General features: G+C 40.6%; 1 pseudogene; it reads left to right on the top strand.

The window, feature by feature from the left end:
* Window positions 1–40,048: 40,048 nt before the first annotated feature.
* Window positions 40,049–41,474, top strand: LOC100663494 (CCR4-NOT transcription complex subunit 11-like; annotated as a pseudogene).
* The last annotated feature ends 30,615 nt before the right edge of the window (window positions 41,475–72,089 follow it).

The following is a 72,089-nucleotide window of genomic DNA, read 5'->3' as shown; positions in this document are numbered from 1 at the left end:
GAGAATCGAGGTGAATCATTTCGAATCGCATTGAAATGTGTCGAACTGAATCAAATAGATTAGTGTAGGGAAGGCAAGGGTAGGGTAGAATAGAACAGAACAGAAAGAATAGAGTAGAGTAGAGTCAAATAGAGTCGAATACTGCCGAATAGAGTGGAAAAGAGCCGAGTAGAACCGAATCGAGTCTAATGAAGCAGAATGGAGCTGAATCAAGCCGATACGACCCAAATCAGGTTGAATCACGTTCAAATGTGTCGAATAGAATCGAAGAGATTACAGTAGGGTAAGTTAGGTTAGGGTAGGGAAAAATGGAATGCCGTAAAACAGAACAGAACTGAAAGAATAGAATAGGGTCGAGTATAGAAGAGTAGAGTAGAGTAGAGTCGAATATTGCTGAATAGAGCCAAATACAGCCAAATAGAGCCAAAAAGAGCTGAATCGATAGAAATCAAGACGAATCACGCCAAATCTCGCGGAATCATTGTGTATTGCGTCGAATTGCATTGAATCCCATCATTCAAGTGAAATCAAATCAAATTGATTAGAATAAACTAGAGTAGGGTAGGGTACAATACAATAGAAGAGAAAAGAATAGAGTAGGCTGGAGTAGAATGGAGTTGAATGGAGTCAAAAAGAGATAATAGAGTTGAGTAGAGTCTAACAGAGCTGAATAGAGCCTATTAGAGCTGAATAGAGCAGAATCAAACCAATTTGGGCCAAATGGGGACGGAGTGGAATGGAGCCAGTTTGAGCCGAATTGCATCAAAATGCATGGAATCGAATCCAGTAGAATAGAGTAGGGTAGGCTAGAATAGAGTAGAATAGAATTGAACACAGTAGAACAGAATAGAAAGAATACAATAGAATGGAGTAGAAAAGAGTAGAGCAGAGCAGAATAGCATACAGGAGAGTAGAGTAGAACAGTGTCGAATAGAGTCAAATCAAGCCGAATAGAGACGAATAGGGCTAAATGGAGCTGAATACAGCAGAAAAGAGTCATACTCCCGAAATGCACCTAATCTAGCTGAATCAAAAAGTATCGCACCGACTGTCGCCAAATAGCATCGAATCGCATCAAATCACTTCAAATCGCTTCAGATCACGTCGTGTCGTGTCAAATTGGGTCGAATCGTTTTATATCATGTTGAATTGCGTCAAATGTCATCGAATCGTGGCAAATCATGTCGTATCACGTTGAATAACTTCAAATTTCGTCGAATCTCATAGAATCCTGCTGAATCACGTCGATTCGCATGGAATCTCTTCAAATCTCTTTGAATCCCTTTGGATCTCGTCAAAACCCTTCGAATCCTGTCAAATGGCATCGAACTGAATCAAATAGATTAAAGTAGGGTAGGTTTGGGTGGGGTCCAGTAGGATCGGGTAGGGTAGAATAGAGTACAACAGAATAGGAGAGAACAGAACAGAATAGAAAGAATACAATAGAATAGAGTCAAATAGTGCAGAACATAGCCAAATTGAGCCGAATGGAGACAAAACAAGACAAATCGGGTCAATCGCTTCGAATTGGGTCAAAACGAATTGAATCGATTAGAATAGATTAGGGTAGGGAAGGGTAGAATAGTGTAGAATGGTGTGGAATGGAGTCCAATAGAGACGGATAGAGATGAGTAGAGTAGAAAAGAGTCGAATAGAGCAGGATAGGACCGAATAGGGCCAAAGAAGGCCTAATCGAGCAGAACCTAGCAGAATTGACGCAATTCGAGCCAAATCGAGGCGAATGGAGCGAAATGGAGCCAAATCGAGCCAGATAGAGCTGATTTGAACCGAATCAAGCTGATTCAAGCCTAATCGCGTGGAAATGCGTCAATTTGAATTGAATAGATTAGAGAAGGGTAGGGGAGGGGCGGGGAGGGTAGAATAGAATAGAACAGTATAGAATAGAAAGAATAGAATATAGTACAATAGAGTACAGCAGAGAAGAGTAGAATTGAGTTGAATAGAGTCAAATAGTGCGGGATATAGCTGAATAGAACGAATTCTAGCCAAATCGAGCCAAATAGAAACAAAACAAGACAAACTGCATCGAATTGCTTCAAATCGCATCGAATCGAATCCATTAGAACAGATTAGAGTAGGGTAGGATAGGGTAGGATAGAACAGAATAGAGTAGAATAGCGTAGAATGGAGTAAAATGGAGTCAAATAGAGACAAATAGAGAAAAGGCTCAAATCGAGCAAAACAGGGCTGAATAACACTGAACCGAGCCGAATCCAGTCGACACGAGCAGAATAGAGCTGAATCGAAGCGATTCGCGCCAGATCGAGCCAAATCGAGCTAATGGTGCCGAATTGAGCCGATTCGAGCATAATCGCGTCCAGTCGAATCGAAATGCTTTGAATCGAATCAAATCAAAAAGATTAGAATAGAATAGGTTATGGTAGGGTAGTTTATGATAGGGTAGACGAAGGTAGACTACGGTAGAATAGACAAGAGAAGGCTAGAGTAATAGCCTAGAGTAGTAAGCTGGACTACTCAGCTAGACTAGTGGCATAGATCAGTAGCCTAAACTAGCCTTGAATAGTACCCTTGCCTTGACAAGTACCCTGAATTAGTATGCCGAACTAGTACCCTTGCCTTAACTAGTACCCTTAAGTAGTAGCCTTAACTAGTACCCTAACGAGTACCCTTGCCTTAACTGGTAGGCTTAACTAGTAGCATGGCCTTAAATAGTAGCCTTCAGTAGTACCCTTGCCTTAACCAGTACCCTCAACAAGTACCTGTGCCTTATGTACTTCCCTGTACTAATACCCTTACCTTAACTAGTACCCTTAATACCCTTGCCTTAACTAGTACATATAACTAGTACCCTGGCCCAAACTAGTAGTCTGTACTAGTACCCTTGCCTTAGGTAGTACCCTTGCCCAAACTAGTACACTTAATTAGTACCCTTATTGAGTACCCCTAAGTAGCAGGGTATGGTACTGTGGGGTAGCATAGGATAGGGTAGCATACGGTGGAACAGAGAAAATAGAATAAAATAGAACAGAAGAGCATAGGTCAGGGTAGGTTAGTTTAGTGTAGGGTATGGTAGAGTAGCATAGGATGGAATAGAGAAAACAGAAAACGAGAATAGAATACAACAGAATAGAAGAGAAAAGAACAGAATAGATTAGGATAGGGTAGGGTGGGGGAGGGTTCTATAGAATAGAATAGTGTAGAATGGAGTAGAATGGTGTGGAATGGAGGGTAACAGAGATGAATAGAGTAGAAAAGAGTTGAATAGAGCCGAATAGCACCGAATAGGGCCCAATAGGGCTGAATCGAGGCGAATCGATTCGAATCGACCAGATTCGAGCTGAATGGAGCCGAATGGATCTGAAACGAACCGAATACAGACAAACAAAATGAACTGAGCTTATTCGAGCCAAATCACACTTGATCACATCCTATTGCATCGAATCTCGTCGAATTCCATCAAATCCCACCCAAACCCGATGAATCTCGTGGATTCTCACCGAATCCCGTCGAGCTGTGTCAAATCGAGTCAGATGGTGTCAAATCGAATGGAATCGAATTAAATTGAATAGATTAGAGTAGTGTATGTTAGGCTGGCATTCAGTAGGGCGGGGCACAGTAGAATAGAATAGAACAGAACAGAAGAGAATACAAAGAGTGGAATGGAATAGAGTTGAGTAGAGTAGAATAGTCAGAGTCGAGTAGTGCAGAATCTAGATGAATAGATCCAACTTAAGCCGAATCGAGTCAAATGGAGAGGAAATGAGACAAATTGCGATGAATCAGATAGATTAGAGTAGGGTAGGGTAGGCTAGAGCAGAATAGAATAGTGTAGAATTGAGAAGAATGGTGTAGAATGGTGTGGAATGGAGTCAAATGGAGCCAAATAGAGACGAATAAAGTAGAAAAGAGTTGAACAGAGCCGAACAGGGCCGAATAAGTTTGAATGGATCTTAATTATGCTGAATCAAGCAGAATCGAGCGGAATTGACCTGATTGAAGCCAAACAGAGCTAAATCGAGCCGATTCAAGCCTAATCACATAGAATCGCGTCAAAATGCATTGAATCGAATCGAGTAGATTAGAGTAGAGGAGGGTAGGGTAGGAGAGGCTAGAATAGAACAGAACAGAACAGGACACAATAGAAAGAATAGAATAGAATGTTGAGTACAGTAGAATAGATTCAAAAAGAGTTGAATAGAGCCAAACAGAGCCAAAAAGAGCTGAACAGAGCTGAATACAGCCGAATCGACCAAATTCGAGGAGAATCGAGACGAATCATGTCGAATCGTGTTGAAATATGTCGAATTGAATCAAATAGATTAGTGTAGGGAAGGTAAGTTTAGGTTAAAATAGAACAGAACAGAAAGAATAGAGTAGTGTAGTATAGAGTAGACTAGAGTGAAATAGAGTCGAATACTGCTGAATAGAGTGGAAAAGAGCCAAGTAGAACCGAATCAAGTCTAATGGAGTGGAAAGGAGCTGAATCGAGCCGATACGACCGGAATCAGGTCGAATCGCGTTCAAGTGTGTTGAATAGAATCGAACAGATTACGGTAGGGTAAGTTAGGGTAGGGTAGGGTAGAAAAGAATGCTGTAGAACAGAACAGAACTGAAAGAATACAATAGGGTCGAGTATAGAAGAGTAGAGTAGAATAGAGTTTAATATTGCCGAATGGAGCCAAATACAGCCAAATAGAGCCAAAAAGAGCTGAATCGATAGAAATAAAGACCAATCGCTCTGAATCCCATGGAATCGTGCCATATTGCCTCGAATCACATCGAATGACATTGAATCCCATCAATTCAAGTCATATCAAATCCAATCGATTAGAATAGAGTAGGGTAGAGTACAATAGAATAGAGAAGAGTACAGTAGGATGGAGTAGAATGGTGTAGAATGCAGTAGAGTGGAGTTGAATGGATTCGAAAAGAGGTAATAGAGTTGAGTCTAATGAGCTGAATAGAGCTGAACAGAGCCTATTAGAGCCGAATAGAGCCGAATCTAGCCGATTTGAGCCGAATGGGGATGAATGGAGTGGAATGGAGCCGATTTGAGCCGAATCGCATCGAAATGCATGAAATCGCATCCAGTAGAGTAGAGTAGGGTAGGCTAGAATAGAGTAGAATAGAATTGAACACAGTAGAACAGAATAGAAAGAATACAATAGAATGAAGTAGAAAAGAGTAGAGCAGAGCAGAATAGTGTAGAGAAGAGTAGAGTAGAACAGTGTCGAATAGAGTCGAATCCACCCGAATAGAGACAAATAGAGCTGAATGGAGCTGAATAGAGCCGAAAAGAGCCGTATAGTGTCGAAATGTACCTAATCGAGCTGAATCAAGCAAAATCGCACTGACTGTCACCGAATAGCATTAAATCACATCGAATCACATCGAATCGCGTCGAATCACGTCAAATCACGTCGTTTCGTGTCAAATCGCATTGAATCGCTTCACATTGCATCGAATTGTGTAGAATGTCGTCAAATGATGGCGACTCTCGTCTTATCATGTTGAATAACTTCGAATTGCTTTGAATCTCATAGAATCCTGCTGAATCACGTCGAATCGTATGGAATCTCTTCAGATCTCTTTGAATCCCATTGAATCCATTTGGATCTCGTGGAATCCTGTCAAATCGCGTCGAATTGAATCAAATAAAGTTAGGTTTGTGTGGGGTTCAGTAGGATTGGGAAGGGTAGAATAGAATAGAGTACAACAGAATAGGAGAGACCAGAACCGAACAGAATAGAAGGAATACAAGAGAATAGAGTCAAATAGTGCAGAATATAGCCAAATTGAGCCGAATGCAGACAAAACGAGACGAATCACGTCAGTCGCTTCCAATCGGGTAAAAACGAATCCAATCGATTAGAATAGATTGGGTAGGGAAGGGTAGATAGGTTAGAATAGAGTAGAATAGTGTAGAATGGTGTGGAATGGAGTTGAATGGAGTCAAATAGAAACGGATAGAGACGAAAAGAGTAGAAAAGAGTCAAATACAGCAGGATAGGGCCGAATATGGCCAAAGAAGGCCTAATCGAGCAGAATCCAGCAGAATCGACGCAATTCGAGCCAAATCGAGCCGAATGGAGCCAAATAGAGCCGAATGGAGTGAAATGGAGCCAAATTGTACCAGATAGAGCTGATTCCAACTGAATCGAGCTGATTCCAGCCTAATCGCGTCAAATCACGTGGAAATGCATCGAATAGAATCAAATAGATTAGAGAAGGGGAGGGGAGGGGCAGGGAGAGTAGAATAGAATAGAACAGAAAAGAAAGAATAGAATACAGTACAGTAGAGTAGAGCAGAGTAGAGTAGAACTCAGTTGAATAGAGTCAAATAATGCAGGATACAGCTGAATAGAGCAATTCTAGCCGAATCGAGCCAAATGGAAACAAAATGAGACAAATCGCGTCGAATTGCTTCGAATGGCGTCCGACTGAATCCATTAGAATAGATCAGAGTAGGGTAGGGTAGAACAGAAAAGAGTAGAAAAGTGTAGAATGGGGTAGAATGGAGTGAAATGGAGTCGAATAGAGACAAATAGAGTAGAAAAGAGTCAAATCAAACCGAATAGGACCGAATAAGGCTGAACTGAGCCGAATCGAGTCAAAACAAGCAGAATCGAGCTGAATCAAAGAGTTTCAAGCCAAATCGACCTAAACTAGCTGATGGTGCCAAATCGAGCTGATTAAAGCATAATCGCGTCCAATCACATCGAAATGCTTTGAATCGAATCAAATCGAATAGATTAGAATAGGTTAGGGTAGGGTAGTTTATGATAGGGTAGACTAGGGTAGATGAAGGTAGACTATGGTAGAGTAGACAAGAGGGCTAGAGTAGTAGCCTAGACTAGTAAGCTGGACTAGTCAGCTAGACTAGTGACATAGATTAGTAGCCTAAACTAGCCTTGAATATTACCCTTGCCTTGACAAGTACCCTGAATTAGTATGCCGAACTAATACCCTTGCCTTAACTAATGGCCTTAACTCGTACCCTTGCCTTAACTAGTACCCTTGCCTTCACTAGTACCTTTACCTTAACTAGTACCTAGGCTTAACTATTACCCTGGCCTTAAATAGTAGCCTTAACTAGTACCCTTGCCTTAACTAGTACCCTTAACTAGTACCCTGGCCCTTACTAGTAGCCCTAACTAGTACCCTGCCTTAACTAGCAGCCTTAATTATTACTCTGGCCTTAAATAGTAGCCTAAACTAGTACCCTTGCCTTAAGTAGTAGCCTTAACTAGTACCCTGCCCTTAACTAGCAGCCCTAACTAGTACCCTTACCTTAACTAGTACTCTTTCCTTAACTGGTAGCCTTAACTAGTACCATGGCCTTAAATAGTAGCCTTCACTATTACCCTTGCCTTAACAAGTACCTTGCCTTAACTAGTACCCTGAACTAGTACCCTGGCCTTAACTATTACCCTTAACTAATACCCTTACCTTAACCAGTACCCTGAACTAGTACCATGAACTATTACCCTGGCCTTAACTAGTAGCCTGAACTAGTACCCTTGTCTGAAGTACTACTCTTGCCCTAACTAGTACCCTTAATTAGTACCCCTGGGTGGTATGGTACAGTACAGTGGGGCAGCATAGGGTAGGGTAGCATATGGTGGAACAGAGATAATTGAATAAAATAGAACAGCATAGGTCAGGGAAGGTTATTTTAGTGTAGGGTATGGTAGAGTAGTATAGGATGGAATAGAGAAAATAGAAAATGAGAATAGAATACAACAGAATAGAAGAGACAAGAACAGACTAGATTAGGGTAGGGAAGGGTGGGATAGGATTCCGTAGAATCGGATAATGTAGAATGGAGTATAATGGTGTGGAATGGAGTCGAACAGAGATGAATAGAGTAGAAAAGGGTTGAAAAGAGCCGAATAGCACCGAATAAGGCCAAATAGGGCTGAATCAAAGCGAATTGAGCCAAATGAAGCCAAATTGAGCCGAATCGGGTCGAATCAACCAGATTAGAGCTGAATAGAGCTGAATGGAGCTGAAACGAGCCAAATAGAATCAAACAAAATGAACCGAGCTAAATTGAGCCAAATCACACCTAATTGCATCCTATTGCATCGAATCTCGTCGAATTCCATCAAACCCCACCAAAACCTGTCGAATCTCATGGAATCTCACCGAATCCCATAGAACTGTGTGAAATCAGAACGAATGGTGTCGAAATGAATGGAATCGAATTAAATTGAATAGATTAGAGTAGTGTAGGTTAGGCTGGGATTCGGTAGGGTAGGGCAAAGTAGAATAGAATAGACTAGAACAGAAGAGAATATGAAGAGAAGAATGGCATAGAGTTGAGTAGAGTAGATTAGTCAGAGTCGAGCAGTGCAGAATATAGATGAATAGATCCAATTCAAGCCGAATGGAGTGGAACGGAGAGGAAATGAGACAAATCGCAATGAATTGAATCGATTAGAATAGATTAGAGTAGGGTAGGGTAGAACAGAATAGAATAGTGTAGAATGGAGTAGAATGGTGTGGAATGGAGTCGAATGGAGCCAAATAGAGACGAATAAAGTAGAAAAGAGTTGAATAGAGCCGAACAGGGCCGAATAAGGTTGAATGGAGCCTAATTATGCTGAATCGAACAGAATCGAGCCGAATTGACCCGATTCAAGCCAAATAGAGCTAAATTGAGCCGATTCAAGCCTAATCACATGGAATCGCGTCGAAATGCATTGAATCGAATTGACTAGATTAGAGTAGAGGAGGGTAAGGCAGGAGAGGTTAGAAAAGAACAGAAAAAAATAGAATAGAATTAAGTACAGTACTGTAGAATAGAGTCAGGTAATGTCGAATAGAGCTGAAAAGAGCTGAACAGAGCTGAATACAGCCGAATCAACCAAATTCGAGGAGAATCGAGACTAATCATGTCTAAATCGTGTTGAAATGTGTCGAACTGCATCAAATAGATTAGTGTAGGGCAGGTAAGGGTAGAATAGAACAGAACAGAAAGAATAGAGTAGAGAAGAGTAGGGTAGAGTAGAGTAGAGTCAAATAGAGTCGAATACTTCTGAAAAGAGCCGAATAGAGTGGAAAAGACCCGCATAGAACCAAATGAAGTCTAATGGAGCAGAAAGGATCTGAATCGAGCCAATACGACTCGAATCAGGTCGAATCGCATTCAAGTGTGTCGAATAGAATTGAACAGATTATAGCAGGGTAGGGTAGGGTAGAATAGGATGAAGTAGAACAGAAGAGAACGGAAAGAATAGAATAGGGTCGAGTATAGAAGAGTAGAGTAGAATAGAGTCGAATATTGCCGAATAGAGCCAAAAAGAGCTGAATTGATACAAATCAAGACCAATTGCGCCAAATCCCACGGAATCGTGCCGTATTGCATCAAATCCCATCGAATGGTATTGAATCCCATTGATTCAAGTCAAATCAAATCCAATCGATTAGAATAGAGTAGGGTAGAGTACAGTACAATGGAATAAAGAAGAATAGAGTAGGATGGAGTAGAATGGTGTAGAATGGAGTAGAGTGGAGTCGAATGGAGTGAAAAAGAGATAATAGAGTTGAGTAGAGTCTTATTGAGCCGAATAGAGCCAAATCCATCCGAATCGAGCTGATTCAAGCTTAATCACGTCTGATCACGTTAAATGCTTCAAATGGAATCAAAACGTATAGATTAGAAAAGGGGAGGGGAGAGTAGAATAGAATAGAGTAGAGTAGAATAGAAGAGATTAGAACAGAATAGAAGGAATAAAATAGAAGAGAGCAGAAAAGAGTAGAGTCGAATAGAGACGAATGGAGCTGAATACAGCCGAAAAGAGCCATATAGTGCCGAAACGCAGCTAATCGAGCTGAATCAAGCAGAATCGCATCTAATCACGTTGAATCACATCGTTTCACGTCAAATCGGGTCCAATCCCTTCATATCGCCTTGAATTGCGTCAGATCACAGTGAATCGCGTCGTATCACGTCAAATAACTTCGAATTGCGTCGAATCTCATAGAATCCTGCTGAATCACGTCGAATGGCATGGAATCTCTTCAAATCTCTTCGAATCCCATTGACTCCGTTCGGATCTCATCAAATCGCGTCGAATTGAATCAAATAGATTAAAGTAGGGTAGGTTTGGGTGGGGTGCAGTAAGGTAGGGTAGGGTAGAATAGAATAGAGTACAACAGAATAGGAGAAAACAGAACAGAATAGAAAGAATACAACAGAATAGAATAGTTGAATAGTGCAGAACATAGCCAAATCGAGCCGAATGGAGACAAAACGAAACGAATCACATCAATCGCTTCGAATCAGGTCAAAACGATCGAATCGATTAGAATAGATTAAGGTAGGGAAGGGTAGAATAGAATAGAGTAGAATAGTGTCGAATGGTGTGGAATGGAATAGAATGGAGTTGAATGGAGAACGATAGAGGTGAATAGAGTAGAAAAGAGTCAAATAGAGCAGGATAGGGCCGAATAGGGCCAAAGAAGGACTAATCGAGCAGAATCCAGCAGAATAGACGCAATTCGAGCCAAATGGAGTGAAATGGAGCCAAATCGAGCTGGATAGAGCTGATTCGAACTGAATCGAGCTGATTCCAGCCTAGTCACGTCAAATCGCGTGGAAATGCGTCGAGTACAATCAAATAGATTAGAGGAGGGTAGGGGAGTGGGCGGGAGGGTAGAACAGAATAGAACAGTACAGAAAAGAAAGAATAGAATATAGTAGAGTAGAGTAGACTTGAGTCGAATAGAGTCAAATAGTGCAGGATATAGCTGAATAGAGCAATTCTAGCCGAATCGAGCCAAATGGAAACAAAACGAGATGAATCGCATCGAATTGCTTTGAATGGCGTCCAATCGAACCCATCAGAATAGATTAGAGTAGGGTAGGGTAGGGTAGAACAGAATAGAGTAGAAAAGTGTAGAATGGAGGAGAATGGAGTCGAATGGAGACAAATAGAGTAGAAAAGAGTCGAATCAAGCCGATTCAAGCATAATCACGTCCAATCGCCTTGAAATGCTTTGAATCAAATCAAATCGAATAAATCAGAATAGAATAGGTTAGGGTAGGGTAGTTTATGATAGGGTAGACTAGGGTAGATGAAGGTAGACTACAGTAGAGTAGACAAGAGAGGGCTAGAGTAGTAGCCTAGACTAGTAAGCTGGACTAGTCAGCTAGACTAGTGGCATAGATTAGTAGCCTAAACTAGCCTTGAATATTACCCTTGCCTTGACAAGTACCCTGAATTAGTATGCAGAACTAATACCCTTGCCTTAACTAGTAGCATTAACTAGTACCCTTGCCTTCACTAGTACCTTTGCCTTAACTAGTACCATTTAGTAGTAGGCTTTACTAGTACCCTGGCCTTAAATAGTAGGCTTAACTAGTAGTCCAAACTGGTACCATGCCTTAACTAGTACCTTTGCCTTAACTACTACCCTTAAGTAGTAGCCTTAACTATTACCCTGGCCTTAAATAGTAGTCTTAACTAGTACCCTTGCCTTGACTAGTACCCTTAAGAAGTAGCCTTAACTAGTACCCTGGGCTTAACTAGCAGCCCTAACTGGTATCCTTGCCTAAACTAGTACTCTTGCCTTAACTGGTGGCCTTAACTAGTAGCATGGCCTTAAATAGTAGCCTTCTACTAGTACCCTTGCCTTAAGAAGTACCCTCAACAAGTACCCATCCCTTAACTAATACCCTGGCCTTACTAGTAGCCTGAATTAGTACCCTTGCCTGAAGTAGTACTCTTGCCCTAACTAGTACCCGTAATTAGTACCCCTAAGTGGTTTTTTTTTTTTTTTTTTTTAAGTGGTATGGTACAGTACGGTGGGCAGCATAGGGTAGGGTAGCATATGGTGGAACAGAGAAAATAGAATAAAATAGAACAGAACAGCATATGTCAGGGTAGGTTAGTTTAGTGTAGGGTATGGTAGAGTAGCATAGGATGGAATAGAGAAAATAGAACACGAGAATAGAATACAACAGAATAGAAGAGACAAGAACAGACTAGATTAGGGTAGGGTAGGGTAGGGTGGGATAGGGTTCCGTAGAATAGAATAGTGTAGAATGGAGTATAATGGTGTGGAATGGAGTCAACCAGAGATGAATAGAGTAGAAAAGGGTTGAAAAGAGCCAAATAGCACCGAATAAGGTCAAATAGGGCCGAATCGAAGCAAATTGAGCCAAATCGAGTCGAATCGACCATATTCGAGCTAAATGGAGCTGAAACATGCCAAATAGAAACCAACAAAATGAACCGAGTTAATCGTGCCAAATCACACCTAATCGCATCTGATTTCATTGAATCTCGTCGAATTCCATCAAACCCCGCCAAAACCTGTCGAATCTCATGGAATCTCACCGAATCCCACCAAACTGTGTCAAATCAGGTCGAATGGTGTCGAATTGAATGGAATCGAATTAAATTGAATAGAGTAGTGTAGGTTAGGCTGGGATTCAGTAGAGTAGGGCACAGTAGAATAGAATAGAGTAGAACAGAAGAGAATACAAAGGGTAGAATGGAGTAGAGTTGAGTAGAGTAGAATAGTCAGAGTCGAGCAGTGCCGAATATAGATGAATAGATCCAATTCAAGCCGAATGGAGTCGAATGCAGAGGAAATGAGGCAAATCGCGATGAATCGAATCAATTAGAGTAGAGTAGGGTAGGGTAGGGTAGAACAGAATAGAATAGTGTAGAATGGAGTTGAATGGTGGGGAATGGAGTCGAATGGAGCCAAATAGAGATGAATAAAGTAGAAAAGAGTTGGATAGAGCCGAACAGGGCCGAATAAGGTTGAATGGAGCCTAATTATGCTGAATCGAACAGAATCGAGCTGAATTGACCCGATTCAAGCCAAATAGAGCTAAATCGAGCCGATTCAAGCCTAATCACATGGAATCGCGTCAAAATGCATTGAATCGAATTGACTAGATTAGAGTAGAGGAGGGTAGGGTAGGAGAGGCTAGAATAGAACAGAACACAATAGAAAGAATAGAATAGAATGAAGTACAGTACAGTAGAATAGAGTCAAATAGAGTGAATAGAGCTGGAAAGAGCCGAGAAGAGCTGAATACAGCTGAATCGACCAAATTCAAGGCGAATGGAGACAAATCATGTCGAATCGCGTTGAAATGTGTCGAATCGAATCAAATAGATTAGTGTAGGGCAGGTAAGGGTAGGGTAGAATAGAACAGAACAGAAAGAATAGAGTAGAGTAGGAAAGAGTAGAGTCGAGTCAAATAGAGTTGAATACTTCTGAATAGAGCGGAAAAGAGCTGAGTAGAACCGAATCGAGTCTAATGGAGCGGATAGGAGTTGAATCGAGCCAATATGACCCGAATCAGGTCGAATCGCATTCAAGTGTGTCGAATAGAATCGAACAGATTACAGTTGGGTATGTTAGGGTAGGGTAGGGTAGAATAGGATACGGCAGAACAGAAGAGACCTGAAAGAATAGAATAGGGTCGAGTATAGAAGAGTAGAGTAGAATAGAGTTGAATATTGCCGAATAGAGCCAAATAGAGCCAAAAGAGCTGAATGAATAGAAATCAAGACCAATTGCACCAAATCCCGTGGAATCGTGCTGTATCGTGTCGAATCCCATCAAATGGTATTGAATCCCATCGATTCAAGTCAAATCAAATCCAATCGATTAGAATAGGCTAGAGTAGGGTAGAGTACAATAGAATAGAGTAGGATGGAGTAGAATGGTGTAGAATGGAGTAGAGTGGAGTTGAATGGAGTCGAAAAGAGATAATAGAGTTGAGTAGAGTCTAATAGAGCTGAATCGAACCGATTTGAGCTGAATGGGGATGAATGGAGTGGAATGGAGCCGAGTTGAGCCGAATTGCATCGAAACGCATGGAATCGAATCCAGTAGAATAGATTAGAGTAGGGTAAGATAGGATAGAATTGAACTCAATAGAACAGAATAGAAAGAATACAATAGAATGGAGTAGAAAAGAGTAGAGCAGAACAGAATAGTGTAGAGGAGAGTAGAGTAGAACACACTCAAATAGAGTTGAATCGAGCCAAATGGAGATGAAACGAGACAAATCGCGTTGAATCCCATCGAATCAATTACAGTAAATTAGAGTACGGTAGGGTAGAATAGTGTAGAATGGAGTAGAATGGTATGCAATGGAATCGAATGGAGTTGAATAGAGTAGAAAAGAGCTGAATAGTGCCAAACTGGGCTGAATAGGGCCGAATTGAGCTGAATTGAGCCAAATTAAGCCGAATCGAATTAATTGAGCCTAATCAAGCCAAATTGACACTATTCAAGCCAAATGGATTCGAATAGACATGAATCGAACTAATTCGACCCGAATCACGTCAAAATTCGTCAAATCGAATTGAATAGATTAGAGTAGGGGAGGTTCGGATATGTTATGGTAGGGTAGAATAGAATAAAACAGAACAGAATAGAAGAGAATACAGAAAGAATACAGAAAAGAGTGGAGTAGAGAGGAATAAAGTAGAGTAGAATAGTGGAACAGAGCCAAATAGAACCAAATAGAGCTGAATCACGTCAAAATGTGTTGAATTGAATCCAATCAAATGTATTAGAATAGATTAGAGTTGGGTAGCATAGGCTAGGGTAGAATAGATTAGAATGGAGTAGAATAGAAGAGAACAGAATAGGAACCATACAATAGAATAGAGTAGACTAGAGTACAATAGAGTATAATAGAATAGAGTCAAATAGAGCTGAATAGAGCCAAATGGAGACGAAATGAGAGGAATCACGTCGAATCGATTAGAGTAAATTAGAGCAGGGTAGGGTAGGGTAGAGTAGAATAATGTAGAATGGTGTGGAATGAATAGAATGGAGTCAAATAGAGAATAGAGTGCAAAAGAGTTGAATAGGGCCAAATAAGGCCGAATTGAGCAGAATCGAAGCAATTCAAGCCAAAACGAGCCGAACAGAGCCTAACTGAGCCGAATAGAGCCAAATCCATCTGCATCGAGCCGATTCAAGCTTAAATGCGTCTAATCATTTTAAATGCATCAAATCGAATCAAAACGTATAGATTAGAGAAGGGGAGGGGAGAGGAAGGAAGAATAGAATAGAGTAGAATAGAATAGATTAGAACAGAATAGAAGGAAAAGAATAGGATAGAGTGGAAGAGTAGAGTCGAATAGACCCGAATAGAGACGAATGGAGCTGAATACAGCTGAAAAGAGCTGTATAGTGCCTAATCGCATCTAATCGAGTTGAATCAAGCAGAATCGCACCAAGTGTCGCCGAATAGTGGCGAATCGCATCGAATCGCGTCAAATTGAATCAAATAGATTAAAGTACGGTATGTTTGGGTGGGGTACAGTAGGGTAGGTTAGGGTAGAATACAATAGAGTACAACAGAATAGGAGAGAACAGAACAGAATAGAGAAAATACAACAGAATAGAATAGAGTAAAATAGTGCAGAACATAGCCAAATTGAGCCAAATGGAGACAAAACGAGACAAATCGCATCAATCGCTTTGAATCGGGTCAAAATGAATTGAATCGATTAGAATAGATTAGGGTAGGGGTGGGTAGAATAGAATACTGTAGAATGGTGTGGAATGGAACAGAATGGAGTTGAATGGAGTCGAATGGAGACGGATGGAGATGAATAGAGTAGAAAAGAGTCGAATAGAACAGGATAGGGCCGAATAGGGCCAAAGAAGGCCTAATCGAGCAGAATCCAGCAGAATCGATGCAATTCGAGCCGAATGGAGCGAAACAGAGCCAAATTGAGCTGAATAGAGCCGATTCAAACCAGATCGAGCTGATTCAAGCCTAATCGCGTCGAATCGCTTGGAAATGCATCGATTCAAATCGAATCAAATAGATTAGAGAAGGGTCGGGGAGAGGCGGGGAGGGTAGAATAGAATAGAGTAGAATAGAATTGAACAGTGCAAAACAGAAAGAATAGAATATAGTACAGTAGAGTAAAGTAGAGAAAAGTAGAGTAGAATTGAGTCGAACAGAGTAGAATAGAGTCAAATAGTGCAGGATATAGCTGAATAGAGCAATTCTAGCCAAATCGAGCCAAATGGAAACAAAACGAGACGAATCGCTTCGAATTGCTTCGAATCGCGTCCAATCGAATCGATTAGAATAGATTAGAGTAGGGCAGGGTAGAACAGAATAGAGTAGAATAGTGTAGAATGGACACGAATAGAGTCAAATGGAGTCGAATAGAGTAGAAAAGAGTCAAATCAAGCCGAATAGGGCCGAATAACTCTGAACTGAGCCGAATCGAGTTGAAACGAGCTGAATCGAAGTGATTCAAGCCAAATTGAGCTGAATTGAGCTTATAGTGCCGTATCGAGCCGAATCGAGCTGACTCATGCATAATCGTGTCCAATCACATCGAAATGCTTTGAATTGAATCAAATCGAATAGATTAGAATAGAATAGGCTAGGGTAGGGTAGTTTATGATAGGCTAGACTAGGGTAGATGAACGTAGACCACAGTAGATAAGAGAAGGCTAGAGTAGTAGCCTAGACTAGTAAGCTGGACTAGTCAGCTAGACTAGTGGCATAGATCAGTAGTCTAGATAACTAGCCTTGAATAGTACCCTTGCCTTGACAAGTACCCTGAATTAGTACCCCGAACTAGTACCCTTGCCTTAAGTCGTAACCTTGAATCGCGTTGGAATGTGTCGAGTTGAGTCAAATAGATTAGTGTACGGCAGGTAAGGTTAGGGTAGGGTAGGGTGGAATAGAACAGAACAGAAAGAACAGAGTAGAGAAGAGTAGACTATAGTCAAATACAGTCGAATATTTCCAAAAAGAGCTGAATAGAGCAGAAAAGAGCCGAGTAGAACCGAATTGAGTCTAATGGAGAGGAAAGGAGCTGAATCGACCGATACGACCTGAATCAGGTCGAATTGCGTTCAAGTGTGTCGAATAGAATCGAACAGATTACCGTAGGGTAAGTCAGGGTAGGGTAGGGTAGAATAGAAGAGAACAGAACTGAAAGAATAGAATAGGGTAGAGTAGAGTGGAATAGAGTTGAATATTGCTGAATAGAGCCAAATAGAGCCAAAAAGAGCCGAATCAATAGAAATCAAGACGAATCGCACCGAATCCCGTGGAAACATGCCGTATCGAGTTGAATCCCTTCGAATTGCATTGAATCCCATCGATTCAAGTCAAAATAAATCCAATCGATTAGAATGGACTAAAGTAGGGTAGAGAACAATACAACAGAGTAGAGAAGAATAGAGTAGGATGAAGTAGAATGGTGTAGAATGGAGTTGAATGGTGTAGAATGGGGTCGAATGGAGTCAAAAAGAGATAATAGAGTTGAGTAGAGTCTAATAGAGCCGAATAGAGCTGAATAGAGCCAACTAGAGCCGAATGGAACCAATTAGAGCTGATTCGAACCGATTTGAGCCGAATGGGGATGAATGGCATGGAATGGAGCTGATTTGAGCTGAATCGCATTGAAATGCGTGGAATCGAATCCAGTAGAATAGATTAGAGTAGGGTAGGATAGAATTGAACTCAATAGAACAGAATAGAAAGAATACAATAGAGTAGAGCAGAGCAAAATAGTGTACAGTAGAATAGAGTAGAGTAGAATAGAGTCGAATCGAGCTGAATGGAGATGAAATGAGACAAATCGCGTTGAATCCCATTGAATCAATTACAGTAAATTAGAGTAGGGAAGAGTAGAATAGTGTAGAATGGAGTAGAATGGTGTGCAATGGAATCAAATGGAGTCGAATAGAGTAGAAAAGAGCCAAATAGAGCCGATTAGTGCCGAATAGGGCCAGAGAGGGCCAAATCGAGCTGAATTGAGCCAAATCAAGCCGAATCCAGTGAATCGAGCCTAATGGAGCCGAATCGAGCCTAATCAAGCTGAATTGACACTATTCGAGCCAAATGGAGTCAAACGGACACGAATCGAACTGACTCGACCCGAATCGCGCCAAAATTTGTCAAATCGAATTGAATAGAGATGGGGAGGTTTGGGTATGGTAGGGTAGGGTAGAATAGAGTAGAGTAGAATAGAATAAAACAGAATAGAATAGAACAGAACAGAATAGAACAGAACAATGCAGAAAGAAAACAGAAATGAGTAGACGAGTAGAGGGGAATACAGTAGAGTAGAATAGAGTCAAACAGAGACAAATAGAGCTGAAACGCATTGAAACGGGTCAAATTGAATCCAATCAAATGGATTAGAATAGATTAGAGTTGGGTCGCATAAGGTAAGGTAGAATAGAACAGAAAAGAATAGAAACCATACAACAGAATAGAGTAGAGAAGAGTAGACTAGAGTACAATAGAGTAGAGTAGAAAAGAGCTGAATAGAGCCGAATAGAGACGAAATGAGAGGAATTGCGTTGAGTCGATTAGAGTAATTAGAGAGGGATAGGGTAAGGTAGAGCAGAATAGTGTAGAATGGTGTGGAATGAATAGAATGGAGTAGAATGGAGTCAAGTAGAGACGAATAGAGCAGAAAAGAGTCGAATAGAGCAGAATAGGGCTGAATAAGGCCTAATCGAGCAGAATCGAAGCGATTCAAGCCAAAAGGAGCTGAATGGAGCCTAATTGAGCCAAATAGAGCCAAATCAATTGGAATCAAGCCGATTCAAGCTTAATCGCATCTAATCGTTTTAAATGCATCAAATAGAATCAAAACGTATAGATTAGAGAAGGGGAGGGGAGGGTAGAATAGAATAGAGTAGAGTAGAAGAGATTAGAACAGAATAGAAGGAATACAATAGAATAGAGTGGAAAACAGTAGAGTGGAATAGAGCCGAATAGGCCGAAAAGACGAATAGAGACGAATAGAGCTGAATGGAGCTGAGTACAGTGGAAAAGAGCTGTATAGTGCCGATCGCACCTAATCAAGCTGAATCAAGCAGAATAGCACCGACTGTCACCAAATAGCATCGAATCGCATCGAATCATGTCGAAATGCGTTGAATCACATCGTTTCGCGTCAAATCCAGTCGAATCGCTTCATATCGCGTCGAATTGCATCAAATGTCGTCGAATCATGGCAAATTGAGTCATATCACGTTGAATAACTTTGAATTGCGTCGAATCTCATAGAACCCTGCTGGATCACGTCTAATCCCGTGGAATCTCATCAAATCTCTTCGAATCCCATTGAATCCATTCGGATCTCATCAAATCCCATCGAATCCCATCAAATCGTGTTGAGTTGAATCGAATTGAATCAAATAGATTAAAGTACGGTAGGTTTGGGTGGGGTGCAGTAGGGTAGGGTAGGGTAGAATAGAATAGAGTACAACGGAATAGGAGTGAACAGAACAGAATAGAAAGAATACAACAGAATAGAATAGAGTAAAATAGTGCAGAACATAGCCGATCAGGGCCAAATTGAGCTGAATGGAGACAAAACGAGACGAATCTCGTCAATCACTTCGAATCGGGTCAAATCGAGTCGATTAGGGTAGGGAAGGTTGGAATAGAATAGAGTAGAAGAGTGTAGAATGGTGTGGAATGGAATAGAATGGAGTTGAATGGAGTCGAATAGAGAAGGAAAGAGATGAACAGAGTAGAAAAGAGTTGAATAGAGCAGGATAGGGCCAAATAAGGCCTAATTGAGCAGAATCCAGCAGAATCGATGCAATTCGAGCCAAATCAAGCCGAATGGAGCGAAATGGAGCCAAATCGAGCCAGATAGAGCTGATTCGAACCAAATCAAGCTGATTCAAGCCTAATCGCGTCGAATCATGTGGAAATGCATCGAATCGAATCGAATCAAATCAAATAGATTAGAGAAGGGGAGGGGAGGGGCAGGGAGGGTAGAATAGACTAGAACAGTACAGAATAGAAAGAATAGAATACAGTACAGTAGAGTAGAGCAGAGAAGAGTAGAATAGAGTAGAATTGAGTCGAATAGAGTCGAATAAAGTCAAATACTGCAGGACATAGCTGAATAGAGCCAATTCTAGCTGAATTGAGCCAAATGGAAACAAAACGAGACAGTTCGAGTTGAATTGCTTTGAATTACAATTGAATCGAATCCATTAGAATAGATTAGAGTAGGGTAGGGTGGGTAGAACAGAATGGAGTAGAATGGAGTCAAATGGAGCCCCATAGAGACAAATAGAGTAGAAAATAGTCAAATTGAGCCAAATAGGGCCAAATAAGGCTGAACCAAGTCGAATCGAGCCGAAACAAGCTGAATCAAAGCAATTCCAGCCAAATTGAGCTGAATCGAGCTGACGGTGCTGAATCGAGCTGAATAGAGCCGACTCAAGCATAATGCGTCCAATCGCATTGAAACGCTTTGAATCGAATCAAATCGAATAGATTAGAAAAGGATAGGGTAGGGTAGTTTACGATAGGGTAGAGTAGGGTAGACGAAAGTAGACTACAGAAGAGTAGACAAGAGAAGTCTAGAGTAGTAGCCTAGACTAGTAAGCTGGACTAGTCAGCTAGACTAGTGGCATAGTTCAGTAGCCTAGACAACTAGCCTTGAATAGTACCCTTGCCTTGACAAGTACTCTGAATTATTACCCCTAACTAGTACCCTTGCCTTAACTAGCACACTTAACTAGTACCCTGGCCTTAACTAGTAGTCTTACCTAGTACCCTTGCTTTAAGCAGTAGCCTTGCCTTAACTAGTAGCCTCATCTATTACCCTGGCCTTAACTATTAGCCCTAACTAGTACCCTTGCCTTAACTAGTAGCCTTAACTAGTAGCATGGTTTCTACTAGTAGCCTTCAGTAGTACCCTTGCCTTAACCAGTACCTCGACAAGTACCCGTGCCTTAACTAGTACCCTGGACTAGTATCCTGGCCTTAACTAATATCCTTACCTTAACTAGTACCCTGAACTAGTACTCTGGCCTTAACTTGTAGCCTGAACTAGTGCCCTTGCCTTAAGTAGTTCCCTTGCCCTAACTAGTACCCTTAATTAGTACCCTTATTGAGGACCCCTAAGTAGTAGTAGCGTACGGTACAGTGGGGTAGCATAGGGTAGGGTAGCATACGGTGGAACAGAGAAAGTAGAATAAAATAGAATAGAACAGCATAGGTCAGGGTAGGTTAGTTTAGTGTAGGGTATGGTAGAGTAGCATAGGTTGGAATAGAGAAAATAGAAAACGAGAATAGAATACAACAGAATAGAAGAGACAAGAACAGAATAGATTAGAATAGGGTAGGGTGGGGTGTGGTTCTGTAGAATAGAATAGTGTAGAATGGAGTAGAAGGGAGTGGAACAGAGCCGAATGAAGTCGAACAGAGATGAATAGAGTAGAAAAGAGTTGAATAGAGCCAAATAGTGCCGAATAGGGCCAAATAGGTCCGAATCGAAGCTAATCAAGCTGAATCAAGCCGAATTGAGTCGAATGGACCTGATTCGGGCTGAATGGAGCTGAATGGAGCTGAAATGAGCCAAATAGAGAGAAATAAAATGAACCGAGGAAAATCGAGCCAGGTCGCACCTAATCGCATCCTATTGCATCAAATCTCGTCGAATTCCATCAAATTCCACCAAAACCCGTCGCATCTCATGGAATCTCACCGAATCCCATCGAATTGTGTCAAATCGGGTTGAATGGTGTCAAACTGAATGGAATGGAATTAAATTGAATAGATTAGAGTAGTGTAGGTTAGGCCGGGATTCGGTAGGGTAGGGCACACTAGAATAGAATAGAATAGTGTAGAATAGAGTAGAACAGAAGAGAATAGAAGAGTAGAATGGAGTAGAGTTGAGTAGAGTAGAATAGTGAGAGTCGAGTAGTGCAGAATATAGATGAATAGATCCAATTCAAGCCGAATCGAGTCGAATGCACAGGAAACGAGACAAATCGTGATGAATCGAATCGATTAGAGTAGATTAGATTAGAGTAGGGTACGGTAGGGTAGAACAGAATAGAATAGTGTAGAATGGAGTAGAACGGTGTGGAATGGAGTCGAATGGAGCCAAACAGAGACGAATAAAGTAGAAAAGAGTTGAATAGAGCCCAACAGGGCTTAATAAGGTTGAATGGAGCCTAATTATGCTGAATCGAGCAGAATCGAGCCAAATTGACCCGATTCAAGCCAAATAGAGCTAAATCGAGCCGATTCAAGCCTAATCACATGGAATTGCGTCAAAATGCATTGAATCGAATCGAGTAGATTAGAGTAGAGGAAGGTAGGGTAGGAGAGGCTAGAATAGAACAGAACACGATAGAAAGAATAGAATAGGATTAAGTAGAGTACAGTAGAATAGAGTCAAATAGAGTTGAATAGAGCCAAACAGAGCTGAATACAGCCAAATCGACCAAATTCGAGGTGAATCAAGATGAATCATGTCGAATCACATTGAAATGTGTTGAATTGAATCAAATAGATTAGTGTAGGGTAGGTAAGGCTAGGGTAGGGTAGGTAGGGTAGAATAGAATAGAATAGAACTGAACAGAAAGAATAGAGTCGACTAGAGTCAAATAGAGTCGAATTCTGCCAAAAAGAGCCGAATAGAGCAGAAAAGAGTCGAGTAGAACCGAATCGAGTCTAATGGAGCAGAAAGGAGCTGAATCGAGCCTATACGACCCAAATCAGGTCAAATCGCGTTCAAGTGTGTTGAATGGAATCGAACAGGTTACAGTAAGGTAAGTTAGGGTAGGGTAGGGTAGAATAGAATGCAGTAGAACAGAACAGAATAGAACAGAACAGAACTGAAAGAATAGAATAGGATCGAGTACAGTATAGAAGAGTAGAGTAGAATATTGCTGAATAGAGCCCAAAATCAGCCAAATAGAGCCAAAAAGAGCCGAACTGATAGAAATCAAGACATATCATATCGCGCCAAAATTCCACAGAATCGTGCCATATCGCGTCGAATCCCGTCGAATTGCATTGAATCCCATTGATTCAAGTCAAATCAAATCCAATCGATTAGTATAGAGTAGGGTAGAGTACAATACAACAGAATAGAGTAGGATGGAGTAGAATGGTGTAGGATGGAGTCAAATGGAGTAGAAAGGAGTTGAAAAGATAATAGAGTTGAGTAGAGTCTAATAGAGCTGAATAAAGCCTGTTAGAACTGAATAGAGCCGACTAGAGCCGCATGGAGCCAATTAGAGCTGAATCGAACCGATTTGAGCCGAATGGGGATGAATGGAGTGGAATGGTGCCGATTTGAGCTGAATCGCATCGAAATGCATGGAATCGAATCCAGTAGAATAGATTAGAGTAGGGTAGGAGAGAATAGAGTAGAATAGAATTGAACACGGTAGAACAGAATAGAATATAGGACAGTAGAGTAGAGCAAAGTAGGGAAGAGTAGCGTAGAATAGAATAGAGGAGAATTGAGTCAAACAGAGTTGAATAGAATCAAATAGTGCAGGGTATAGCCGAATAGAGCCATTTCTAGCCGAATTGAGCCAAATGGAAACAAAACGAGATGAATCACGTTGAATTGCTTCGAACTGGGTCGAATTGAATCGATTAGAATAGAGTAGAGCAGGTAGAGTAGAACAGAACAGAGTAGAATGGTGTAGAATGGAGTCAAATGGAGTCAAATAGAGACAAATAGAGTAGAAAAGAGTGGAATCGAGCCAAATAGGGTGGAATAAGTGTGAATCGAGCCGAATTGAGTCGAAACGAGCAGAATCGAGCTGAATTGAGCTGATGGTGCCGAATATAGCCGAATCAAGCTGATTCGTCCAATGGCATCGAAATGCTTTGAATTGAATCAAATCGAATAGATTAGAATAGGGTAGGGTAGGGTATGACAGGGTAGACTAGGGTAGACAAAGGTAGACTACAGTACAGTAGACAAGAGAAGACTAGAGTAGTAGCCTAGACTAGTAAGCTGGACTAGTCAGCTAAACTAGTGGCATAGATCAGTAGCCTAGACAACTAGTCTTGTATAGTACCCTTTTCTTGTATAGTACCCTTTCCTTGACAAGTACCCTGAGTTACTACTCTGAAGTAGTACCCTTTCCTTAACTAGTACCCTTGCCTGAACCAGTACCCTTAACAAGTACCCGTGTATTAACTAGTACCCTGAACTAGTATCCTGGCCTTGGCTAGTACCCTTAACTAATATCCTTACCTTAACTAGTACCCTGGCCTTAACTAGTAGCCTGAACTAGTACCCTTGCCTTAAGTAGTACCCTTCCCCAAAGTAGTACACTTAACTAGTACCCTTAAGTAGTAGGGTACGGTACGGTGGGGTAGCATAGGGTAGGGTAGCATAGGGTGGAATAGAATAAAATAGAACAGCATAGGTCGGGGTAGGTTAGTTTAGTGTAGGTCATGGTAGAATAGCATAGGATGGAATAGAGAAAATAGAATACGATAGAAGAGAAAAGAACAGAATAGATTAGGATAGGGTAGGGTGGGGTAGGGTTCTGTAGAATAGAATGGAGTAGAATGGTGTGGAATGGAGTTGAATGGAGTCAAACAGAGATGAATAGAGTAGAAAAGAGTTGAATAGAGCCAAATAGGGCCGAATCGAAGCGAATCGAGCTGAATCAAGCCAAATTGAGTTGAATCGACCAGATTCGAGCTGAATGCAGCCAAATGGAGCTAAAACAAGCCGAATAGAGACAAAATGAACCGAGCAAAATCGAACCAAATCGCACCTAACCTAACCACATCCTATTGCATCGAATCTCATCAAATTCCATCAATTCCCATCGAATCCCACCAAAACCCGTGAAATCTTGTGGAATCTCATCGAATCCCATCGAATTGTGTCAAATCAGGTGGAATGGTGTCGAATTGAACCGAATCAAACTAAATTGAATAGATTAGAGTAGATTAGGTGGGTTGGAGGGTAGGTTAGGGTGGGATTTGGTAGGGTAGGGGACAGTAGAATAGAATAGAACAGAAGAGAATACAAAGAGTAGAATGGAGTAGAGTTGAGTAGAGTAGAATAGTCAGAGTCGAGTAGTGCAGAATATAGATGAATAGATCCAATTCGAGCTGAATTGAGTCGAATGGAAAGGAAATGGAACAAATCGCGATGAATCGAATCAAATCAATTAGAATAGATTAGAGTAGGGTAGGGTAGGGTAGAACAGAATAGAATAGTGTAGAATGGAGTAGAACGGAGTAGAATGGTGTGGAATGGGATTGAATGGAGCCATATAGAGACGAATAAAGTAGAAAAGAGCTGAATAGAGCCGAACAGGGCCAAATAAGTTCAAATCGAACCAAATTTAACCTAATTATGCTGAATTGAACAGAATCGAGTCAAATTGACCCGTTTCAAGCCAAATAGAGCTAAATTGAGCCAGTTCAAGCCTAATTGCATGGAATCGCGTCGAAATGCTTTGAATTGAATCAAATAGAGTAGAGGAGTGTACGGTAGGAGAGGCTAGAATAGAACAGAACACAATAGAAAGAATAGAATTAAGGAGAGTAGAGTAGAGAAGAGTAGAATAGAGTCAAACAGAGTTGAATAGAGCTGAGAAGAGCCGAACAGAGCTGAATACAGCCAAATCGACCAAATTTGAGGTGAATCAAGACGAATCATGTTGAATCGCGTTGAAATGTGTCTAATCAAATTGAATAGATTAGTGTAGGGCACGTAAGGTTAGGGTAGGGTAGAATAGAATAGAGAAGGATAGAACAGAACAGAAAGAATAGAATATAGTAGAGCAGAGTAGAGTCAAATAGAGTAGAATACTGCCGAAAAGAGCCGAATAGAGTGGAAAAGAGCCGAGTAGAACCAAATCGAGCTTAATGGAGCAGAAAGGAGCCGAATCCAGCCGATGCGACCCGAATCAGGTTGAATCACTTTTAACTGTGTCGAACAGTAGGATAAGTTAGGGGAGGGTAGGGTAGAATAAAATGCAGTAGAGCAGAACAGAATAGAACAGAACAGAACTGAAAGAATAGAATATAGGGTCGAGTAGAGTCAAATATTGCCAAAATGATCCAAATACAGCCAAATAGAGCCAAAAAGAGCCGAATTGATAGAAATCAAGACGAATCGCGTGGAATCCCACGGAATCGTGCTGTATCGCATCGAATCCCATCGAATCGCATTGAATCCCATCGATTCACGTCAAATCGAATCCAATCGATTAGGGCAGATTAGAGTAGGGTAGAGTACAATACAATAGAACAGAGAAGAATGGAGTAGAATGGTGTAGAATGGAGTTGAATGGAGTCGAATAGAGTTGAGTAGAGTTGAATAGAGCCGAATGGAGCTGAACAGAGCCTATTAGAGCCGAATAGAGCCGACTAGAGCTGATTAGAGCTGAATCGAACCAATTTGAGCCGAATGGGGATGAATGGAGTGGAACGGAGCCGATTTGAGCTGAATCGCATTGAAATGTGTGGAATTGAATCCAATAGAATAGATTAGAGTATGGTAGGATAGTGTAGAATAGAATTGAACACAGTAGAAGAGAATAGAAAGAATACAATAGAATAGAGCAGAAAAGAGTACAACAGAGCAGAATAGTGTAGAGTAGAATAGAATAGAGAAGAACAGAGTCGAATAGAGTTGAATTGATCCCTATGGAGACAAAACGAGACAAATCGCATTGAACCGCATCGAATCGATTACAGTATATTAGAGTAGGGTAGAGTAGAATAGTGTAGAATGGAGTAGAATGGTATGCAGCGGAATCGAAAGAAGTCAAATAGAGTAGAAAAGAGCCGAATAGTTCCCAATAGGGCCGAATAGGGCCGAGTCAAGCTGAATTGGGCCAAATCAAGCTGAATCGAGCTGAATCGAGCCTAATCAAGCTGAATCAACAGTATTCAAGCCAAGTGGAGCCGAATGGACATGAATCGAACCAATTCTTGAGGGGTTCTGTATATTAAACTTTTGTATTCTGCATCTGGTAATTCCAGGAATGCACTTTCATCTAAAAGATCCCTGGATTCTTTGTTTTGAGAGCCTGTTGAGGTGATCACGGCCTGTTTCTTTATGTGACTTGATATTGGCTGTTGTCTCTGAGCCATCTATAAGTTAACGTATTAGTTTATGCTTGCTTACTGTGTCGTAGCTTCTTGCTTTGTTTCGTTTTGGTATACCCCTATGGGTTGCTTGAGTGAGCTAGCTTGATTATTTTCGCCTTTGGAGCTCTGGTGTCCTGTCCCAAGCTGGCTAGAGCTCTTATCAGGTATATCAGTCTAGGAGTCCATTCAGTTTTCTTGTATGAATTCAGCTCAGGTTTCCAGGTAGCTGATCATCAAGTGTGTGGTACAGGCTCTGTCCTACAGTCTTAGAGGGGCAGGGGTGATTGGCGTATATACCGGTATCTGATTGCAGCAGGGGCTCATGCTCTGAACAAGGCAGGGGGCTGAGAACCGACCCCCAAGTGTCTCTGAGGAAAATGCGTCTCTGTTCCCTAGAGCGTGCAGGTAGGTGAGTTCTGCAGAGGGACCGTGGGCATCCAAAGTTTTTGGTTGCAAGGACTGGGAGGTATCAGTTATCTTTGGACCCCTTTTGCGGGTGGCTGGGTGACCTGAGTGGAGCTACCAGTCTTTAGGTACATGTTGTGTGTAGGTGAGGACCTTTTTTAATAGGCAAAGCAGTGTCAAACGTCAAACACCCATCTCTCCACCACACAGCTGAAATGGTTGGAGTTTGCCAACAAGGGCCTATTCTCCCAAAATAGGCCCACACAGGCCCATGCAGAAGGGAAAGGTGCTCAAGGTCCACAGACAGTTTATGCCTGGACAGGAGGCGCTTCCGTCCTGAGCTCCCCCAGTTAATGGAGCTAGCAAATTATCTTTTCCCCCCAGTTCCAAATTTTTTCCTTCCCGAGGCTCTAGGTGCTCACCAGGGTCTATCAGGCCCAGGGATTCAGCCGCTGAAGCCAACTTGGGGGTGAAGGGGGGCGCGGTAAAATATACGCAAGTACTTAGCTTTTGCCGAGAGCGCTGTTCTCCTCGGGTCCCTGAGGTGTGAGTAAGCTGTGTGGCTGGCTGCTTCTTCATGAGGAAACTGCAGCCGAACGCTAGTACCAGCCCACTGCTGCCGCTCTGGGAATGGTGCCTGAGGGCTCCCCACGATTCAGGCCCAGTAACTCCTCTCCACTTCTGAATGGCCCCTTCCTCCCCCTACCCCTCAGTTCGTTGTCTAAGCTTGCCTTTGATGCTCAGGGCTCCCAGCTTGTCACAAATATACTCGTTTCACTTGTTTTTTCGGGTCTTTGTTGTAAACAGAGCTAGACCGAAGCATCTGTCTATTCCGCCATCTTGGCTCCGCCTCCCATTATTTAACTTTTTATGAGGTCCCAGTTATATATTTTCTGATCCTTATACATTCATTATTGTGTTTGATAATCTATCATTGAAAATCAGTTTGGTCCAAAAGGTTTGCTCCTATATTTTCTTCCAAGAACTGTATGGTTTTAGACTTAAATTGAGGTCCTTAATAGATATCGATTTAGTTTTTGTCTATGGTGTGAGGTATGGTTCTTATTTTATTTTTCTGCCAGAGGAAATCCAGTTTAGCCAGCACCATTTGTTGAAGAGACTATACTTTTGCCTTTAAATGGATTTGACTCACTTGCTGAAAATCAGTTGACCAGAGAGGTTTGGGTTTATTTCCAGATTTTCAGTTCAGTTCCCTTGGTCTGTGTGTCTATCATTAAACCAGCACCAGGCTGGTTTGATTTACTGTAGTTTTGTAATATGTTTGGAAGTCAGGAAATGTGAGGTCTGCTACTTCATTCTTTTTCAAAATTGCTTTCACCATCCGGGTCTCTTGTCTTCCAATAGAAAAATGAGGACTTTTTTTCCATTTCTGTAAAGAGTGCTGTAGGAATTTTGATTAGGGTTTTCTATCTGTAGATCACTTTGTGTAGTACTGACATCTTGGTTATATTAAGTCTTTTAATCCATGAGCACCAACTGTCTTTCCATCTGTTTAGGTCTTCTTTAATATCTTTCAGCTGTATTTTGTAATTTTCACTGTATAAGCCTTTCACATCTCTGGGTACATTTATTCCTATATATTTTATTCTTTAAATGCTGTTGTAAATGGAGTTGTTTTCATTCCATAAATATTTATTTTGGAATAAAAATTCCACAAATTTTTATCCAATTTATAAATGCTAAGGATACAGCTTAAGCCATTCAGCTTGTGAGGAGGAAGGACCTAGGTGAGGCCAGGGCTACTTTCTGGGACCTGCCTCTCAGCTGTCTTGTTCAAGGTAACAAGTACTTTTCGGACAAAACATTGGTACATCAACATTTATTGTGAAATGTCTATGTAGTGAATAAATGCAGCATGAAAAATACTGTATGACAGCAAACATAGTAGGAAAAAACATAAGAATGGTGTCAGGAGAAAGCATATCTTACAGTGTTTCCCAGGTCTAAAATTCTTTGGCGGTGCAGTTGTGTAATAGAATTTTCAAAGTGAATAGGAAAAAGAAATAGTATTTTTTGTAAGTCCATTCAGAAGAAGAAATGAATGCAGTCCAAAGTGTATCTAAATGTGTAAGAGCACTAGCCCCAATTAGAGGATATTGTATTTTAAGTGGTGCCAAGTGGTTAAGAGCCTGACTGCTAACCAAAATTTGGCAGTTCAAATCCATTATCCACTTCTTGGAAACCCTATGGGTCAGTTCCACTCTATCCTGTAGGATCTCTGTGAGTTGGAATTGACTCCATGGAAAAGGGTATGCTTTAGGTTAGGAGCCCTGATGGTGCAAGGTTAATTGCCGGGCTGCTAACCAAATACCCAGCAACTGAGGCTCTGGCTCTAGAGAAGAGCAGGGAGTCTGCTCCCATAAAGATTACAGCCTAGGAAACCCTAATCGGCAGTTCTACTCTGTCGTATAGGGTGCCTGTGAGGGGGCATGGACTCCATGGCACAAAACAGCAATGACCACAATTTTTACAAATCATGAGTGGTAGCTTCAGACATGCTGCTTTGGTGGAAGGGCTAACGTGGAGCTTCCAGGTGAAGAGGTGTAGCCTGCTTTCCAGGAAGCCTCGGAATGCATCCCAGATGCTCTGTTTTTTGCTCCTGCACTGCTCTCCATAAACCCATTGCCTTAGAGACAGAGTACAACTTCCGCATAGGGTTTCCAGGTAATGGCTGGTGGATTCAAACTGGTGACCTTTTGGTTAGCAGCCCTAGTACTTAACCACTGCACCGCGAGGGCTCAGGTGATCCCATTCCCGCCTTGCTTTAGGAGGTCACGCATGCGCACCCTTTCCTGGGACAGGGCTCTGGGGTGCTCGAACTGCTGCCCTTTAAAGTCCTCGGGCATCAGTTGCGGAAGGTCCTCTTCAGGGAGGCATGTGGGCATGAGCAGGGAAGGCGGGGTCCCTAAGGGTAGGTCTAGCAGCTGGGCTAGGCTGTATGCGGGCGAGGCCTCGGACCCTGCACACAGCAGTGCGCTGCTCTTCCACTTCCTCCTGTCAATTCTCTTACAAACAAAGGTAAAGGCTATTCAAACTTATCCTTAGTAATTTTGTTACTATGCTTTACTCACCTATAGGGGCGCTGTTGGAAATGTGTTTATATGAATTCCCAGTTTGGAGGTTGTGTATGTGTTTAATGGGTTCATGGGAAGTTGATATTTGTATTAAGTGTGTGGATTGGTGGTGTCTACAGGAATATTTGGGGTTAAATATGAGTGTGTTTTTGTGGGAGTGTGCAGGACATGAGATATAGGCATGTGCACTGAAAGACTTGGAGGTGAGCTGTTTACAATTTGTGGCTCGGTGGAATACTTTGGGTATGGCTCTTCTGCCATGAATTTTGGGTCTTTGAGTGTACATAATGGCAGGTTTCTCTGCTTTCCATCAGGGCATTTGAGGGAGTGTACCTGTGTATATTAGTTTGGGTGTAGGACCAGTTCTTTTTATATACTTGGGGAATGAGGGAGAGTCACTGGTGTGTACTCAGGGCATGTTGTATGGTTGTGTTGCTTTGGGTGCTTTTCTGGAGTTGCACATGCATCCTTCCATGTTTATTCTGGGGTTTCTATGATTCTGTATTCTGGAAAACTGGGGATTGATTTCTGTTTGAGTATTTTGAGTTGTTGGATTATGTATAGGTAGGCGTCGTGAGGTTACATTGGTATTGGAAGATACAGGGTCATATTTTAGCATACTTTTTGTATCCTGGATACTTTAGGTTATAATTGGGATATGAGGACAGCTTGTATGTGTAATGAGGTTGTGTGTTTCATGAAGGGGCACGGCAGTTGGGGTGAGTATTTTCTAGGGCTAAGTGTAATATTTTTTAGTAAGGGGTATGGTATTTTCTGGGAAACGAGGGCTTGTGTATCTGATGAAAAGATGAGGTTCTGTATTTGCACAGAGAGTGGGATAATTGTATTTACACATACTAGAGGCATGCTGATATGGTTATGTGTGAGACTTTGAGAATGTAGCAGTTTAGAAAAGTGGGCTATGGGACCTGGAATAGGGTTTCAGTGTATTTATATAGGAAGTGCAAGAGATATTTCGTTGTGAGTGGGGAGTATATACTGGTGTGTGTAAGTCATGAGTGGATGCGTGAGTTGTTCTTGGAGTATTCTACCTGTATTTCTTTGGAGAATGTTAGGGTATTTCTATGTGTGTTTGGGCGTATGTGGAGGTTGGGAAAGTGAGGCTATATTCTAGAGATGTGTTATAATCTATAGTGTTTTGGGTGATATATACTTTGAGGAATTGGGGATATTTGTGTCCGTGTGTGTGCATGTGTGTGGTGTCTGGTATGTGTGCGCACCTGGGCAGGTAGGGGTGTAGGTTGTGTGTGTGTATTAGCTAGAGTGCTAGGATTATTGGTGTTTTGGAGTTTTATCTGCATCTCTGAATGTTGGGGGTGTATACTCATGGTTGGGTTTCGGGTGAGTGTATGGGGGTTTTGTCTGTATGAAAGCAGTCAGGGTTCCTCTTTGTGCCTATTCTGGTCTAATTCTTGCAGAATTCGGTGGAATAGCTTGTATGTGCATTTTCTGTGTTTGTGTGGTATACATATATATATATTTATAATATAGATTGTATGTGGCTGTGTTTGTATTTAGTTTCATTGGTTTTCTAGGGTGTTTATTCTGGAGGATGTAGGAGGTTAAGTATGCATATTTGGAAACTGAGAGGGTTTATATAAATTGGGCATGCTTTTTGGGAATTGTGTATTATATGTGTTTTAGAGATGTGGTATTTTGTGTGGGTCTGTGTTACGGTGGCCTATGAGATGACATTGTGACCTTGGTGGTGATAGAGAGCTTGATTGTGTGTATGGTGGTCACTGAGTATATATGGGTACTCTTGGTTGTACATGTGCCTGTTCAGGAAAGTGTGGAGAGCATATATATAGTTGTAGGAATGGCTGTGAATATTCACGGTCCATAGATTTTTAGTAAAACTGTAGGTAGTAAAAGTGGTATGTCTGTATATCCAGGGTATGGGTAGTATTTGTATGTGTGTGTTCAGGAGTTGTGAGATGCGTGTTCTGGAGATATATAGTGATATTTGGTTTACATATTAGGGATGGGAGTTAAGGGTTCTTCTCATGGTGCAGGTGGAATGTGTGTACGTACTCATAGGAGAGTGGATCAGTTATGCTGGAATCAGCTCCTGTTAACTTGGGATAGTAGATGGAGCATATATATGCCCAACTGTGGACCAGCGACGTCAGGCTGGCACCTTGAAATGGGCCGTGGCGGGATTATTTGTATCAGGTAAATTGTCAGCCTTTACGAATCAAGGCTTGCAGTGCTCCCAGTGGAGAGTGAATTGATAAATATTTACAGCACTTGTCAGAGTGTGTGTATCTGTCTGTGTAAGTGCCTGTGTGTTATTAGAATGTGCTAAGCAAGAACAGTTAGACATCATTGAGGTACTTTGTCAGAGATTGTGAGTGGGGCATTTGGGGTATGTAGGCCCTTCCATGTGTTCATGGAAAAGAGGTGTAGCAATATTGTATCCTTTCATCCTATTTTTCAATCTGTATGTTTAACAAATAATCTGACAAGCCAGAATATATGAAGAAGGATGGGACATGAGGATTGGAGGAGTGTCATTGACAACCTGGGATATGAAGATGACACAACCTCGCATGCTGAAAATGAAGAAAACTTGAAGAACTACCCGATGAAAGTCAAAGATCACACCTTCAGTATGAATTATAGCTGAACATAAAGAAAATGAAATTTGTCACACTGGACAACCGAAGGAAATAGAGACATATTTGAAATTGTCAAGGATTTCATGGCCTTTTAATCAACAATCAAGAACCATGGAATTAATAATCAGGACATCAGAGGACATATTATGTTGGGCAGATCTGCTGTAGAGGACCCCCTTAAAGTTGTAAAAATGAAAGATTTCACTTTGATAAGAAAGGTGCACCTGGCCCAAGCCTGGCTTGGCAGTCCTACCAAAAGGCTGCCCCTCAGAGCTGGGGAGCCTTTCTAGAGTCAGAGAGCACTAGTAACCAGAAGGTAGGAAAATATGTTAGTACCTGGGCCTGGAAAGAAAGGGCCCAAGAACCCTGAGTTGACGGGACCTCAGTTAGCTGAAAAACAGCCAGACTTTCACAGCCAGAATCTCTCCAGCCGTGGCTGTGGGCAGTGTGAACCTTCTGATGTGTCCCTGTGCTGGGAGACCTGAGATCCAGGTGAAGGTCTCAGTCAAACCTGAGCAGGTATGTGGGGCCGGGCCTCACTCTGGTGGCTCAGGGGAGCAGACAGGTAAGGGAGATGAGGAACTGGGTGTGTGTTCCTTGAACAATCTGGAAGAATATGACAGATCCCTCTTGTAGCAGGACTTCCCAGCCACACCCCTTGTCTCTTCTGTCACAGGAGGCCTCAGGACCCCAAAGAGAGAATGTATTCACTTTCCTCTGGTGTGTCTCATCTCTTGGTTCTGATCCCCACTTTCCCAGGTAGGCTTGGTGCCAGTTCAGTGGGAGTGGGAGAAGCAAGGCAGGGGTTGAGGTCAGATAAGTGACAAGGGAGGGCGTTGGGGAAGCCCTGGCCCTGAGGGAGGGTGGATTTAGAGAGCACGGGGAAGCCCACCTGTGAATAGACATGATCTTATTTTCCTGACTCCTTTCTTTTCTGAAGCCATTAGGATGCTGCTAGCACTGGGAGGCTCATCTCAGTGTTCTGTTTTTCTGATAGGGTGACCTGACCTTCTTTATTTTCCCCAATGTTATGTGCAGCTACAGACAAACCATAGGGTATCAGGTGAACATGATGGACCCCAGTTGACTCCACACAGGCCTCCAACCTTGCTTGTACCCACCCAAGGACTTCTGTGCCTTATGGTGAGTCTCCTTCCTTATAGTGTATTCTACACCTCTTTCTGGAATGATCCAGTAACTGCTTCTCTGTAGTACAAATGGATTCCTTGTAGCCTAACCAGCCTGCTGTGTATGTTATTTCCAACATGACGACCACATTTTTTTTAAATAATTTTTATTGAGCTTTAAGTGAAAGTTTACAAATCAAGTCAGTCTCTCACACAAAACCCATATACACCTTGCTACACACTCTCAAATACTCTCCTTCTAAAGAGACAGCCCGCTCTCTCCCTCCACTCTCTCTTTTCGTGTTCGTTTCATCAGCTTCTAACCCCCTCCACCCCCTCATCTCCCCTCCAGGCAGGAGGTTCGAACATAGTCTCAAGTGTCCACCTGATCCAAGAAGCTCACTCCTTACCAGCATCCCTCTCCAACCCATTGTCCAGTCCAATCCATGTCTGAAGAGTTGGCTTCGGGAATGGTTCCTGTCCTAGGCCAACAGAAGGTCTGGGGGCCATGACCACCAGGGTCCTTCTAGTCTCAGTCAGACCATTAAGTCAGGTCTTATGAGAATTTGGGGTCTGCATCCCACTGCTTTCCTGCTCCCTCAGGGGTTCTCTGTTGTGTTCCCTGTCAGGGCAGTCATCAGGTGTAGCTAGGCACCGTCTATTTCTTCTGGTACGACCACATTTTGTAGTAATTATGTACTCTTTCATTGGCAGAATGGTGGTTGGCCTGCCTTTATACAGTAAAATATCACATATTTTAAATACAATATTAACAGTATGTGGTAGAATTTCGTAGGTTCCTTTTCATTTGGTTTTGAGTATTCATTTTGCTGCTGTTGCTTTGTTTTTAGCAATTACTCCCCATGCTTTTTGCCTGCAGCCCTCCTAGCCTTTAATCTGCTCTATATCTTTGCATATTGTAGAAACCTTGGTGGCGTAGTGGTTAAGTGCTACGGCTGCTAACCAAAGGGTCAGCAGTTCGAATCCGCCAGGCACTCCTTGGGAACTCTATGGGGGCAGTTCTACTCTGTCCTATAGGGTCGCAATGAATCCGAATTGACTCGATGGCCCTGGGTTTGGGTTTTTTTGGTTTGTTGGCAGAATGGTGGTTGGCCTGCCTTTATATAGTAAGCTATAACATATTTTAAATACATTATTAATAATAAAAATTTTTTTTTTTTTAAGAATTTCTTAGGTTCCTTTTCATTTGGTTTTGAATATTTGTTTTGTTGTCCTTGCTTTGTTTTTAGCAATTACTCCCCATGCTTTTTGCCTCCAGCCCTCCTAGCCTTCATTCTGCTCTATATCTTTGCATATTGTAGATTTTCAAGTAAGTGGGATCATGCAGTGATTGTTCTTGGGATTTCAGTTATTTCACTCAAAAGAATGTTTTCAGGGTTCATCCATCGTTGCTCTTTATGGCTGCAACATATTTCATGTATCTTTATGTCACGTATTGTGTATTCAATATCTTTCGATAGACACTTGGGTTGTTTCCAACTGTGTTTTTTATTGTACTTTAGAGGAAGATTTACAGAAAAAACTAGCTTCTCATTAAGCAGTTAATACATATATTGTTTTATGACATCTTTAACAACCCCACAACATATCAACATTGTCCCATCTCAAACTTGGGTTCCCTATTACTACCTTTCCTGCTGCCTCCTGCCTTCTGGTCCTTGCCCCTTGTCTGTTGTGCCCCTTTAGTCTTATTTTGTTTCATGGGCCTGTATAATCTTTGGCTAAGAGGTAAACCTCAGGAGTGACTTCATTACTGAGCTAAATGGGTGCCTGGGAGCCATACTCTCAGGATTTCTCCAGTCTGTCAGGCCAGTAAGTCTGGTATTTTTTTTGTGAGTTAGAATATTTTTCTGCATTTTTCTTCAGGTCTGTCCAAACCCTCTATTGTGTTCCCTGTCAGAGCAGTCAGTGGTGGTAGCCAGGCACCATGTAGTTTTACTGGACTAAGTCTGGTAGAGGCCGTGGTAGATGTGGTCCATTAGTCCTTTTGACTAATCTTTCCCTTGTATCTTTAGTTTCCTTCATTCTCGCTTGCCCCTGAAGGGGTGAGACCAGTGGAGTATCTTAGATGGCCACTCACAGGCTTTTAAGACCCCACAGACTACTCATCAAAGTAGAATGTAGAACATGTTCTTTATAAACTGTGTTATGCCAATTGAGCTAGATGTTCCCTGAGACCATGGGCCTCATAGCCCTTAGCCGAGCAGTTCAGTCCCTCAGGGAGTTTGGATGTGTCTAAGGAGCTTCCATGACCTTGGCTTGTACAAGTCGTGGTGGCCTCCACAGTGTTGTCTACTGTTTTACCCTTTACTGAAGTTACTGCTTATCTATTTGTCTGTTTAGTGTTTTCCATCCCCGTCCCTCCCCTCCCTTGTAACCGGCAAAGATTGTTTCTTTTTGTGTGTAAACCTTTTTATGAGCTTTTACAGTAGTGGTCTCATACAGTATTTGTCCTTCGTGATTGACTTATTTCACTCAGTATAATGCCATCCAGATTCATCCATCCCTGTCGTGAGATGCTTCACAGATTGATCATTGTTCTTTATCTTTGCATAATACTCCATTGTGTGTATGTACTATAGTATTTTATCCATTCATCTGTTGATGGGCATGTAGGTTGTTTTCATCTTTTTGCTATTGTGGACAACGCTGCAGTGAACATGGGTGTGCATATGTCTAATTGTGTGATGACTCTTATTTCTCTAGGATATATTCCTAGCAGTGGGATTGCTGGATCATATGGTATTTTTATTTTTAGCTTTCTAAGGATGCACCGTATCAATTTCCAAAACGGATGCATTATTTTGGATTCCCACCAGCAGTGCATAAGAGTTCCAATCTTCCCGCAGCCTCTCCAGTATTTGTTATGTCCTGTTTTTTTGATTGGTTCCAGTAATGCTGGGGTGAGGTGGTATCTCATTGTGGTTTCAATTTTCATTTCTCTAATGGCTAGTGATCTTGAGCATTTCCCATGTACCTGTCAGCCATTTGAATAAGTTTTCTTTGGTGAAATGTCTGTTCATTTCTTTTGCCTATTTTTTAATTGGTTTATTTGTCTTTTTGTTGTAGAGATGTTAGATTTTCTTGCAGATTTTAGAGATTAGACTTTTGTATGATTTATAATAGCTAAAAAATTTCCCCAGTCTATTGGTGCTCTTTTTACTCTTTTGGTGAAATCTTTTGACGAGGATAAGTGTTTAATTTTTAGAAGATCTCAGTTATGCAGCTTATCTTCTGAAGTTTGTGTGTTGTTAGCTATGGTTTGTATCCGGGTAATGCCGTGTATTAGGGCCTCTAGCGTTGATCCTATTTTTTCTTATATGAATTTTTTAGTTTTATATTTAGGTCTTTGATACAATTTGAATTAGTTTTTGTATATAGTGTGAGGTATGGGTCCTGTTCATTTTTTTACAGACGAACATCCAGTTTTGTCAGCACCATTTGTTAAAAGACTGTCGTTTCCTCATTTAATGGACATTGGGCCCTTGTCAAAGATCTGGTAAGTGTAGGCGGATTAATTTGGATCTGGGTTCTCATTTCTGTTCAGTTGGTCAATGTATCATTGTACCAGTACCTGGCTGTTTTGACTACCGTAGCTGTATGGTAGGCTCTGAGGTCAGGTAGTGCTAGTCCTCCTACTTTATTCTTCTTCTTCAGTAGTGCTTTATTATCCTGCTTCTTCCCTTTCTGTATAAGTTAATGATTATTTTTACATCTCTTTAAAGAATGTTGTTGGTATTTGGAATAGGATTACATCATATTTTGTAAATCATTTTGGGTAAAATTATCATTTTCACAATTTTGGGTCTACCTATCCGTGATTGTTGTACGTTTTTCCATTTACGTAGATTTCTTGTGGTTTCTTGCAATAGTGTTTTATAGTTTTCTTTGTATAAGTCTTTTATATCCCTGGTTAGATTTATTCCTAAGTGTTTTTTTTTTTTTTTTAGGGAATATTATAAATGGTATTGTTTTCCTGATTTCCTTTTCATCATTCTCTTTACTGGTGTATAGGAATCCAACTGATTTTTATATGTTTATCTTGTATCCTGTGCCTATACTATATCTTTGTATTAGTTCCAGTAGTTTTCTCATGGAGGCTTTTGTGGTTTCTGTGTATAGTATTATATCATCTGCAAAGAGGGAGCATTTCACTTCTTCATTACCAACTTGGATGCCCTTTATTTCTTTTTCTTGCCTTATTGCTCTAGCTAGGACATCCAGCACAATGTTAAATATGAGTGGTGATAAAGGGCATCCTTGTCTTGTTCTTATTCTCAAGGGAAATGTTCTCAGCCTCCCTTCAAGACATCAGGAAGGAAATGAGGCAATACGCAGAACAAGCCAATGAACACACAGATAAAGCAATTGAAGAAATTAGAAAGATTATTCAGGAACATAATGAAAAGTTTAATAAGCTGGAAAAATCCATAGACAGCAATCAGAAATTCAGAAGACTAATAATAAAATTACAGAATTAGATAACTCGGTAGAAAGCCAGAGGAGCAGAATTGAGCAAGTAAAAGCTAGAATTTCTGAAATCAAAGATAAATCACTTGACACTACTATATATGAAGAAAAATCAGATAAAAGAATTAAAAAAAAAATGATGAAACCTTAAGAATCATGTGGGAATCTATCAAGAGAAATAACCTACAAGTGATTAGAGTACCAGAACAGGGAAGATAACAGAAAATACAGAGAAAATTGTTGAGGATTTGTTGGCAGAAAACTTCCCTGATATTGTGAAAGATGAGAAGATATCTATCCAAGATGCTCATCGAACTCCACATAAGGTAGATCTCAAAAGAAAGTCACCAAGACATATTATAATCAAGCTTGCCCAAACCAAAGATAAAGAGACAAGTATAAGAGCAGTGAGGGATAAAGGAAAAGTCACCTACAAAGGAGAGCCAATAAGAATAAGCTCGGACTACTTGGCAGAAACCATGCAGGCAAGAAGGCAACAGGATGACATATTTAAAAAATTGAAGGACAAAAATTGCCTGCCAAGAATCATATATCCATCAAAACTGTCTCTTAAATATGAAGGTGAAATTAAGACATTTCCAGATAAACACAAGTTGAGGGAATTCGTAAAAACGAAACCAAAACCCAAGAAATACTAAAGGGAGTTCTTTGGTTAGAAAATCAATAATATCAGATATCAACCCAAGACTAGAACACTGGACAGAGCAACCAGAAATCAACCCAGACAGGGAAATCCAAAAAAACAAAGCAAGATTAAAAAAGCAAAAAACAAAGCCCAACACAGGGTAACAGCGATGTCCCATCAAATCAGTTCTGACTCATAGCAACACTATGCATGACAGAATGAAACACTGCCTGGGCCTGAGCCATCCTTAACAGTCGTTGTTATGCTTGAGCTCATTGTTGCAGCCACTGTGTCAGTCTACCTCATTGAGGGTCTTCCTCTTTTCTGCTGACTCTGTGCTTTGCCAAACATAATGTCCTTCTCCAGGGACTGATCCCTCCTGATAACATGTCCAAAGTACGTAAGACACAGTCTCGCCATCCTTGCTTCTAAGGAGCATTCTGGCTGTACTTCTTCTAAGACAGATTTGTTTGTTCTTTTGGCATTCCATGGTATATTCAATATTCTTCACCAACGCCACAATTCAAAGGTATCAATTCTTCTTCGGCCTTCCTTATTCATCGTCCAGCTTTTGTGTGCATACGATGAAAATACCATGGCTTGGGTCAGGTGCACCTTAGTCTTCAAAGTGACATCTTTGTTTTCAACACTTTAAAGAGGTCTTCTGCAGCAGATTTGCCCAGTGCAATGTGTCTTTTGATTTCTTGACTGCTGCTTCCATGGGTGTTGATTGTGGATCCAAGTAAAATGAAATCCTTGACAACTTCAACCTGCTCACTGCCAACCCCTTTATTACCAGTTTCAAGCACCTGTTCAACCCTGTGAAGTCTGCGCGTGGCAGCCAGGAGCCAGACTGGCCACGACTCTCAGGGTTTTTACCTCCTATAACTCCAAGAGAAAAGTTTTTTCTTTCCCAGCCGATGCTGGAACCACCAAGGGAACTCTTCTAAAAGCACCTTGCCAGATTGCTTTCATGGGTGTTGGAAACAGGGGCCAGTGTGTGGACATAAGTGGGCTTCAAGCAGCCTTAGCTGAGTGCCAGTCAGAATTGCCAACACAGAGTAAAGCAAGCTTCCCTAGCATTCTCAGTGACCCAGACCTCAATTCTTCCAGTTTTGGATTTGACAGCTTGGTTGCCTCTCAAAACACAGAAGCTTTAGTCAGTGGACCAAAACCACCTATTGAAAGCCATTTTCGACCAGCGTTTTTCTAACACCTCCACTCCATGTGAGGATGAGTTGGCATGGCTAAATCTGACGGAGACTGACCATGCAATTCAGTGGGATAAGTCAATGTCTGTTAAGAGTAGCACTGGTATAGAGATGAAGCAAACAATGGCCAAAGCCTTCAAATACCCCTTATCTTCTCCTCAACAAACACGTTCCTTGGTGAGTTGGAAAAAAAATGCAAAACTTGTCTATCATATTGGCCTGACTCCAGCCGATCTTCCTGATCTCGTGGAAAACAAGTCTTTAGTTGCTATAGAAATGTTGCTGAAATTAATGCAGTTGAGCCAGATAACCAAGTATTTTTAAGTGCTGGTCAATATGGACATGTCCTTACATTCAGTGAAAGTTCTAAATCAGCTAACTACAGCTGTTGATCTACCTCTTGAATTTATCCACCTTTATATATCCAATTACATCTCTACTTGTGAACAATTTAAGTATCATTTGGTGCACCTTGTCTGTGTCTTCCTCCGATCCTTGATCCGTAACAAAATTATTAATGTGCAGGACTTGTTTATAGAAGTGCAGGCATTCTGTATTGAATCCTGTAGGATACGAGAAGCTGCTGGCCTTTTCTGGTTGTTGAAGACATTGGATACTGGGGAAACCCCTTCTGAGACTAAAATGTCAAAGTAATACCTCATCGAAACTACACCAGTCATTGTTCACCCGTACCGTGGTTTAATTTTTAAAACTGTTAAAACCCTGAGTGGATTGCTTGGTGTAGTGCATATAAACAATACTTTATCTACTTAAAGTTTTACTTTCCTGGATGACTTTTTTACCTTCAGATAAACTTTTGGTAAGAACTTGAAAAAAAATGTGTCTTTTAGGTGTCTTGTTATCCATGGGAGGAACGGTTATCCCAGAAAACTATTACTGAAAGACAGCAGATAAGCACTAAAGAGCAAAGTGCCTGTTTTTACTTAAAAGCCACGTTGCAGACTTTTGATAATTCATGAATCCAGTTTTCCTGAAGTTTCAGTGCTAATGTATTTCATGATAGTAAATTAAGATATTCTTAAAAATTTGTGATCCTGTCCTTGATGTGACATTAGGTGAGTATTTTGAATCCTTAGAGGACCAAGAGAAATTTGATTCTTGAGCCCAGTTGTACAGGTAGCTCTTAACTTCTCATTAAACACCATCTGAACCAAGGACACACTTCTAACTTTATCCCTTCTTATCGTGGGGATTACTAGACAACAGAGGAAATGCATTCCTTGGGACTCTTACAAAAACACAGGAACTATTAGAAAGCTTTTTCTAGGCTGGAATAGCTGGTACAGTTTTTTTTTTTCCCCCTCTCAAGACATTCGCTAGTTCTTCTGTAATTATTGTTGTTAGGATAAAATAATCGTTTTTTTTAAGTTTTATTTTTTGTTTGTTTTTTTTTAAGGAAAAACACCATTTAGTGCTTTGAGAGGAATACCATTTCAAATAGCTTGCTGAGTGAGTGCTATTATTACCCTCATGTCTGTGGTAGGGTAAATGACATGTTTGAGAAGCATTATAGTGAGGTGGTATCATGTGGACTTTTAGTCTCCATTTAACTCTTGGACAACAGTGCCTTACACTGAAGTTCTTTTTTTAATGGAAAAATAAGTGTGTATATATATATATATATGGAGCACTTTTGGTACAGTGGTTAAAGCGCTTGGTTGGTAACAAAAAGGTCAGTGGTTGGAACCCACCAGCCAAACCCACCAGCCTGTCCACAAGAGAAAGATGTGGCAGTTTGCTTCTGTAAATATTTGCAGCCTTGGAAACCCTATGGGGCACTTCTACTCTGTCCTATAGGGTAGCTATGAGTTGCAATTTACTCAACAGCAATGAGTATGAGTAATGTAGTCAATCATCTGAATATATATGAAACTATACGTCAGGAACAGGTCCCTGGGTAGTGCAAATGGTTGAGTGCTAGACTACTACCCAAAAGATTAGGGGTTTGAATGTATCTAGAAAGCTTTGGAATTAAAGCCTGGAAATCTGTTTTGAAAAGACCACAGCCTTGAAAACCCTATAGGGCAGTTCTGCTCTGCACACAGGAGGTAGCCATGAGTCAGAATCAACTCAATGGCAACAAACAATACTATGTCATGATTTTTTTTTTTTGCTTAGTGTGAAGATCTCAGAAGTTGTAAAGAATGTGTTTTAATGCTTTACTATTGCTATATTATTAAAATAGATTATGCATATTTAAACTTCTTAAATTTTAATTCTTTTACATTAATTCCATTAAACTAGACCCTTTCAATCAGAAGTATACTTTCCAGAGTTTGTATTCAAAAGCAAATTAATTCAGAAAGGAAAGAATAAACATAAAGAAAATAGAACAATTATAGGTAGATTTCCTGGAAAACGTTTATTATGTAATTCATACTGAGGTTTACAAAATGTGTCACCTACAGTTCAATAAATATTGACTCTAGTTCTAGTAGGGTGAATTATTCTTTGGGGACCAAAGAGCATGTAGGAGCTGATGTTCTTGCCTTGACTGTTTGCTTGGTTGTCTTGGGCATTGAACATGTCGTGCATTATAAATAATAGGATTCAGAGTCTGGCAGATGAGTTGTCCCTTACAGATACCTTCCCAGCTAACTGCAACAAGAGTAACTGTGATGGTCAAGGTTGTGTATCAACTTGTCTGGGCCATGATTCTCAGTGGTTTGGCAGTTGTGATGTAGTTTGGCAGTCGTATTATGATGTGATCACTTCCATGATGAGATTTGATATAATGTGATCACCTCCATAATAGGATCTGCTGTGAGTAAAAGGTTGGTCAGGTGGCCTGCATTGAATAGAAGTGGACATTCTGGCAAGGTTCCTGGTCTACTGCTGGCTTTATATCCTGCAGCTGGCTCCTGTTCGTCTGACTTTCAGTTCTTCGTACTTAAGCTAGCAGCTTACCTTTGGTCCTCCCTGCTGATCTTGGAATCCATCAGTCTGTACAGCCTGTGAAGGAGAGCTCTGCTCTCTGTCCTGCCAAACTTGAGTTCTCCAGCCCCTGCGGCTACATGAATCAGGAGAACCAAGCCTCTATGCTGACCCATGGACTTGGAATGTTCCAGCTTCTATAAACCTGTAAGCCATTTCCTTGATGTAAATTTCCCTCCCTATATATATTTGTAAGCTTTACTGGTTTTGATTCTCTAGAAAACCCAGCCTAAGACAGTAATTAAAACATCAACTGCAACCATAGGTACAACCTGGGAAGGCACCAATTGCAGTATGCTTACCTGGAGCTAGGTGATGAGCTGACTGTTTTTATGTATTATCTCACTTAATTATTACTCCAGCCTTTAGAGTTAGGGTTTACTAAACCAGATTTATAGATGAACAACCTGCAGCTTACAGCAGAGTGTGACAGCTAAGACCACATGCTGGGAAGTGGTAGAGCTGGGATTTGGCTTCTTTACCCAGGTCAGCCTCAATGTCCAGTTTAAAGGTTGTGGACAGACATTCTGAATTTCTCTTTTGAAGCATGCAGGGGAGGTAAATGTTTCACCTGCAATTGGCATAGCAATTGTTAGCATTTGCAGAATGGTACTGATGCAGGTAAAGATTACATTGAAGCTGAAAAAGACAGAAAAGATTAAATGATTCAGAGCTGGCATTTCATTTGCTAGCAAGAGAGGAAATGTTACCAAATCTGAGAAATACAGTGGCATTGTAATTGACTGAATTCACCAAGGTATTTGAGTTTTCTATAGTATTTTCATTTGGGGAAATAAACAAAGGCCACTCAAGTGAGCACAAGCAAAAGCAGTTTATTAAAAGCTGGCTATGACAAAGGTGTGAGCCACCGTCACTTGTATTTTAAAGAGACTCAAAGGCAGGCAGTGGAGAGGGAAAGTTTAACAGTGGGGAAAAAAAAACGGCTGCATAGGGTGTGCTCTTATTGGACGTTGTTGGCATGGGAAGCTGGACGAAGGCTAAGGAGAAGCAGGGCACCCTACGTAATTGGTCAGGGGAGTATGTTTCTCTGATCCCAAGTTGGGAGTGAAGGCAAAAAATTAGGGAAGCTGGCAGTTATTGACCAAGCCCTGACCATTTGAGGGCTGATTACTGCAGAAACTGTGGTTTGTAGAACTACCTCATAGGGTTTCCAAGGAGCAGCTGGTAGATTCGAACTGCTGACCTTTTGGTTAGCAGCCAAGCTCTTAACCAGTCTACACCAGTTCCAAACTGCAACTATCTATAGGAGTAGACTTGACAGCAACTGGTACCTACCTTAAACTCCCATGCAGAGAGGGGTGCTACCTTTCTGTTATTTAACATTTCAAAGAGATGTATCCTAGGTTCTCGAGAAAACCTTCCTGGGTTGTAAAACTGGCAAGTTTATTTAGTCCTTTAAAAGAATATATATGCATTTCAAAGGAGCCCTGGTGGTGAAGTGGTTAAGACCTTGGCAGAGAACCAAAATGTCTTAGGCAGTTCAAATCCACCAGCCACTCCTTGAAAACCCTTTGGGGCAGTTCTACTCTGTCCTTATAGGGTCGCCAAGAATTTCAACTTGCAAGCACTCTGAAGAAATGCTGTTAAAAAAAAAGAAAAGAAAAAAGAGAGACTGGTACTCTTTTTCTTTTTGCACAAGGGTGGGCAGAAATATATGTGTCTGTTTTTTGTTTTTTCCTTGTTTTTGGTTTGCATTCACCCCTACAGTTATTAAGCATGATGTAATGTTTAAAAAGCAAAATAACAATAACTAGGCAAATGTCATTCTTGATTGAATTAATTACTCACGTCTTTCTTATATCTGGTCTACTCCATGCATTTGTATCTTTTGCAGGCCCCAGGCATCGAGGAGTTAGTCATTCCACTGAAAGAGAGTCTTAGAAAGAAGCAACTCTCTATGCTCCCTAATTTCATTACTGTTAAATAATGAAGGCTCTGTATTCCGCTTTCTGTGTCATGTAGCTTAATTTGTGAGCTTAAGATGTACAGAATTTGGTAAATCACACCCAAAACTCTGCATTATATTTTTACATAGAATTAAGATAATTTTAACTCTTTTCAGTAGATTTCAAAAAGAACTTAGAGCCCTTAGGTCTTGTTTTCAGAACATAAACTGATAGGTCCCTTGGATGGGACTGGATTTGTCTCTTAAAATGCAACATTACAGTTAGTGGTGTTATAACTTTCTGCAGCATCTGGTGAAAACAGGATGATAAATCAGATTAAGACTATGTTGCAGTGATTCAAAAAAAAGGAAATATAGAGCTTCAAGGGCAGAAACTTGGGCCTTTGACTCTGAAATCATAAGGAATAATTGCAGCTTTTCAAACATTTGACCTATTAGGAAACTGTTGTTCCGTGAAATCTACTGTCAAAGAGAGAAACTGAGAGTAGATATCTTATATTGATTTTAGGATTTTCTTATGCACAAAACTAAATACTCACTGTAAGGAAGTTCCTGACCTGGATTGATCCTTCCAGCTACTCTTCTTTAACCCAAAGTTGCTAGTCTTTTCTTTCCTGTTCAAAGCCAGGCTTGCTGAATGTGACTTTCAAAAGATATGTGGGTGGATGGCCAGAGGCAGTCTTCTTACCTGATGTCAGTTGATCTCAATAAAAGAGGGAGGGAAGGGTTCAGTCACTCATATTAAGATTAGCCAATGGTTGATCTTCTAAATTTCCTCCTCCTCTTTTCTTTTTTAACCTCATTGTACCTAGCTTCTTTGGACCATTGTTTTTTCTGGAATCAAAATGATATCTCTATACCAGAACAGTTAGGCTAGATAAAGAAATAAAGGGCATCCAGATTGGTAGGGAAGTAGTGAAAGTATCTCTATTTGCAGATGACATGATCTTATATACAGAAAACCCTAAAGAATCCTCAAGAAAACTACTGAAACTAATAGAAGAGTTTAGCAGGGTATGAGGGTAGAAGATAAACATACAAAAATCAGTTAGATTCCTCTATACCAACACAAAAAGAACATTGAAGAGGAAATCGCCAAATCAATACCATTTACAGTAGCCCCCAAGAAGACAAAATACTTAGGAATAACTCTTACCAGAGACATAAAAGACCTACACAAAGATAACTACAAGACACTACTGTAAGAAACCAAGAGACATACATAAATGGAAAAACATACCTTGCTCATGGATAGGAAGACTCAACTTTGTAGAAATCTCTGTTCTGCCAAAAGTGATCTATAGATACAATGCAATTCCGATCCAGATTCCAATGACATTTTTTAATGAGATGGAGAAAAAAATCACCAACTTCATATGGAAGGGAGAGAGGCCCCGAATAAGTAAAGCATTACTGAAAAAGAAGAATAAGGTGGGAGGCCTCACACTACCTGATTTTAGAACCTATTATACTGCCACAGTAGTCAGAACAGCCTGTTACTGGTACAACAACAGATACATACACCAATGGAACAGAATGGAGAATCCAGATATAAATGCATCCACATATGAGCAGCTGATATTTGACAAAGGCCCAAAGTTAGTTACATGGGGAAAAGACAGTCTGTTTAACAAATGGTGCTGGCATAACTGGATATCCATCTGCAAAAAAATGACAAAAAACCCATTCCTCAAGCCGTACACAAAAACTAATTCAAAATGGATCAAATATGTAAATATAAAATCTAAAATGATAAAGACCATGAAAGAAAAAATAGGGACAATGTTAGGAGCCTTAATACATGGCATAAACAGCATACAAAACACGACTAACAATGCACAAACACTGGAAGAGAAACTAGATAACTGAGAGCTCCTAAAAATCAAACACCTAGTCTCATCCAAAGACTTCACCAAAACAGCAAAAAGAATATCTAGAGACTGGGAAAAGTTTTTCGCTATGACATTTCTGATCAGCATCTGATCTGTAAATTGTACATGATACTGCAAAATCTCAAAAACAAAAAGACAATTAACCCAGTTAAAACATGGGCAAAGGATATGAGCAGGCGCTTCACTAAAGGAGACATTCAGGTAGCTAATGCGTACATGGGGAGATGCTCACGATCATTAGCCATTAGAGAAATGATAATCAAAACTACAATGAGATTCCGTCTCCAACAAAGCTGACATTAATCCAAAAACACAAAATAATAAATGTTGGAAAGGTTATGGAGAGACTGGAACACTTATACAATGCTGGTGGGAATGTAAAATAGTAGAACCATTTTGGAAATCGATTTGGCGGCTCCTTAAAAAGCTGGAAATAGAACCACCATACAATCCAGCAATCCCACTCCTTGGAATATATCCTAGAGAAATAAGAGCCTTTACACAAACAGATATATGCACACGCAAGTTCATTGCAGCCCTGTTTACAATAGCAAAAAGATGGAAGCAACCAAGGTGCCTATCAACAGATAATGGATAAATAAATTATGGTATATTCACGCAATGGAATACAGCACATCAATAAAGAAAAACGATGAATCTGTGAAATGTTTCATAACATGGAGGAACCTGGAAGGCATTATGCTGAGTGAAATTAGTCAGTTGCAAAAGGACAAATATTGTATGAGACCACTATTGTAAGAACTCAAGAAATTGTTTAAACAGAGAAGAAAATATTTTTTGATGGTTATGAGAGTGTAGAGGGAGGGAAGGAGAGAGGTATTCACTAAGTAGATAGTAGACAAGAACTATTTTAGGTGAAGGGAAAGACAACACACAATACAGGAAAGGCCAGCACAACTGGACTAAACCAAAAGCAAAGAAGTTTCCTGAAGAAACCGAAGGCTTTGAACACCACTGTAGCAGGGGCGGGAGTTTGGGGACCATGGTTTCAGGGGACATCTAGGTCAATTGGCATAATAAAATCTATTAAGAAAACATTCTGCATCCCACTTTGGAGAGTGGCATCTGGGGTCTTAAATGCTAGCAAGTGGCCATCTAAGATGCATCAATTGGTCTCAACCCACCTGGAGCAAAGGACAATGATGAATGCCAAGGACACAAGGTAATTATGAGCCCAAGAGACAGAAAGGACCATATAAATCAGAGACTACATCAGCCTGAGACCGGAAGAACTAGATGGTGCTTGGCCACAACTGATGACTGCCCTGGCAGGGAGCACAACAGAGAACCCTTGAAGGAGCAGGTGAGCAGTGGGATGCAGACCTTAAAATCTCATCTAAAGACCAGACTTAATGATCTGACTGAGACTAGAAGGACCCCGGAGTTCATGACCCCCGGACCTTCTGTTAGCCCAAGACCTGAACCATTCCCAAAGCCAACTCTTCAGACAGGGATTGGACTGGAGTATAAGATAGAAAATCATACTGGTGAGGAGTGGGCTTCTTGGATCAAGTAGACACATGAGATATGTGGGCAGCTCCTGTCTGGAGGGGAGACGAGAAAGCAGAGGGGGACAGAAGCTGGCTGAATATACATGGAAATACAACAAGGTGTATCTAAATTTTTATATGAGAGACTGACTTGATTTGTAAAATTTCACTTAAAGCACAATAAAAATTAAAAAAAGGAAACTAAAACAAAAAATGGTCTCCCTGTATGCATATACAGCAACTGCTCACAATAAACCTTATGTTAACATTTTGTTGAATTTTTATTATTTTTAATACTACCTACTCACTTATTCACCTTTTTATGTAAAATGTACAGAATATCTTCAGAATCACTAGTACAGAGAGATTTGCCAAGCTGGCAGAAAAGGCTTATTAGGAATAGACCCGGCGTGTTAATGTTGATGCTGTATTTTCTAAGTTTTCCCTTCCCTCTGTCAAATAAAAAAGAAATCCTGACATAGTAAGGCGAGGCTTTATTCAAAAGTATAATTGCAAAGCGGGAAAAGGTACTATTGCAATAGGGGAAGTGGGACTATTGCAACAGGGAAAAGAAAACACTCTGAGAATTAGATCAGGAAGCTTCTCAAGAGTTAAGCAAAAACCAAATCAGTTGCCCATGAGTCAATTCCAACCCATGGTGATCCCATGTTTGTCAGAGTAGAACTATGCTCCATAGAGTTTTCAGTGGCTGATTTTTCAGAAGTCAATCATTTGGCCTTTCTTGCGAGGTGCTTCTGGGTGAGCTCAAACCTGCAACCTTTTGGTTAGCAGCCAAGCCCTCCATTTGCACCACCCAGGGACTCCAGTTAGGAAAAAGGGTTTTTTCTTTTATATAGAGAAGTAGAAAAGTCTAGAAAAAATCAGGTGTGCGCAAGTGGGATGAGGAGGGTGCTGTCATCAGGTAATGTGTTACTTTGAGGCCAGCCTGGTGTCAGGAGGGGCTGTATGCTGGCTCAGGCTGAGGTGGGCCAAACTTCAGGGATCTGGGGGAAGGAGAGAAGTGTAGCTAAAGTTTGGTTAGCAAACATTTCATTCTAATTGATCAGTGGGGATAAGCAGTTCAGGTAATCAATTATGAGCCTACGAGTGAGACTTTGAAATTCTGTACCTGGCCTTGTCATAGATAAACACGGGAGCCATCTGTGAGTGTCATCTAAGTCAGATGGTGGGTCTTTGTAGGAAGCCACATCCAGGAACACCAAAGGTAGAGGGATTTTCTGGGATCACAGGCTCAGGTGAAGTTCAACATTGTCACTTCTGAAGGAGCATATAGTTTTATCTTATTTACTAATCAAGTCATCAGTGAGAGATCTGTGTGAACCTATGTATACAGTAATTTCTACCCTTTCTTCACATACATGCTAATTGTTCTTTTAAAAATATCCTACAGTAACTATTCATCTCTGATTAATGCAAAATTGAGAGATTTCCTGAAAGAAAAGAGACAGCTCTAGCTGGGAATAGAGTGAGCTCCATGATGTGGAATTCAATAATCCAATATGGTGACTAAACAGTAACATTTTATAAGTGGGAAAAAAGGTCCTGAGTACAGTACTTGATTGCTATTCACAAACTTAAATCATTGGAAGACATCGCTTGATTGGTAAGTACAGGCTTATATCATCCAAAGATGTTACTTGATTGGTAGTAGATCATTTTAAGGTGGGACTTCCTGTGTCAGGAACTGTTAGGACTTTCGGTGGCACGAACTCCTAAGGCAAGACTTCCTGTAATGCAAGCTCATAAGGCGATTGCCTTGAAAGGATATAAGTCTCTTTCTTTGATTAGTTATAGTGTGTTGATTATAAGGGTATGTGATGGGGGCGGGGAGGTCACAGTGTAGTTACCTCATCATTACCGGACATTCCTCTCTTAGAAACCATAGGGAAAATGGCTATTCCTAGGGTGGACGTGGTAGTAGCCACAGAGGAGGAGCGCCCAAACCTCAAATCAGACACTTCAGATCTTCTCAGGTATCTTGTTTTAAAATTCCCTTATGCAAAAATATCAACAGAAAATGGATGCAAAAATCATGTAAAAAAACTTCCTTTGCTCTCATTATGCGCCAGTGTAGTTAGAGCCCAGAGACTGCTGGGAAACGCCTTCCTCTCTCTGAGGCAGGTAATGTGGGTGTGTTATCCTTGATTTCCCCAGAAGCTACCTGCAGGTACTTTTAGTTCTTAGGTGCTGCATGAGACAGGCCTTGCTGGGAGCAGCCTTATTTGTGGGGACTGCCTGATTCAAGAACACTGAGTTTGAAATCTAGTCCTGGCTATGCTGTCTATTTAAGTGCTACCCTACCTACCTCTTCAGAGAACCTTTTACCTGCCTAGATTTTGGTTTTGCATTTATAAGTTGTTTTGAACTACAACACTTTTCATGTCCCTCTAGCTCTCAAATTCTAGGGTCTAGGGTTCTTACTGTAACCTGATGGGAATGGGTCCTGCCCGGTGTGACCCCTCAAGTCAATTGACAGAAACCAGGCCTTTGAGGAAGAGAAAGTGGACTTTATTACAAGCCAGTCAAGCAAGCAGCTTAAGAGTCTAAGCCTCAAATCAAGCTCCCTGTGGTTGGGAATTTAAGGGCAGTTATAGGATTCAGGATAGGGAACTCATGCATAATTCATGAAGTTTTTGGAAATAGGCAGGCAATTTCAGGAACTAATTAACATGTATGGGGTTCAGCATAGGGAACTCATGCATAATTCATGAAGTTTTTGGAAATAGGCGGGCAATTTCAGGAACTAATTAACATGTATGGGGTGCAGTGGGTGTGCAATATGACATGTTGAGGTTATGATACATGAAGTTTATCTAAGGACAGCTTTCTGGCATATCACTCGTGTGAATGGGGGGGAGCCATTGGTGAGTGAGTAGTGAAGCTGATGTTGAGCAGAGAAGCAGTAAGATGACCTTGTGTTGTTAACACAGAAATGTCTTACCAGGAACTCATAGGTCTAGGGGAGGGGGTCGTGGGAGGAGTGGGAACGGTTTAACCCTGTCTGTTACATTACTGCATGTTTTTTGCAAGTTACCATTCTGATTAATTATACTTAATGGTGTGATTACATGGGAGTATCCTGATGAATCTGAGATTAGGAAAAAATAATTTAATTGCCGTTTGCTTTCTAAAAGCAAGCCTTTTGAGGGTACCATGTATATAGCTAATGGCAAAATAATTTTGATTTTCCTGGAATCCAGGTTTTTGTGTTCATGGAATTGGAGTGACCCACATAGGCCATCCAACTTTAGGTGTCCTTTTGAACCTTGATGGAATTGGTTCCTTGGAGTCACCTTCAGGTCAAATAATAGCTTAGTAGGAACAGTTTAGCAGAGAAGTTTGTCCTTAGGCATTGGGTTCCTTTGGAAAATTATCTATGTGCAGCCAACTTCAGAAGCAGAAACTCCAGCATCTGACTAGAGGCTGTTTTAGGATGTATAGCATGTCTTGGTGACTGTTTCTGTAATCTACCGTATGCTTTGATCTTATCTTCTGAGAAATTAACCTAACGATGTCCTATATAATCTGTTTTCACTGTCCCCTCTTTGGAATGCCTTCCCAACATGTTCAGGTGGCACCACCTGAATCAAATCTTATGTACTCACAATAAATATATTCCATTACACTAATTTTTGGTGTTTCACTAAACAAGAAGGTCAGCAGTTCAAATGGACTGGCTGATCCTTGGAAACCCTATTGGGCAGTTAGTTCTACTCTGTTCTGTATGGTACCTATGATTTGTTTTCGGTTCTAAGCAATTTAGGTTTTTCATGCTGGTTTAATGGTGCCAATGAAATTTAACCAGTTATTCCAGTTGACTCCAACTGATGGCAACCCCAATGTCAGAGCAAAACTGTGCTCCATAGGGTTTTCATTAGCTGATGTTTTGGAAGTAGATCTCCAGGCGTTTCTTCCCAGGTGCCTCTGGTGGACTCCAATTTCTGATTTTTCAGTTAGTAGCTGATCATGTGGACCTGTTAATTGTTTGCATGACCCAGAGGCTCCATGAAATTTAAACTACCTTGGAAATAAGGAAACTTTTGGGTTTTTAGACAATGGTAGCTAATCCCTGAATTGAGGGTAAATTGTCACATCTCTGTTAAACACCAGCAGTTTTGTTAAAGAAGGCAGTGTTTTGCATGTTAACAAAGTGAACCACGCATTGCTCATTGTCCTGAGAGGTGACAGTGTGAAGAGGATATTTTGCAAATACAGTGATCTCTTTTGTCTGTTTTCTCCCAGGCTTTTCCAGGAAACACCAAAGCAGACAGTGTGGTGCTCTACAGACTCCAGCCTCCCATGGAAGCCAGATTCCTGCACTTCTTCATTGTAGTCTGGAACGCTAAGGTCTGGATCGAGATGCTGATCAAAGTGTAGGGTTGTGCATATCGTAAGTGCTGTTTCTTCCTCTGGAAGCCCTGGTTGCATAGTGGTGAGGAGCTTCGACTGCTAACCAAAAGGTCGGCTGTTTGAATCCACCAAGTGCTCCTGGAAAACCCTATGGGGGAGTTCTACTCTGTCCTATAGGGTCACTGTGAGTCAGAATCGACTCGATGGCCATGGGTTTCCTCCTCTAGTGATATCATTGTTGGCATGAGATGTTGTAAAAGTCGCATTGCCAACTTAATTTGATATTCTTCAGCCTTTTAAATAGCTGTGCAAGTAGAACTGGTTTTTATGGAAAGCCTTTCATGTAAAAAAAAAAAATTTTTTTTTTCATTTCCACCTATGGCTACACTGTGTTTGGAGGACACTTGAACTGAGTCTTATTTACCTTTAGATTCCCAGAGTTGAGCAAAGTACCTGCTCTGTAATAGGCATTTAGTATAACTAATGAAATTTAAGTTAACACTCACGACTGATGGTGCTGTTTTCTGACACGAAGATGATGGTGCAGGGACACAGGAGTGCCTGCTACCTGTAGATGTCTCCTGTGTTCCCTGACTCAGTTTCCCCTCTACCTGCCTTTATGTGCATCTCTCTGAAATTTTCATTTGCAAAAATAAAATAAAATCTTCATTTGCTCTGTAAGTTCATCTCACTTTCACTTGGTAAGAACATCACTCATAGTATTGCATTGACCTCTTTTCTATTTTGTTTTCTCGAGTAAAAGTAATGAAATTTCAAGTAAACACGATTATAAGCACAGACATGAATGTAGGCAGTGAAATGAAATGGCAGGACTGAATTCCGTAGTTCCCATTGGGATGATCCAGAGTATATGTGATTCAAGTTAGTATCTAAATGAAAAAGCTAAATATTCCTTTAAAGAACTCAAGAGTAACCCCAAAATAGGCTGGAGGTGTGTTCTGAGGTTTGATTTTTGGTGACGTGGGCCTCATCACTTGTTACCATGATCATGCCTCACTCCCTACCTCGTTAGAGTATTAACCTTCCAGAGTATTAATTTTCTAAGACAGAATAATAACCTCAAACCTTTAATGTCTCAGATTCTGTTCTTTACAGACATCTTAATATTTAACCATCCAATACCACAATTAATTCAGTTTATTAGATTTCCCATTCTTCTTCAGAAAATCATAAAACCTGTTGCCGTCAAGTTGATGCTGACTCATGGCGACCCCACATATGACAGAGTATTCTGCTTCATATGGTTTTCATTGCTGTAATGTTAATGGAAGCAGATCACCAGACCTTTCTTTCACGGTACCCCTGGGTGAGTTTTGACTTCCCACCTTTAGGTTAGGAGTCAAACACAAACCATCTGATCCACACAGGGACGTTTCTTTTTCACAAAAGCAAACTAAACCTTTGAGAAGTTAAGAAATTTGCTCAACTTTGCACAGCAAAAAAGAATTGAATATAGGATTTTAAAACAAATCTGTAATTTTCCAGATGCCCTTAACTCTGAACTCTTCATTCATATACTTATTCATTCATTCAGTTATCAATCATGTGAGAATTTATTGGACACTTGTTATTTGCAAGACATTGTGTTGGGTGTTGGATATGGGGGGAAATGAAAACATAACTTTTCTGTATTTTCTTTATCAAGATGAGCACGGAAAATATAAATGTGTACAAAGCAAGTGCAAAAGATTGCAGCAGGAGCCTAGGGCCTAGAGGATAAAGCAGTAATGCAGCTGTGGTGATGTAAGTGCAGTTGTACCCGTAGGTGTTGGGTGTCAGGTGCTGATTGTCGGGGAGGGAGTTCAATGGGGAAGTGGTGCACAAGGTACAGAACCAGGGACCTAGGGGATTCTGCTGGTGCAGGGATGGAGCAGTAGGTGCTATGGCTTACAGTGAGTAGTTGAAAAATCCAGTAGGCCCAGAAATTACGAGAGTTTTCTAAAAATGAGGCTCAAATAGGAAATTCCAGGCTGAATTAAGGGATAGTGTTTCCCTGTGACTTCATTCTCACTTCCTAATGACATCTCCCACATGTTCACATTTTCACCCAGTTTCCTAAAACCACCTTTTATGTCCAATGTTTATATTTCCGTGGAATATTAAACACAGAAAGTATTGCTTTATTATCAACCATCATTTCTTCCTTCCCCTGGTCATTTCTTTCCACTTCTGTGTCTCTTGGATCAGTAAATATGCTCACTGCTGCAATGGCTAAGATGCTGATGTTTAGAGTTTCTCTTTGATTCCATGAAATCAGCGTTTTCTCCCATTACTGTGGAAACAACTTCACTTTTACTGACTTCAAAGCGGGACCTGCCCTGTGATGGAGATTTGCCATTAGCTTGATGGGCCCACATGGGGAGATATTACTCCAGCTCCCTGGGTTAGGGGTCGGGACCGGGAGGGTTAAAGCTGTTGCCTGATCCGTGGAAGAACTAGTTGGCCCTGCAGCTGTCATGAGACCTGCTCCCATCATAAGAGCAGCAAACACAAGCTGCCAGGCACAAAAGGGCCCTGGCATAAATATTCAGACACTACTTGAAAACTAACTGAAAGTACCCCCTTTAACAGTAGTGTCTCTGTATTATCTTTGTTTTTGTTATTAAGTGTTCATTCATAGCACTTTGCATTTTTATTGTTGACAGTAATATAATACTATATGGTTTATTACTAAAAATAATTATTATTCTTCTGCATGTACACTACACGACCTTTTATTTTGCATGCTCATTTTTTTCTTTTATTTTTTGTTGTACTTTAGATGAAGATTTACAGAACAAACTAGCTTCTCATTAAACAGTACAGATTTTTTTTATGACATTGGTTAACAACCCCATGACATGGCAAGACTCTCCCTTCTAAACCTTGGGTTCCCTACTACCAGCTTTCCTGGCCCCTCCTGCCTTCTGGTCCTTGTTCCTGGGCTGGTGTGTCTCAAGTCTCATTTTTTAAAATTTTTTTATTGTTCTTTAACTGAAAGATTACAAATCAAGGCAGTCTCTCATACAAAAACTTACACACACCTTGCTATATACTCCTAGTCGCTCTCCCCTTAATAAGACAGCACACTCCTTCCCGCCACTCTATTTTCGTGTCCACTTAGCCAGCTTCTGACCCCCTCTGTACTCTGATCTCCCCTCCAGACAGGAGCTGCCTACATAGTCTCATGTGTCTACTTGATCCAAGAAGCTCACTCCTCACCAGTATCATTTCCTATCCCATAGCCCAGTCCAATCCCTGTCTGAAGAGTTGGCTTTGGGAATGGTTCCTCTTTGGGCTAACAAAAGGTCTGGGGACCATGACCTCTGGGGTCCTTCTAGTCTCAGTCAGACCATTAAATCTGGTCTTTTTACAAGAATTTGAGGTGTGCATCCTGCTGTTCTCCTGCTCCCTCAGGGGTTCTCTGTTGTGTTCCCTATCAGGGCAGTCATCGATTGTAGCTGGGCGCCATCTAGTTCTTCTGGTCTCAGGCTGAGGTAGTCTCTGGTTTATGTGGCCCTTTCTGTCTCTTGGTCTCATAATTATCTTGTGTCATTCGTGTTCTTCATTCTCCTTTGCTCCAGGTGGGTTGAGATCAGTTGATGTGTCTTAGATGGCTGCCTGCTAGCGTTTAAATCTCCAGATGCCACTCTCCAAAGTGGGATGCAGAATGTTTTCTTAATAGATTTTATTATGCCAATTGACCTAGAAGTCCCCTAAAACCATGGTCCCCAAACCCCTCCCCTGCTATGCTGGCCTTCGAAGCATTCAGTTCATTCAGGAAACTGCTTTGCTTTTTTTTTTTTACAGTTATGCTGACCTCTCCTGTATTGTGTGTTGTCTTTTTCTTCACCTCAAATAGTTCTTGTCTACTATCTATTTAATGAATACTCCTCTCTCTCCCTCCCTTCCCACTCTCGTAACCATCAAAGAATATTTTCTTCTATGTTTAAACTGTTTCTTAAGTTCTTATAATAGTGGTCTCATACACTATTTGTCCTTTTGCAACTGACTAATTTCACTCAGCATAATGCCTTTCAGATTCCTCCATGTTATGAAATGTTTCACGGATTCATCATTGTTCTTTATTGATGTGTTTTATTCCATTGCGTGAATATACCATATTTTTTTAATCCATTCATCCGTTGATGGGCACGTTGGTTCCTTCCATCTTTTTGCTATTGTAAACAGGGCTGCAATGAACATGGGTGTGTATATATCTGTTCGAGTAAAGGCTCTTATTTCTCTAGGGTATATTCTAAGGAGTGGGATTGCTAAATTGTATGGTAGTTCTATTTCTAGCCTTTTAAGGAACCATCAAATTGATTTCCAAAGTGGTTGTACCATTTGACATTCCCACCAGCAGTGTATAAGTGTTCCAGTCTCTCCACAACCTCTCCAACATTTATTATTTTGTGTTTTTTGGATTCATGCCAGCTTTGTTGGAGTGACATGGAATCCATTGTAGTTTTGATTATCATTTCTGTAATGGCTGATGATCGTGAGCATTTACTCATGTATCTGTTAGTTAACTGAATGTCCTCTTTAGTGAAGTACCTCTTCATATCCTTTGCCCATTTTTTTAAAATAATTTTTATTGTGCTTTAAGTGAAAGTTTACAAATCAAGTCAGTCTGTCACATGTAAGCTTATATACACCTTACTACATACTCACATTTACTCTCCCCCTAATGAGTCAGCCCACTCCCTTCTTCCAGTCTCTCCTTTCGTGACCCTTTTGCCAGTTTCTAACTCTCCCTACTCTCCCATCTCCCCTCCAGACAGGAGATGCCAATACAGTCTCAAGTGTCCACCTGATAGAAGTAGCTCACTCTTCATCAGCATCTCTCTCCAGCCCATTGTCCAGTCCCTTCCATGTCTGATGAATAGTCTTCGGGAATGGTTCCTGTCCTGGGCCAACAGAAGTTTTGGGGACCATGACCACCGGGATTCCTCTAGTCTCAGTCAGACCATTAAGTCTGGTCTTTTTATGAGAATTTGGGGTCTGCATCCCACTGATCTCCTGCTCCCACAGGAGTTCTCTGTTGTGTCCCCTGTCAGGGCAGTCATCAGTTGTGGCCGGGCATCATCTAGTTCTTCTGGTCTCAGGATGACGTAAGTCTCTAGTTCATATGGCCCTTTCTGTCTTGGGCTCATAGTTGTCATGTGACCTTGGTGTTCTTCATTCTCCTTTGATCCAGATGGGTTGAGACCAATTGATGCATCTTAGATGGCCGCTTGTTAGCATTTAAGACCCCAGACGCCACACTTCTAAGTGGGATGCAGAATGTTCTCATAATAGATTTATTATGCCAATTGACTTAGAAGTCCCCTTAAGCCATAGTCCTCAAAACCCCGCTCTTGCTCCACTGAGCTTCGAAGCATTCAGTTTATCCTGGAAACTTCTTTGCTTTTGGTCCAGTCCAGTTGAGCTGACCTTCCCTGTATTGAGTATTGTCCTTCCCTTCACCTAAAGAAGTTCTTATCTGCTAACTAATCAGTAAATAACCCTCTCCCACCCTCCCTCCCTCCCTCCTCTCGCAGCCACAAAAGAATGTGTTCCTCTTAGTTTATACTATTTCTCAAGAACTTATAATAGTGGTCTTATACAATATTTGTCCTTTTGCATCTGACTAATTTCACTCAGCATAATGCCTTCCAGGTTCCTCCATGTTATGAAATATTTCATAGATTCCTCACTGTTCTTTATCGATGCGTAGTATTCCATTGTGTGAATGTACCATAATTTAACCATTCATCTATTGATGGACACCTTGGTTGTTTCCAGCTTTTTGCTATTGTAAACAGAGCTGCAATAAACATGGGTGTTCATATATCTGTTCGTGTAAAGGCTCTTATTTCTCTAGGGTATATTCTGAGGAGTGGGATTTCTGGGTTGTATGGTAGTTCTATTTCTTACTTTTTAAGAAAACACCAGATAAATTTCCAAAGTGGTTGTACCATTTTAAATTCCCACCAGCAGTGTATAAGAGTTCCAATCTCCGCAGCCCCTCCAACATTTATTATTTTGTGTTTTTTGGATTAATGCCAGCCTTGTTGGAGTGAGATGGAATCTCACCGTAGTTTTAATTTGCATTTCTCTAATGGCTAATGATCGAGAGCATTTTCTCATGTATCTGTTAGCCGCCTGAATATCTTCTTTAGTGAAGTGTGTGTTCATATCCTTTGCCCACTTTTTGATTGGGTTGTTTGTCTTTTTGTGGTTGAGTTTTAACAGAATCATATAGATTTTAGAGATCAGGCGCTGGTCAGAGATGTCATAGCTGAAAATTCTTTCCCAATCTGTAGGTGGTCTTTTTACTCTTTTGGTGAAGTCTTCAGATAAGCATAGGTGTTTGATTTTTTTTTTTTAATAACTTTTATTAAGCTTCAAGTGAACGTTTACAAATCCAATCAGTCTGTCACATATAAGTTTACATACATCTCACTCCCTACTCCCACTTGCTCTCCCCCTCTTGAGTCAGCCCTTTCAGTCTCTCCTTTCTTGACAATTTTGCCTGCTTCCCTCTCTCTCTATCCTCCCATCCCCCCTCCAGACAAGAGTTGCCAACACAATCTCAAGTGTCCACCTGATATAATTAGCTCACTCTTCATCAGCGTCTCTCTCCCACCCGCTGACCAGTCCCTTTCATGTCTGATGAGTTGTCTTCGGGGATGGTTCCTGTCCTGTGCCAACAGAAGGTCTGGAGAGCATGGCCGCCGGGATTCCTCTAGTCTCAGTCAGACCATTAAGTTTGGTCTTTTTATGAGAATTTGGGGTCTGCATCCCCCTGATCTGCTCCCTCAGGGGTCCTCTGCTGTGCTCCCTGTCAGGGCAGTCATCGATTGTGGCCAGGCACCAACTAGTTCTTCTGGTCTCAGGATGAGGTAGGTCTCTGGTTCATGTGGCCCTTTCTGTCTCTTGGGCTCTTAGTTGTCGTGTGGCCTTGGTGTTCTTCATTTTCCTTTGCTCCAGGTGGGTTGAGACCAATTGATGCATCTTAGATGGCCGCTTGTTAGCATTTAAGGCCCCAGACGCCACATTTCAAAGTGGGATGCAGAATGATTTCATAATAGAATTATTTTGCCAGTTGACTTAGAAGTCCCCTCAAACCATGTTCCCCAGACCCCCGCGCTTGCTCCGCTGAGCTTTGAAGCATTCATTTTATCCCGGAAACTTCTTTGCTTTTGGTCCAGTCCAATTGAGCTGACCTTCCATGTATTGAGTATTGTCTTTCCCTTCACCGAAAGCAGTTCTTATCTACTGATTAATCAATAAAAAAACCGTCTCCCACCCTCCCTCCCTCCCCCCCTCGTAACCACAAAGTATGTGTTCTTCTCAGGTTTACTATTTCTCAAGATCTTATAATAGTGGTCTTATACAATATTTGTCCTTTTGCCTCTGACTAATTTCGCTCAGCATAATGCCTTCCAGGTTCCTCCATGTTATGAAATGTTTCAGAGATTCATCACTGTTCTTTATCGATGCGTAGTATTCCATTGTGTGAATATACCACAATTTATTTACCCATTCATCCGTTGACGGACACCTTGGTTGCTTCCAGCTTTTTGCTGTTGTAAACAGAGCTGCAATAAACATGGGTGTGCATATATCTGTTTGTATGAAGGCTCTGTATCTCTAGGGTATATTCCCAGGAGTGGGATTTCTGGGTTGTATGGTAGTTCTATTTCTAACTGTTTAAGATAACGCCAGATAGATTTCCAAAGTGGTTGGACCATTTTACATTCCCACCAGCAGTGTATGAGAGTTCCAATCTCTCCTCAGCCTCTCCAACGTTTATTATTTTGTGTTTTTTGGATTAATGCCAGCTTTGGTGGTATGAGATGGAATCTCATCGTAGTTTTAATTTGCATTTCTCTAATGGCTAATGATCGAGAGCATTTTCTCATGTATCTGTTGGCTGCCTGAATATCTTCTTCAGTGAAATGTGTGTTCATATCCTTTGCCCACTTCTTGATTGGGTTGTTTGTCTTTTTGTGGTTGAGTTTTGACAGAATCATGTAGATTTTAGAGATCAGGCGCTGGTCGGAGATGTCATAGCTGAAAATTCTTTCCCAATCTGTAGGTGGTCTTTTTACTCTTTTGGAGAAGTCTTTAGATGAGCATAGGTGTTTGATTTTTAGGAGCTCCCAGTTATCGGGTTTCTCTTCATCATTTTTGGTAATGTTTTGTATTCTGTTTATACCTTGTATTAGGGCTCCTAGGGTTGTCCCAATTTTTTCTTCCATGATCTTTATCGTTTTAGTCTTTATGTTTAGGTCTTTGATCCACTTGGAGTTAGTTTTTGTGCATGGTGTGAGGTATGGGTCCTGTTTCATTTCTTTGCAAAGGGATATCCAGTTATGCCAGCACCATTTGTTAAAAAGGCTATCTTTTCCCCAATTAATTGACACTGGGCCTTTGTCAAATATCAGCTGCTCATACGTGGATGTATCTATGTCTGGGTTCTCAATTCTGTTCCATTGGTCTATGTGCCTGTTGTTGTACCAGTACCAGGCTGTTTTGACTACTGTGGCTGTATAATAGGTTCTGAAGTCAGGTAAAGTGAGGCCTCCCACTTTCTTCTTCTTTTTCAGTAGTGCTTTGCTTATCCGAGGCTTCTTTCCCTTCCATATGAAATAGGTGATTTGTTTCTCTATCCCCTTAAAATATGACATTGGAATTTGGATCGGAAGTGCGTTAAATGTATAGATGGCTTTTGGTAGAATAGACATTTTTACTATGTTAAGTCTTCCTATCCATGAGCAAGGTATGTTTTTCCACTTAAGCATGTCCTTTTGAATTTCTTATAGTAGAGCTTTGTAGTTTTCTTTGTATAGGTCTTTTACATTCTTGGTAAGATTTATTCCTAAGTATCTTATCTTCTTGGGGGCTACTGTGAATGGTATTGATTTGGTTATTTCCTCTTCGATGTTCTTTTTGTTGATGTAGAGGAATCCAAGTGATTTTTGTATGTTTATTTTATAACCTGAGACTCTGCCAAACTCTTCTATTAGTTTCAGTAGTTTTCTGGAGGATTCCTTAGGGTTTTCTGTGTATATAATCATGTCATCTGCAAATAGTGATAACTTTACTTCTTCCTTGCCAATCCGGATACCTTTTATTTCTTTGTCTAGCCTAATTGCCCTGGCTAGGACTTCTAGCACGATGTTGAATAAGAGCGGTGATAAAGGGCATCCTTGTCTGGTTCCCGTTCTCAAGGGAAATGCTTTCAGGTTCTCTCCATTTAGAGTGATATTGGCTGTTGGCTTTGCATAGATGCCCTTTATTATGTTGAGGAATTTTCCTTCAATTCCTATTTTGGCAAGAGTTTTTATCATAAATGGGTGTTGGACTTTGTGAAATGCCTTTTCTGCGTCAATTGATAAGATCATGTGGTTTTTGTCTTTTGTTTTATTTATGTGATGGATTACATTAATGGTTTTTCTGATATTAAACCAGCCTTGCATACCTGGTATAAATCCCACTTGATCAGGGTGAATTATTTTTTTGATGTGTTGTTGGATTCTATTGGCTAGAATTTTGTTGAGGATTTTTGCATCAATGTTCATGAGGGATATAGGTCTATAATTTTCTTTTTTTGTGATGTCTTTACCTGGTTTTAGTATCAGGGAGATGGTGGCTTCATAGAATGTGTTGGGTAGTATTCCGTCATTTTCTATGCTTTGGAATACCTTCAGAAGTAGTGGTGTTAACTCTTCTCTGAAAGTTTTGTGGAACTCTGCCGTGAAGCCGTCCGGGCCAGGGCTTTTTTTTGTTGGGAGTTTTTTGATTACCATTTCAATCTCTTTTTTTGTTATGGGTCTATTTAGTTGTTCTACTTCTGAATGTGTTAGTTTAGGTAGGTAGTGTTTTTCCAGGAATTCATCCATTTCTTCTAGGTTTGCAAATTTGTTAGAGTACAATTTTTCATAATAATCTGAAATGATTCTTTTAATTTCATTTGGTTCTGTTGTGATGTGGTCCTTTTCGTTTCTTATTTGGGTTATTTGTTTCCTTTCCTGTATTTCTTTAGTCAGTCTGGCCAATGGTTTATCAATTTTGTTAATTTTTTCCAAGAACCAGCTTTTGGCTTTGTTAATTCTTTCAATTGTTTTTCTGTTCTCTAATTCATTTAGTTCAGCTCTAATTTTTATTATTTGTTTTCTTCTGGTGCCTGATGGATTCTTTTGTTGCTCACTTTCTATTTGTTCAAGTTGTAGGGACAGTTCTCTGATTTTGGCTCTTTCTTCTTTTTGTATGTGTGCATTTATCGATAAAAATTGGCCTCTGAGCACTGCTTTTGCTGTGTCCCAGAGGTTTTGATAGAAAGTATTTTCATTCTCGTTGCTTTCTATGAATTTCCTTATTCCCTCCTTGATGTCTTCTATAACCCAGTCTTTTTTCAGGAGGGTATTGTTCATTTTCCAAGTATTTAATTTCTTTTCCCTAGTTTTTTTGTTATTGATTTCTAGTTTTATTGCCTTGTGGTCTGAGAAGATGCTTTGTAATATTTCGATGTTTTGGACTCTGCAAAGGTTTGTTTTATGACCTAATATGTGGTCTATTCTAGAGAATGTTCCATGTGCGTTAGAAAAAAAAGTATATTTTGCAGCAGTTGGGTGAAGAGTTCTGTATAAGTCAATGAGGTCAAGTTGGTTGATTGTTGTAAGTAGGTCTTCCGTGTCTCTATTGAGCTTCTTACTGGATGTCCTGTCCTTCTCTGAAAGTGGTGTGTTGAAGTCTCCTACTATAATTGTGGAGGTATCTATCTCACTTTTCAATTCTGTTAAAATTTGATTTATGTATCTTGCAGCCCTGTCATTGGGTGCATAAATATTTAATATGGTTATGTCTTCCTGATCAATTGTCCCTTTTATCATTATATAGTGTCCTTCTTTATCCTTTGTGGAGGATTTAAGTCTAAAGTCTATTTTGTCAGAAATTAATATTGCTACTCCTCTTCTTTTTTGCTTATTGTTTGCTTGATACACTTTTTTCCATCCTTTGAGTTTTAGTTTGTTTGTGTCTCTAAGTCTAAGGTGTGTCTCTTGTAGGCAGCATATAGATGGATCGTGTTTCTTTATCCAGTCTGTGACTCTCTGTCTCTTTATTGGTGCATTTAGTCCATTTACATTCAGGGTAATTATAGATAAATAAGTTTTTAGTGCTGTCATTTTGATGCCTTTTTATGTGTGTTGTTGACGATTTCATTTTTCCGCATACTTTTTTGTGCTGAGGCGTTTTTCTTAGTAAATTGTGAGATCCTCATTTTCATAGTGCTTGACTTTATGTTAGTTGAGTCGTTACGTTTTTCTTGGCTTTTATCTTGAGTTATAGAGTTGTTATACCTTTTTGTGGTTACCTTATTATTTACCCCTATTTTTCTAAGTAAAAACCTAACTTGTATTGTTCTATATCGCCTTGTATCACTCTCCATATGGCAGTTCAATGCCTCCTGTATTTAGTCCCTCTTTTTGATTATTGTGATCTTTTACCTATTGACTTCCATGATTCCCTGTTACGTCTATTTTTTTTTAATTAATCTTAATTTGTTTGTTTTTGTGATTTCCCTATTTGAGTTGATATCAGGACGTTCTGTTTTGTGACCTTGTGTTCTGCTGATATCTGATATTATTGGTTCTCTGACCAAACAATATCCTTTAGTATTTCTTGTAGCTTTGGTTTGGTTTTTGCAAATTCTCTAAACTTGTGTTTGTCTGTAAATATCTTAATTTCGCCTTCATATTTCAGAGAGAGTTTTGCTGGATATATGATCCTTGGTTGGCAGTTTTTCTCCTTCAGTGTTCTGTATATGTTGTCCCATTCCCTTCTTGCCTGCATGGTTTCTGCTGAGTAGTCTGAACTTATTCTTATTGATTCTCCCTTGAAGGAAACCTTTCTTTTCTCCCTGGCTGCTTTTAAAATTTTCTGTTTATCTTTGGTTTTGGTGAGTTTGATGCTAATATGTCTTGGCGTTTTTCTTTTTGGATCAATCTTAAATGGGGTTCGATGAGCATCTTGGATAGATATCCTTTCGTCTTTCATGATGTCAGGGAAGTTTTCTGTCAGGAGTTCTTCAACTATTTTCTCTGTGTTTTCTGTCCCTCCTCCCTGTTCTGGGACTCCAATCATCCGCAGGTTATCCTTCTTGATAGAGTCCCACATAATTCTTAGGGTTTCTTCATTTTTTTTAATTCTTTTATCGGATTTTTTTTCAGCTATGTTGGTGTTGATTCCCTGGTCCTCCAGATGTCCCAGTCTGCATTCTAATTGCTCGAGTCTGCTCCTCTGACTTCCTAGTGCGTTGTCTAATTCTGTAATTTTATTGTTAATCTTTTGGATTTCTACATGTTGTCTCTCTATGGATTCTTGCAACTTATTAATTTTTCCACTATGTTCTTGAATAATCTTTTTGAGTTCTTCAACAGTTGTATCGGTGTGTTCCTTGGCTTTTTCTGCAGTTATCCTAATTTCATTTGTGATATCTTTAAGCATTCTGTAAATTAGTTTTTTATATTCTGTATCTGATAATTCTAGGATTGTATCTTCATTTGGGAAAGATTTTGATTCTTTTTTTGGGGGGTTGGAGAAGCTGTCATGGTCTGCTTCTTTAAGTGGTTTGATTTGGATTGTTGTCTTCGAGCCATCACTGGGAAACTAGTTTTTCCAGAAAATCCGCTAAAAAAAAAATGCAGTCAGATCCCTATCAGAGTTCTGCCTCTGGCTCAGGCTATTCAGATGTTAATGAAGCCGCCTGGGGAGGGTGGGGGAGGAAACAGAGAGATAGGAGAGTAGCACCTCAGAATATAGCCAGAGTTGCTTGTCTTGCTTGGAATGACTATTATATCTGAGATTCCCTCGGGCGCATCGCCTATGTGTGCTGGCTGTGTGGAGATTGCCCCCGGGGGGTCTGGCCCGCTGGAGTCACGGTTAGATCCTCCGCTTCCAGCCCCAAGCCCAGCGTCAAGGCTCCCCTACTGGGACGGTGCACTCTCGACTCCAAAATCAGTCGTTGCCTCCCGGGGACTTCTCGTCCCTCCAGCCGCGTGGCCGTGCTGCCCCCGCGAGCTAGGTGGGCCCCCTCCCAGGGTTAGTTCAGATGGGTGGAACAGTTCCTCGTGCTTGTGCCGTGACCGAGTGTCCCGGCTGGGACGCTATTCTCCCCACTCCAATACCAGTCGCTGCCTCCCGGGGACTTCTCCTACCGGCTGCGTCCCACGCCGCCCGTGGAACCGGCTGGTCTCCCTCCCGGGGTTAGTTCAGGGGGGTGGAGCAGCTCTCTGTGCTTGTGCCGTACCTGACTGGTACGCTGGCTCCAGGCTCTGGAAACAATCGCTGCTTCCCCGTATTAGTTCGTTCTCCGTCTCTAAATCTGTGTTTGTTGTTCAGGGTTCGTAGATTGTTAAGTATGTGATCAATTCACTTGTTTTTCCGTGTCTTTGTTGTAAGAGGGATCCGAGGTAGCGTCTGCCTAGTCCGCCATCTTGGCTCCGCCAGGTGTTTGATTTTTAGGAGCTCCCAGTTATATGGTTTCTCTTCATCATTTTTAGTAATGTTTTGTATTCTGTTTATGCCTTCTTTAGAGCTCCTAACGTTGTCCCTATATTTTCTTCCATGATCTTTATCGTTTTAATCTTTATGTTTAGGTCTTTGATCCACCTGGAGTTAGTTTTTGTGCATGCTGTGAGGTAGGGGTCCTGTTTCATTTTTTTGCAAATGGATATCCAGTTATGCCAGCACCATTTGTTAAAAAGACTGTCTTTTCCCCAATTAACTGACACTGGGCCTTTGTCAAATATCAGCTGCTTATATGTGGATGGATTTATATCTGGGTTCTCAATTCTGTTCCATTTGTCTGTGTGCCTGTTGTTGTTCCAGTACCAGGCTGTTTCGACTACTGTGGCTGTATAATATGTTCTGAAATGAGGTAGAGTGAGGCCTCCCACTTTCTTCTTCTTTTCAGTAATGCTTTACTTATCCGGGGCTTCTTTCCCTTCCATATGAAGTTGGTGATTTGCTTTTCCGTCAGTTTAAAACATGTCGTTGGAATTTGGATCAGAAGTGCATTATATGTATAGATGGCTTTTGGTAGAATAGACATTTTTACTATGTTAAGTCTTCCTATCTATGAGCAAGGTATGTTTTTCCAGTTATGTAGGTCCCTTTCAGTTTCTTGCACTAGTACTTTGTAGTTTTCTTTCTATAGGTCTTTTACATCTTTGCTAAGATATATTCCTAAGTATTTTATCTTCTTGGGGGCTACTGTGAGTGGTACTGATTTGGTGATTTCCTCTTCGATGTTCTTTTTGTTGATGTAGAGGAATCCAAGTGATTTTTGTGTTTATCTTATATCCTGAGACTCTGCCAAACTCTTCTATTAGTTTCAGTAGTTTTCTGGAGGATTCCTTAGGGTTTTCTGTGTATAAGATCATGTCATCTGCAAATAGAGATAATTTTACTTCCTCCTTGCCAATCCGGATGCCCTTTATTTCTTTGTCTAGCCTAATTGCTCTGGCTAGGACCTCTAGCACAATGTTGAATAAGAGCAGTGATAAAGGGCATCCTTGTCTGGTTTCCGTTCTCAAGGGAAATGCTTTCAGGCTCTCTCCATTTAGAATGATTTTGGCTGTTGGCTTTGTATAGATGCCCTTTATTATGTTGAGGAATTTTCCTTCAATTCCTATTTTGCTGAGAGTTTTTATCATGAATGAGTGTTGGACTTTGTCAAATGCCTGTTCTGCATCAATTGATAAGGTCATGTGGTTTTTGTCTTTTGTTTTATTTATGTGTTGGATTACATTAATGGTTTTTCTAATATTAAACCAACCTTGCATACCTGGTATAAATCCCACTTGGTCGTGGTGGATTATTTTTTTGATATGTTGTTGAATTCTATTGGCTAGAATTTTGTTGAAGATTTTTGCATCTATGTTCATGAGGGATATAGGTGTGTAATTTTCTTTTTTTGTGGTATCTTTACCTGGTTTTGGTATCAGGGAAATGGTGGCTTCATAGAATGAGTTAGGTAGTATTCCATGATTTTCTATGCTTTGAAATACCTTTAGTAGTGCTGGTGTTAACTGTTCTCTGAAAGTTTGGTAGAACTCTGCAGTGAAGCCATCCGGGCCAGGGCTTTTTTTTTGTTGGGAAATTTTTGGTTACCTTATCAATCTCTTTTTTTGTTATGGGTCTACTTAGTTGTTCTACTTCTGATTGTGTTAGTTTAGGTAGGTAGTGTTTTTCTACGAATTCATCCATTTCTTCTAGGTTTGCAAATTTGTTAGAGTACAATTTTTCATAATAATCTGATGTGATTCTTTTCATTTCAGTTGGGTCTCTTGTGATATGGCCCATCTCGTCTCTTATTTGGGCTATTTGTTTCCTTTCCTGTATTTCTTTAGTCAGTCTGGCCAATGGTTTATCAATTTTGTTAATTTTTTCCAAGGACCAGCTTTTGGGTTTGTTAATTCTTTCAATTGTTTTTCTAATTCATTTAGTTCAGCTCTAATTTTTATTATTTGTTTTCTTCTGGTGCCTGATGGACTCTTTTGTTGCTCACTTTCTATTTGTTCAAGTTGTAGGGACAGTAGGGACAGTTCTCTGATTTTGGCTCTTTCTTCTTTTTGTATGTGTGCATTTTTCAATATAAATTGACCTCTGAGCACTGCTTTTGCTGTGTTCCAGAGGTTTTGATAGGAAGTGTTTTGATTCTCGTTGCATTCTATGAATTTCTTTATTCCCTCCTTGATGTCTTCTATAACCCAGTCTTTTTTCAGCAGGGTATTGTTCAGTTTCCAAGTAGTTGATTTCTTTTCCCTGATTTTTCTGTTATTGATTTCCACTTTTATGGCCTTGTGGTCTGAGAAGATGCTTTGTAATATTTTGATGTTTTGGATTCTGCAAACGTTTGTTTTATGACCTAATATGTGATCTAGAGAATGTTCCATGTGCACTAGAAGAAAAAAGTATATTTTGCAGCTGTTGGGTGGAGTGTTCTGTATAGGTCTATGAGGTCAAGTTGGTTGATTGTAGCAATTAGTTCTTCCGTGTCTCTATTGAGTTTCTTACTGGAAGTCCTGTCCTTCTCCGAAAGTGGTGTGTTGAAGTCTCCTACTATAATTGTGAGGTGTCTATCTCACTCTTCAGTTCTGTTAAAGTTTGTTATATGTATTTTGCAGCCCTGTCATTGGGTGCATAAATGTTTAATATGGTTATATTTTCCTGGTCAATTGTCCCTTTAATCATTATGTAGTATCCTTCTTTATCCTTTGTGGTGGATTTAACGTTGAAGTCTATTTTGTCAGAAATTAATATTGCTACTCCTGCTCTTTTTTGATTGTTGTTTGCTTGATATATTTTTTTCCATCCTTTGAGTTTTAGTTTTTTTGTGTCTCTAAGTCTAAGGTGTGTCTGTTGTAGGCAGCATATAGATGGATCGTGTTTCTTTATCCAGTCTGAGACTCTCTGTCTCTTTATTGGTGCATTTGGTCTGTTTACATTCAGTGTAATTATAGATAAGAATGTGTTTAGTGTTGTCATTTTGATGCCTTTTTATGTGTGTTGTTGAGAATTTCATTTTTCCACTTACTTTTTTGTGCTGAGATGTTTTTCTTTGAAAATTGTGTGTTCCTCGTTTTCATAGTAGTCGAATTTATGTTTGCTGAGTCGTTATGTTTTTCTTGGTTTTTATTTTGAATTATGGAATTTTTAGACCTCTTTGTGGTTACCTTAATGTTTGCCCCTATTTTTCTAAGTAAAAACCTAACTTGTATCATCCTATATCGCCTTGTTTTCCTCTCCATATAGCAGTTCTATGCCTCCTATATTTAGTCCCTCTTTTTGATTATTGTGATCTTTTACATAATGACTTCAATGATTCCCTGTTTTGAGCATTTTTTTCTTTTTAAAATTAATCTTAATTTGTTTTTGTGATTTCCTTATTTGAGTTGATATCAGGATGTTCTGTTCTGTGACCTTGTATTATGTTGTTATCTGATGTTACTGATTTTCTGACCAATTTCCTTTAGTATTTCTTGTAGCTTTGGTTTGGTTTTTGCAAATCCTCTAAGCTTGTGTTTATCTGTAAATGTTTTAATTTCACCTTCATATTTGAGAGAGAGTTTTGCTGGATAAATGATCCTTGGCTGGCAGTTTTTCTCCTTCAGTGCTCTATATATGTCATCCCATTGCCTTCTCGCCTGCATGGTTTCTGCTGAGTAGTCTGAACTTATTCTTACTGATTCTCCTTTGTAGGAGACCTTTTATCCATGGCTGCTTTTAAAATTTTCTGTTTATCTTTGGTTTTGGCAAGTTTGATGATAATATGTCTTGGTGATTTTCTCTTTGGATCAGTTATGTATGAGGTTCGATGAGCATCTTGGATAGCTATCCTTTTGTCTTTCATGATGTCAGGGAAGTTTTCTGCCAACAGATCTTCAACTATTCTCTCTGTATTTTCTGTTATCCCTCCTTGTTCTGGAACCCCAATCCCACGCAAGTTATTCTTCTTGATAGAGTCCCACATGATTCTTAGGGTTTCTTCCCTTTTTTAAATTCTTTTATCTGATTTTTCTTCAGCTATATTGGTGTCAATTGCTTTATCCTCCAGCTGCCCCACTCTGCATTCCAATTGCTCGATTCTGCTCCTCTGACTTCCTACTGAGTTGTCTAATTCTGTAATTTTACTGTTAATCTTTTGGATTTGTGAATGCTGTCTCTCTATGGATTCTTGCAGCTTATTCATTTTTCCACTATGTTCTTGAATAATCTTTTTGATTTTTTCAACTGCTTTATCAGTGTGTTCCTTGGCTCTTTCTGTAGATTGCCTTATTTCATTTCTGAGGTCATCCCTGATGTCTTGAAGCATTCTGTAAATTAGTTTTTGTATTCTGCATCTGGCAATTCCAGGATTGTATCTTCATTTGAGAAAGATTTTGATTCTTTAATTTGGGGATATGTAGAAGCAATCATGGTCTGCTTCTTTATGTGGTTTGATATTGACTGTTGTCTCCAAGCAATCTATAAGATACTGTAATGGTTTATTTTATATTTGCTCACCAAGTCTTCTCTTGTTTTGTTTTCTTTCAATGTACTTAGATGGGCTACTAGATTGCGCTGTCTTGATTGTTATAGCCTTTAAATCACTTATGTCCTCTTACCAGCTGGTTTGGGCCATTACCAGAAATACAAGCTTAAGAGTCCATTCACTATTCTTGAGTAGAATCTGATTTTGGGTCACCAATTGTGTGGGGTAGACTGTCACCTGTTCACTTAGAGGAGTAGTGGTGATAGTTGTGTGCACCAGATTCTAGTAGCAGCAGAGGGTCACATTCCAGGGGGGGACAGGATGCTGACAGTCTTCCCCCAAGTGCCAGTGAGGTAGGTGTGTCTCTATTCCTAAAGCACTTTGGTGGGTGGGCTCTGCAGCTGTACCTTAGGCACCCAATGCATTTACCTCTACAGATTGGTAGATGTCACTATCCTCAGACCCCTATGGCAGGAGGTTAGGTGGTTTGGGTGGAGCTTCAGCCCTGAGTTCCCCGTTGTGGGTCAGTGAGGGCTCTGTTTAATAGGTAGAGATATCAGACCTTGGAAACTTGTCTTTCCAGTAATCTGCTAAAACAATTACAGTCAGATCCCTATCAGAATTGCCTTTGCATTATAATAGCCACCTTGTTCCCTGTAGGGATGAAAGCCCAAGACTGTGGATCTCAAGTGCTTGGCTGGAGCTGGTTCTGTATTTTTAGTCCAATTTTGGGAAGTCAGGGAAGAATTCTTGGGCCCTGGGTTTTTTGTAGCTGCTTCTCTTAAGCCAGGAGAATGGATTAGGAAAAGACAAAACAAACAAAGAAAAAAAAAACCGCAAAGCACTTCACTCCCTGGCCCAGGAAATTCCAATGTTAATGAAGCCGCCTGGGAAGGGGAGGGGAGGGATCAGATAGATAGGAGAG

This window comes from Loxodonta africana, chromosome 8 (assembly GCF_030014295.1).
Source record: "Loxodonta africana isolate mLoxAfr1 chromosome 8, mLoxAfr1.hap2, whole genome shotgun sequence".
Classification (NCBI taxonomy): domain Eukaryota; kingdom Metazoa; phylum Chordata; class Mammalia; order Proboscidea; family Elephantidae; genus Loxodonta; species Loxodonta africana.
Note: the sequence above shows the minus strand (reverse complement) of the source record. Positions and strands in the feature narration are given on the sequence as shown.